Source organism: Schistocerca americana, chromosome 6 (genome assembly GCF_021461395.2).
Source record: "Schistocerca americana isolate TAMUIC-IGC-003095 chromosome 6, iqSchAmer2.1, whole genome shotgun sequence".
NCBI lineage: Eukaryota > Metazoa > Arthropoda > Insecta > Orthoptera > Acrididae > Schistocerca > Schistocerca americana.
Genome location: NC_060124.1, coordinates 331,846,489 through 331,918,577, shown reverse-complemented (window position 1 = coordinate 331,918,577; position 72,089 = coordinate 331,846,489). Strand labels below are relative to the sequence as shown.

The 72,089-nt window shown below is 38.8% G+C and overlaps 1 protein-coding gene across 1 annotated transcript; it reads right to left on the bottom strand.

Annotated features, from left to right (window-relative positions):
- Window positions 1–14,644: 14,644 nt before the first annotated feature.
- Window positions 14,645–53,862, bottom strand: LOC124619707 (menin). Its single transcript, XM_047146264.1, has 5 exons — window positions 53,310–53,862; window positions 53,079–53,231; window positions 52,633–52,875; window positions 40,270–40,477; window positions 14,645–16,357 (listed from the first exon to the last, which is right to left on the bottom strand). The coding sequence occupies exons 1-5, from the start codon at window positions 53,743–53,745 to the stop codon at window positions 15,499–15,501; spliced, it is 1,899 nt and encodes a 632-aa protein (XP_047002220.1). The 5' UTR covers window positions 53,746–53,862; the 3' UTR covers window positions 14,645–15,498.
- Between the last annotated feature and the right edge of the window lie 18,227 nt (window positions 53,863–72,089).

Here is a 72,089-nt window from a genome sequence, read left to right as displayed (position 1 = left end):
ACTGATCCTCAACCCAAGATCAATTACTGAAGATTCATTATCTAATTTCATGCCACTGGCATTAATTAATCATATAAGAACACATAAATGTCACAAAAATATCAGTTATATCTCTAAATACATTAATAAATTTTTAAGTGCATCATTTGGCACCACTGAATACTATCATACAAATTAGTATCTCACACTGTGCAGAATACTAAATTCTTTCATACTGATAGCTGCTGGTACTTTTTTGCCTTTGTATATACATTTACATACTTACAAAGATTGTCCTACAGCTTAAAACACATTAAAAAATAGTCTGTTTTGACTGAAAACCAACTCAACAAAGAGTACAGCCAAAACTGAGTCTGTGTTGCGATATAGTGCCTAATACTTAAGCAGTTAAAAAATAAACAAAATATTAATACTGTGGGTAGTGTTTTCTAAGCCCACAAGAAAAACCAAGAGTAAGCTATTAATTAGATGAAAAAAAGGAAGAGAGATTAATTTTAACACCCTGTTGACAATGAGGTCATTAGAAATCGAGCACAAACTATCTGTGGAAAGAACTCAGCTGCATCCCTTTCAAAGGAACCATACCAGCATTTGTCTTTAGTGATTAATGGCAACCACAAAAACTCTAAATCTGGATGGACAGATGAGGAGTTGAAGCCCTGTCCTCCAGAATATGAGTCCATTGTCTTATCATTGCGTCACTTCACTTATTTCGATTATGTGAGTAGGAAACTTAATAGGTAGAGCTGATGTACAGATAAAATGTTAATACTGGAAGCCAAACTGGGCAACACTATTCTTTTGTGTGAACGCAGTACAGATTGAGATATTCCTATTACAAAGTACGTGCCTCTTGAATTTGTGCTATAGGTTTCTCTCTTTCTTATATTTGAACAAAGGAATAATAGCAGTTCAAGCTAGAGGTTTACTGTTTATTTTGTGACATGTAGTTTTGTTTATTTTATTCCATTTTTATGTTTACTGCATGTCACAGCAGACGATTTCAATTTTTAATTGTTTGTATCTGTATGTTTATCGGTTGACATCACAATAATGTGGAATTCTGAGTGAAACATGAAGGAGTTCTACTTCTTGCTTACATGCTTACCTAATGCCCAGTAATTTCTCTGCATGGTGCACTGTTGTCTAGCTTTATACTATTCTTTGTATTCTACACAAAATGTTCTATTAGCATGTTTTCCATGGCTGTTGACTGAACACACATTAAAAATAAGAAAACAGGGTGTGTGTGGTTGTCTTTTTCTTATATCATAACTACTGTTAAGTATACTAACAAAAAGTATCGGCAAGTTCAAATCATCTGTGGTTCTCCTTAAAAAAAAAAAATAAATAAATAAATAAATAAATTTAAATAAATAAAATTAAATAAAAAAAAGAACAAAAGGAATTGAATTATGTGCTAGAATGAACAGCAAAATAACAGCACATCAAAGGAGGGAATTGTGACAAAATAATTTTAGTTTTAAGTCAAAAAGTTTCCATACAAAAGAATGTGGAAACTTCTCTCATGTGCCCGAGAAGCAAGGCTTCTGACTGTTTTCAAGCCAATTTTTGAGCATATAGTGTGCTTCTCATTCTTAATAATTCCTATTATAGATAAAGAACATAACTGTTTTTAAGCCGAAGCCTCTTTTGTTGTATTTATTGAAACATCTAGTTACAATCAATAAAACATTGTATTTTGCTCCCACAAATGCAGGAGTGTGTGTGTGTGTGTGTGTGTGTGTGTGTTGCAGTAATAATAGTTGTAGTAGTAGTAGTAGTAGTAGTAGTAGTGGTGGTGGTAGTAGAAGCTGTTAAAAATCAAAGTCACAATAACAAAATGTTTGATTTAAAATGCCAGCCCAGTAAAACAGAAAGTATCACAAACAAGTGTTGGGGGTCTTTTGAAATTTCAGATGAGGAAGAAGAAATCCTAAGTGGACTGATATAAACAGCTAAAGTGGAAGAAATGTACAATAAAATCCAAATGTTTCAATGAAAGAACAGTTCAACTTCAAAACAGAAACAACATCTAAATCCTTAAGAAGTCATATGTGTAAATTCCATACACATCAAGGCACCCACTCCATATTTCACTACATTTAAGTCACTAAGCCTCTTACTAAGCCCACTGCAAAAAATCATCACAACAGAAATATGATGCAAGAAACCAGTGTTACAGTTAAGTGTCCTCAGTGCAGATTAATTATCTGGTGCACTGAGTGATGTGACACTGTGGTTAAGACAATGCACTCATCTTTGAGAAAAGGTCAGTTTAAATCTGCATCTGTCCATTCTTTAAAGTCACTGAGATAATAACATCAATCTTTTCTTGTTCTCTAATGTTCATGTGAGAAACAGCTACTATTTTTTTAAATGTGTACAAACTCATTAGTTATTAAAAATATACCAGTGCCATACTACTGTGCAGCAAACCGCTTTAATATTGTCATTCACTCTCTGTTATAGTTCCCACAGTTCCACATTGCTGTTTAAGACTCCCATCTATGCTTTGGGATATGATAAATCATTACAGATGCTTCAAGATATGGAAGATTAATTTCACTTTATGATCAGGAATATACATTTCATTACTAAGCCCTCCTAAGATATGGGCTGGGTAAGGAAAAACAGTGCCACACAATATATACTGTGAGGGTGGACTCACAACATTAAACTTTCTTATTTTACATAGCTTGTAACAAGCACAATTCTACATAAGTTTCAGATTACATTGGTACTACCAGGGAAACAAAGGGCTTCATTTGCCTAGTATTTTTACAGGGAGAGGAAAACATTTTTTTTCTAAGTGTGCTTAATCTCTAAATAGCTTCATGTACTTCCCTTCATAGCACAATTACTATTATAAATAACACTGCAATTCCTGCTGAAAAAAATTACTGGGTTAGCAGTGGTATCTACCCTTTGCATTTTATGCTTGTGAAACCTCAAAGTCTCTCTAATTTGTATACTTAAAATAAATTACACAGAACTGGCTACAGCCTAACATCAATAAAATTTTCCATCCATGATTACAGGACAATTGTTTGCCACAGTTTCATACTAGGAAACAATTTACATTGAGACTTAATGTATTTAACAAGTTCATAGATGGTTTACATACAAAATCTGATAAATGTGCAATCTCTTACAACGTGTTCAGAAATTCTGAAAAACTCAAATGCTCTACAACATGTCAGTTGCAGCTCAAATTATCGCACACTTCTACTAACATCCATTTATACACATAATATCTCTCTGTCACACACACATACACACAAAAGCAGAATCAGACATATCACTAGATGTTCCTCACAAGCCAAACATCGTATACGAAAGTGTCTTTGCTGCATGCTGTTCACACAACTCTCTCCAAAATAGAACACTACAGTGTCACATTCCATTGAAAAAAATTTTAAAACTTGCTTTCTTTTACATTATTATTATAATAAATACGATTATGAATATAACAGCTCCCCACCGACTTAACACATGCGAGCGTGCTCGCATGCGCCCACACACACACACACACACACACACACACACACACACACACACACACACACACACACACACAACTTTAGAATAATACATAATGTCAGGAAAAAAATCAAGTTGTTTCTGTAACAAATGTCACTATAGTCAATTATTCATAAGTGACTACTGCACATTATAAAAATACTGACTTTTGTGTGATGTGTTTTTAGTCACTCATGAAATCACAGTCTCAGTACAACCATTCCTATAATGCAACGAAACAGCAAAACTGCAGTTTTTAACACTCTGTTAACTAGAAATTTTTAGAATAGATATTTGTAAAAATAATCAATCATAGTTTGGAAATTTCCTTTAACAAAACCTTTTTTTAATTTTGCATTTCAATTTCCCAACATTTAATTTAACAATGAACATGAAACTGTAAATATAAATAAATTATTGTTTCATAACTATCAATTATGACCACATTAGTTTGTGGAATAGTTTGACTTAAAACAGTGGTCCAATTTATTAGATCAATTACTTTTCTTACATATTAACTTTTTTTTTATTTCCATACAAATCACTTTAACTTGGGAAACTTTTCCTGAGAGAGATTCATTATAAAACATGTTAATTCATGAAATTATTTGTAAATAAGTACACTATATCAATTCTCACTTTCCATTGTGCTCCACTAGGAAATGTAAAACACTGATGCAGGCCCGTAAGTAAATGATCTACCCAACAGCACATTACACAGCTCATAATTTCATAAGTGACAGTCAAAATCGAAACCAGCTGCTACTTCTTATTATTATTAATAATAGTAGTAGTAATAATAATAATAACAACAACAACAACAACAACAATAACTACGTAGCTTATATTCATATAACTCAAAGTACACATATTTATTAAAGACCAGCAAACATTAATACATCACTGCGGATGTTTAACTGTATCACAGTTTGGCTTGTGTGGCTGTCACAGTACGCAGTTTCTAATATTAGCTGCAGTTACATATTTATGTTCTATAACATTATAAACTAACAGATATTGTTACCTGACAAAAAACAACAAGTAAAATACTACTCCTGCTGCATAACATTTTGTATTATCTGGCAATTTTTATGAAATGCTTCACAGATTCTAAGTAACTAATTAATCATATAATAAAATAAAGGCTAAGCCCAGAAAGGAAATTAAGGAAAGTATGAATGTCATGGAGGTTAATAGAAAAAAAAAAAAATCTTAACAGATCTGTGCTTGGTTTCTTCTTATTTCACAATGCACGTCTCTTGTCATTTTTACTTCTCTTTGGTCAGAAATAACAACACTAAACAGGTTGCAGAGGGACAAAAATCAGTCTTGACAAGCTTAATTTTGTTAGAATTGACAAAAAAATAATATAATTATTTCACCAAAATGAGTATGCAGCATTAATGGCACAGTTACTTAATGGTGATGCAGCTGTCACAGCTTTGTGTATAATCAAAAACATCTTTTTGGTTTCATCTTTTTTAACATTCTCTCATTATATGGAGTGTTACACTAGAGTTAAGGACTTACGTGGCCTGTCTGTAATTACTCCCACCATTTAAATAAATAAAAAAATTACCTATTATGTTTCATAAAATAATTTCCTAGAAAGAAGTGTGTTCATTTACCTGAAAAGCCTTTGTGATAATTACATTATCTTTTTCAGAATCTACTGAATCTGTGATGCCTGACTGCAAGAAATCCACATATTTTTTTAAGAAAATCCTTGGATCCTCATGAGAACAGTCTCATAATTTTCCTTTCTATAGCTATAACAACAACAACAACAACAACAACAACAATGCCATTAAGAATCATTTGAAAATCCAACTATCATGAGCATAACCAGTTGCTTTTTGCATTCCTTTTAGTGCATCCATAGCATATATTCAACTTCAGTTGCTTTTGTCAAATGCTGGAGTCATGAAATTTGCAAGAAAAACGTGCGCACGCACGCACACGCACAAATCTAACAAAACCAAACAATTACTGAAAGAAAAAAAGGGGAAAAAGAAAAAAAGGGGAAAAAAGAAAAAGCAGAAAAATGAACAATGGATTCAACTGCTTGTTATGACTTCCTTAAAAGCACAATAAATTTTCAGAAAGACCACTATTGCAATTCCTTGATTGTTATGGTGTTACCATGCTAAGAATTAATTTTCATTGCATGTGAACTTCTGTAAGCAGTTCCGTATTTTCTCCTGTTCTGTTGAGTGGATGAAAAATTTTTAATGATTCACATGTGGTTTTTTGGTGAAATACTGTATACTTTATTAACTAGACAAAACATTCTTTTAGCCTTGTTTTGCTGTGAAACAAGACTAAAAATTGTTTCATTTAGTTAATCACTTGACCTTTCAGCAAACTGAGTTCAACAGACATCTGAGTTCATCAGTTGCATTTGAGGTGTTCTACTCAACCCTAATTGACGAAAACCTATAGTCGACCCACAAATGATTCATTAGATATTCACAAAATGTGGTTTTTTCTCTGACAAATGTCGATGTGTGAATTTAAACATGATTGTCTACTAGATGTCACAAAAGTTGGTAAGAGGACACAGTAATGCACTTGGCAACCAAGTTGCCTTTAGCAAGTAAAAGTAAAATCACATAGGAAAGCATGCTTCATCAAAAACATGCTACTGTAATTGAAAGAAGTTCTACAGTTGAATAACTGATGGAAAGGGAACCCAGACAAATACATGACAGAAGTAACAGAAGATCACAAGGGTTTAACAGACTCACTGTAATAATAGCTCAGCTATAATAATAATAATAATAATAAAAATAATAATAATAAGCAAGTTAGTCAAACAAGAGAACTTCGAGAAGTGAGCTAAGAGGATAAGAATACTCTTTAAAATGAAAATGAAGGCATGAACTTCATTAAAGTGTCAAAAATAAAGAATATGTACTGCATTGAAACAACATATAAGAGAAATTCTACAGCATCAGGAAGAAGTATTAAATTTGCAAGAGATAGGAGAACTTTTGGAAGGTTACAGATGATTAAGAAAAGTTACAAGTAATGTTAAACAAAACATTTGATGTGAAAACTGTTTTATGCAAGGATGCTTAGTGAGAAACTCTGCCTTCATAAAATAAAGATAAATGTGATTAACAGGTCAACTGGCAGGTGATATAAGTAACTTACCGCACCGTAATAATCCTTTCTACTTTTCCTGTCTTAGGTTCCACAAAAACAATTTTGGCCCAAAAGCCTTGAAATTCATTTATTTTATTTTTCACAAGCAAATTTCAACGAATGCCCTTCTGTTATATTTCTTGCTCCAGATCATCATCTAGATCACCACAGGGATTGAGTAAATGGACACATATACATATTACTGCATAAGTGTAAAGTATGATGACACTAAGCTCACAATATGAGGACACAACTAAATTTATAGCACAATTGAGACTGTATGATAAGAAGTCCTGACACGCAATTATTGTACGTCTAACAGGAAGGTAATTACATCAAACAACATTGAAAAAATCATTCCAGCTGTATTTTGGGGAGAATTATTTCTCTTCTGGCAAACATGCATAGGCAGCTTAATTCCTAACTGTTCCACACACACACACACACACACACACACACACACAGAATAAGTACATGCATTACGTTGATTTTTGGTATGCACAAATAAGGGATACATATTGAATTTGGAAAACTGATCTGAAATTAAGTGGCAAATTTAGACAGGCCAAATTTTAAATAATAATGGCCCACATGATTGGCAAGTGACTTAATATCATCGGAAGTTAGATTGACTACAAAAATGCTTGAAATTGGAGAATTGGGGCAACATAAACCAAACTAGAATACAATCTGCATGTACAGCGCTGTGCAACAGACAGAACTTAATGAAGATACGTGTACATTTAACAACAGAACACAGCTATTGACAGGAAAGTATAATTTCACACAAGTGCCGATGAACTGTTGATAGACAAAGTTTTACCGGACTTTTACAGTAGTATAGTGTACATACTAATACAGTACATTATAGTCATTTCCCTGTAGAATGATAGCCTACTGAAACATTGGTAGACAAAAGTTGTTGAAGTGAAATATTGCGTAACAAATTTTGGACTATTAGTACTACTATTCACACTGAAAGAGAAAGACAACACAAGACTATTCTTCGCAAATTGCAATGGTGCAATGGTACATAACAATGTATTAGAAAACTCAGTGCCAAATAAAATGATATCCATGAATGAAAATTCCGCATAAAGTGATCCAAGTAAATCTGAAGTAAAGTATTCATTTTAGAGAAAGGCATCAGAAATTTTTTCATAATTTTTATGTTTGTGTGAATCCTTTCAACAAAAAAGAGATTTAAAAAGTGATAGCTTCAGTTGGATCAATCTCTATGCAATAACCTGCAAACATTCATCCATAATATGTCACCCAACCATGTCCTCCTTACTGCTGTCCCAAAACCCATGCACATACACAGCAGACAATCTAACATGTAGATTTTATAAGGGAGGAAAGTGAGACGAGCCATTAATAGGGTAAAACTCTTTTCCGTAAGAACTGTTATCAGAGATTCATAAAAGCTATTTAACTGATATCTAGAACATAATTAGGCACTAAAAATACTGAGTATTTTCAAGAGAACTGTGTACGTGCAGTTGAGACAGTGTAGAAATAAATTACAACTGGTTGTCGAATGTATCTTGGATACTTACAACAGTCTTTAGTTGCCTCTGATAAATATTAAAATTCAGCTGATCATAGCCAATAACACATTTCTAACTTTACATTTCTTCTGCTTCTATCACTACACTGTTTCAGTCCAATCAAAGATTGAGAAAAATCTTCTCAATCATAAACCTTGACTTTCAAAAAAGTTGATAATTGTTCTGTGCTGGCTCACACTTCCTAGCCTTATCCTTTCATTAGTACTTCACCAAAAAAATAACAAATCTTCATTCAACACGTTTCACTCTGCCACCTCTTACTCTTATGTTCCTTAAAATTGTTTCTTAAATGTAGAAAAACTGTCCAATGTGCTCTATTTTTTGCCCCCTCTCCTTGTTTCACTGCATTTCAGACGTATTTCAAGTGCATTTTTTATTCATCCGTATCATTAAGAACCCCATTCCATATAGCAGTCGAATTTTAACCTTTTTCTTCTTACTCTCAATCTATTTGCAGCTGTATTTTCCCCTCTCTTCCATTTCTGTAGAGCACCACAGAGTGTTCCAAAACAAAGTTAACTGTTTTGGCCTTATAAATCAATATAGGTCCAATTCATAACTCCAGTGAAAAACTGACGTCTATGAAAGCCTACTCATTGCCACTGCGTTATAAAGCAATTTTTACAAAATTAATGCGCAACACTGATTTATAAGTGAAACTGTCAAACGTCGATGACAACGAATGTTAAATCAAGGGGCTACTCTTCTAAATAAAACTGTTGTCTTATTGGCAAAAAAGGCAACTAATATTCATTATGGCTATCCTTTTGTATATATAAAGGGGAGTGCATGTGTGTTTGTCCGGGATCCCTTCCCAAACCCATAGATCGATTTCAACCAAATTTGATACAGAAAAAGCAGGCCTCATGAGTGTTATTACTGTGGGGTTTATAACCCCCTAGCTCAAGGAGGGACGTAGTGTTCCAGCCCTTAGCATGTAAGCTGTCCTGTGGTGTCATCTCCTGACACCCAATTTCCTGCCACCAATTCCAACCACGCACTCGCATTGTATGCACACCTGGATACAGTGTGGTCAACGGCCATAATGGTCCCAGCAGCTCAGCCGTGACCCCAGAAACCAGCCAACCACATGCTGTTGTGTGCGCTAACCAATGTTTGAAACGGGTGCTCTTCAAAATACCTGTAGTCTTCTGTGCATCACATCTAGTGAACAGCTCAAGTGTTCTACACAACATCAGACACTATGATGAACAGTGCAAATGTTATTTGGTTTTCTCTCTGAATCACAACTTGGATTGTCTGCATTCAAATGTTATACGACCTGAAAAGTTTACAGCTTATGATTGTTATTTATATTTCTGTCTATGGTGTTGTGTACTGAAATACACCTGGTTCGCTATAACCAGCTTCTTGACTGTTGATCCTTGTTTATTGATCCCTTGTGAAGTCTGGGCTGGTGTACCTCAGAAACAGCATCAGCTTGCTAAATCAACCTGCTTTGTAGTGGAGCCGCACGTCAGGGGCCATAAACTGTTTTCCGGCCCCGACATGTAGACTGCCCTGCACAAGAGGAATCTTGCATTATAGTAGTATCAGCATGCTTTATCGAGCTGCTTCGCATGGCAGACTGTATGTCACGGGCAAATAAATGACTATCAACCATCGATGTGTAGCCTGCCCTACAGACAGGCATGTTATTGGAGTAATAACGGCCTGCTTGTTTTAACTGTACTGCAGGGGCTACACGTGCCAATGAGTATAGCTGGGGACACATTGAGATGGACAGAGGAGGGGATGGACAGAGCGAGGGGGAGGAGGAAATGGACAGAGAGAGGAGATGAGGGAAAGATGCATGATGCAGGTGAGGGGTGTAGAGTGGTAGTGGACTGGTGGAAAAGGAAGAGGGGGACAGAGATGGAAAGAAGGGGGCGAGGGTATATCAGGGGGAAGGGGAGTGAGGTATGGTCAGAGAGAGGTTGGAGGAAATGGACAAAGAGAGGGGGTGGAGGAAATTAAGAGTCAGAGTAGGGAGGAAGAGATTGATAGAGGTGGGAGAATAAGATTGACAGACAGAGGGAGGAGGATCTGTGTTCAACAAATGTGTCAAACATATACACAGGCGAAGCTACAGGGAAAAGGCTAGTTCTCAATAAGCTGCAAGCCAATTAAAATGTCACAACTTTCACACATTGCAAACTTATCATCTCATGCATACAAAATGTTTACATTTTATGGAAGATAGAGAGTTTTGGTATCTGCCTAAATGTTCGGGGTGATTTCTAAACAAGAATACAATACAAAATTGTAGTTTAGAACAGTTCACTGAAACAGACAGTTCCACTGATTTTCTTTGAAGATACTGTTCAAATGAAAGAAATAAAATAGTACAAACAAACTTTATCAGTCTCAGAAGACAGTCTATTCTGCTGTTGACCTAAAAAGCCAAGAAACAAAGAAGACCACTGAAGAGGGTTTTTGCCTTAATCATTGCAAGTCTGCAGCTTCTTGGAAGTTCACTTTCTGGAGTATGGCCACATGAGTGAAAAGTCTTCATGTGAAAAAAGCAGCAGAACACGAACCAAGACAGGATGAGACTATAACAAAAATATAAAGTAAGGGTACAGCAAGTGTTAACAATACAAGTCAGTTTTAAAATCAGCACAATCCTACTGCAGTTGCTTTCTTTATAAGTTCCATTAACTGTCAAAAACCAATGCACAGATTGAATAATGAGCCTATGGATTTGTAGTCTGTCCTTCAACACAATGCACTATCTGTTGAGCTTTATGATTACTGGGTTTCCTAGCCAGTTCCACTGACAACCCCCCCCCCCCCCCCCCTGTTGTGTTGTTACTCTGTTTCATTATAAATTAGTAATAAGGGATAAAGTAACAGTAGGACCACTGCAGGAATTGTCGAAAATTTCTTCGAGAAGCATTTGTTACTTCTGTGTATTATTTTTACTTCTGTGCTGAAGTGCAGCAGGAGGCTCAAAGCACATGCTGTAGTGTATCTTTCCCGTGCTAATAAGTATGGGTCGTTAATCACTGATACAGGTGCAAGCCTCAATTTGATTTTTGGAGAGCATTCCAAACCGCAAGGGAGCTGGGGTCCCTCTGTCAGCAGCTTCCAATCATAATGCAGTCCTCTAGAATGCTTTCCTGTCACGTCACAAGTGTGGTGATGGTTTGTTAACTGTAGAGGAAGCTGAACAAATGAGAACGCCAGAGAGCAAGAAACAAACTAAAATTTCTGTAGCTAGAGCACAGTACAGTTAATAAACCTAGAAGTTTAACAAATTTTGAGACTTGCTTTGAACTCTCAACATGTGGAGTAAGTTGCAGATCCCTGTTTGAGGGGAAAATGCATGTCCAAGAGAACCAGGATGTGAAACAATATCAGCGGTTCTGAGTTTCATTCATGGGCTTTGATATTCTTATTTTTAGTGTTGACCTAATTTATTGTACACCAGCAAACTTGCTGTAGTCACAGCTGATGGGCAAAATAAAGATAAAAGAAACTGACTTGGTGAGAAGACTAAGCTCTTGTAGTTTCAAAGGATGTTACACTGATTTTTGTGTGATTATTTCATCTTCACTTATCTGAAACGTTACCCTCAGATTTTGTCAAGGATATGACAAAAACCTAGTTGCCAATTAATGGAGATTGTTAGTGTCATGTGTTATGCAGTCCAGTTGTTGGATCTTTCTGTTACTTTTATGTATTTACAGTCCAGCAGTTGGATCTTACAGTTTACCTGACTGCAATCAGATTGCTCCTGGCAGTAGCCAGTTGTGTCACAGTATTAACTGTTTAACTCTGTCTCACACATCAATGAAAGGCTATTTGGTCTTTCCCAAAAATTATTTAACTAATACAGGGTGGAGAATTCACCTGTATCAACTGATTAATGGATACTTAGCCAACAGCAGTCCAATTGTGTCACACCGCCAAGATCATGTGGGTCGCAAAGCCCTAGAGCACACACACGTGGCACTGACAGACTTTTTGTGATATCAAACTGTTAAGAAGAGGAAGTAGATTGTTACAATGTGCAATACTGACACTGCCTGTTGATGGCAAAAGTTGCTTCCTAATGCCTTCCCCAATATTTTCTGTTAGTAAACAAGAAAATCTTAACAAGATTACATAACTCCTGATTATTAATTGCATATCATAGGATAAATGAAGCAGTTTCTAACAGGCATGAGGTAGAACGAAAAACCGTTCCAAAGTAAATGATGAGTCGTAAATACGATCACTGTGAGAAGTACACTCTCATTTACATACTGCCTACATCCATTTCCATTGTATTCACCTCAGGTGAAATAAACATCTTATGAGCTTACTATAACGCAGTGTAGCTGCGAATACATCCCATTCTATATACAAACTTGACTCCTTGGCAACTTATCCCACTACCATTTTCCAGTACATTCATTTCCTGCCATCAGATCACTTTAAACCATTTCCAGATAACAGCAAATCTCACTCTCACCAGCTGTGGAGGACAATATGCTGAACTCTCACTACCCAGCTAAAATCTATAACACAGTGTCATGTATGAATCAGATCTGAGGATGCCTAATTGTGCCAAGTTTATTCACTGTTCATAGAAGAGGAAAAACTAAAGGGATATAATGACACTGCTGAGAGTCAAGGAGCACACCACTGTCTATTGATCAGCAGATGCTGTGGGATAAACAATTTACACTTGGATATTAAAGTACAGCTCATTCTAAACTACTGTCTCTTCACTTATTATGAGTGTTTCACACTATTTTAATGCAGACAATTTTTCGGAAATTCCTAGAGTGAGAACAGAGGTAACAGAAGGCAAGAAACAGAACCGATCCTTCTTATAAGCAGAGTAACAGACGATGGGAAAAGCTGGTCTTGAGACAGTATCAAATAGGAAACTTAACCTTTCATGTAATAAGCTAACAGACAAGTATATGGAAAACTTCTTAAAATACAGACATTTTAGTCATGCAGCACCAGTTCAATGAAGAGTTATTATGCGCAAATGTGTCTTACACATATACAAAATAAGCTAGATAACATCAGCACAGAAATGCTTCAATGCTTCCATGCGTGAGGAACCTTACTGTCTTTCTTTTGGCACACAGCTCAGCAATTTTAATTAAAATGACTCTATTGGTTGAAAATGTGTAATATTAACATTATAATAAAAACAACTCACATTGACCAACAGATTACCAACAATTTCACAACTTAGGCCACATAACATTCAACTATAAATATAAAGACATGGGACAGCTCAAAAAAGTTATAATGGAAAGAATATATCAATACTGCTATAACATTTGTAAAGACATACAAACACACAAACATACTCTTATTTCTTTAAAAGTGTCTCTCTTTCTCAAAAATAGATAAGTACTACCAAAATGATTTGTACTTCATATTCAGTACAGGTCTTACTCTGGTGAGAAAAAAATGTACATTAATTCCCAAGTAAAAGTGGGCACTATAGAAAATAGCAAGGACACACTTAAAAAAGTAGAAAGGAGCAGAGGCATACTACTTTAAAAGGTCAAACTAGCAAATGGTCTTGAAGAAAAGTATTTCTTGCTGCACAACTATTGCAGGTACGATTTCTAACTTTTTTTGTTGGACGAGGAAGCAAATCTTAAAGTAAAATAGATTACATATGCCACACCAATATACAAATTACTGGACAAATTGGAATGCAAAATAACAAATTATGGAATGTACGAAACAAACGAAAGAAAAAAAACTGTTGTATCAGTAATTACGCTGGAATCTAGTATATCATTCAAACAACTGCTACTTTCTTTTTGAGGCAGTTGCACAAAGGAATAACTTTTACAATTATCAATATTTTACAATACTGGACATATTCTTTATACAACAGCAATTTCACATTACTTTTCTAAGAAAATCATCAAACAAGAGTACGTCAGTAGTTGGGGGGGGGGGGGGGGCAGACGAAGAAATATGAATTATTTTGGACTGCTACACACCACACTCAGGAGGAATTGAACAGTAGATAAGAACATTTAAAAGTAAACTGTAGAATACATTTTAGCTTTCAAACAAAGTCCTTCATCAAAAGAATAAACACACACATACTTTCATACATGCAGAAGTCCCCATGTATGACTGTATGTTTGTTAGTGTGCTTCTTCATCTGATAACGATTTTCTCCAATTGCTAAAAAATATTAAATGCTCTACTTTTAAAGGTGTGTGTTTGTGATTCAACATCTCCTCTATGCAGTAAGTAGCAATCTATCCTAATTCACATTATTATCCCATCCTGGAGTTTTCATTGTTTGAAAGCAGAAGTGCCTATAAAATAAATACATTTCATAAAATGGCAAGACAGCAAGCTACTACAAAACATAAAAGTTTCTATCAATATTAAAAAAAAGATCACTCTGGAAATTAAGTTCTGAATGATGCTTTTCTTTTTTTCTCTTCATATTTTACGTTTAAGATACAAAATAGCTGGAAAGAACATTCTTAAATTGGTTATTTAAATATGTATGACATTTCAGAGCTGGCCATTGTAAATGTATCAGCTGATGAGGCTCAAACAACATAAACAAATATCCATTTATGTAGAATGCCGAGACTTAATTATAAACCTTTCCAGTGCTTTCTTGAAGAAAAGTACCTCCAGTTAACTGCATCATGTTTACCGTTACATATTCGCTTAAGCTCATAGTCAATCCTCAGACCACAAACTAGTTTGTTTACAGCCTTTTCTGGACTCGGCTGATTGCACTTTATACAACACTTCTTTTGTACACTTAGAATATCTGACAATCAATAACTCTTTTATATTTGGACCAATTTGGTGCAGTAATTTACATCAATTGTAGTTAAATAACGTGCTTACAGTATTTCACCTTAAATTCTCAATATTCTATTAAGTTAGAGAATCTGACTAAACACTGGGGGGGGGGGGAAGATCACAACTGTCGGTCAGACCTGACAGTATATCACATTTCTATGATTGACTGGGTTGTACCCTGAACAAATAAATAGTGTGGGCAAAGCTATTATTATGACTTTAGTCAAATATACTTATACTACATAGAGACTATAAGATTTTGGTTAAACTGCCTGTGCTTCTATTTTCAAAATGGAACTACAGAAGACATATCTCAAGAATAGACAACCACTTTTCTTTTTTAATGGAGATGGATTTGTACTCGAGTTCAGCAATCACTGTGTTATTTCTTAAAATTACACAGCAAATGTGGGACAACGAAGTAAAGTGGGATTATAACTTAGGACTGCCTTAGCTACTCTCTCCTGGCACGTTTATAAGAGTTGCGAATACCAAAGCCATCCATTGAATCATGGTCAGATGCACGTACTTTGCGCCCTACCTGTACTTGTGACTGTGCTGTAAGTTGCAAAGAGATGGCATGAGTATTCAGTTTTTCTGCCAGAAGCAAATCCTTCAACCCACGCATCTTTTGAGAGTGCAGTATCACCTGTGGTCGTCCCTCCTCAGTAGGTCCGAGGGGCAATTCCTCCACTACCGGCAATGGTGGAGGTAATGATGGTACAGATGGAGTCGGCTCTGGTATGTCACTTGATGGGCCTGGCGATTCGCGGCCTTCCGAAGCAAATGGCGGTCCCCCTCCTGCTAGTAAATAATCTCGATTGAGAATCTTCTCACCGCAAGCGGCAGTAAGAGCAGCAATGCTGGGATGAGCTCCGGCAGAAGTTCCTACAGGTCCGACACGTGATTCCAGACTCCGAACAATGTCTGTTTCACGGTAATTGTTGTTATTGAGGTGACCACTTGCACTTCCTGTCCCTCCTCCATTGTCCCCACCGCCTTCGCCTCCATTTTCTGGTGTAGCTCCTCGGCATATAATGTCGACACGTGCACGTACAGCTGCATCAAATTTTGAGATAGTATTGACTAATGGTTTTGCCCAACCTATATGCAATACTGGTGTGGCACTGCCTTCTTCCCACTGGCAAATTCCATCATAGAAACGTAAGAGGTGCGCAAAGCACTCTGGGTCCTTGAGTAGAGAACGTGCACTGTGACCTGATCCCACCACACGTATCACTTGAGGGATCAGCTCATTTGCTATTTCCAGGAATTCTTTGTACACTTCTTCGTCATCTCTGGAGTAATTGTAGCTGTGACAAAAAGAACAATGGATAGATGCTTTATACTTTCAAGGAAATTGCAAATAATATATGTATTGTTTATTCACTACACACAGCAAGCTCCCAATTACCTGGGTGTGGATTATCTAGACAACGATTACCGTATTTTGAAATAATAAAAAACAAAGCCTGCAGTACTGCATTTTTAGCAAAACGAATATTTTTATTTAGAATACAAATTTCTGATTATTAAGACGTAGATGACGGAAACAAATGTGAGCGGTTAAATAGCAATGCCTATGAACTGCGATCTGAGTAACTAAGTCATGCGGATATAGTGAAAAGAGTTTGGCAGATGAAAAGTGCAAAGATGATGTAATTGAAGAATCTGTTATCCAGCACAATGGCACTGAAATGCTGTTGATCAGTTATTAGAGAATACAGGACAAAATTCATTTGACTATACTTATGTTTTGACATTCCAGAAAATGAAAGCTGTTATCAGGGAAAAGGGAAATGAAAAACAGAAACAAAAAAAAATTATAAGTGATTTATGTCACAAAAGTGAACTGAATGCAAATGATATGAAATAGTGTGTTTTAAGTTAATTTTGTAAATAATTTATCAAATTCTGGGAAGCAATACGTAAGTAATGCAATGGGATTTCAAACGCAACACGGAGAATCTGTAAAAATGTGTATGTTGGATTATGCATGTTTTTCAGTTAACCGTGGTTTCTCAGGTCTGCATTAACCCAGAAAATTTGCAAGCTTGCTGTACTCTACCATCTCTACTTACAGAAAGTGTCAAAAACTTAAAACTTGGTCATTGCCTTCTAAGAGAATCTACTGCAAAAGCGACACAAATTAATAATCATAATGATCAGTGGTGATTCAGGTATCTTGATGTGAAAGTGTGTTTACTTCTGTACTATTGCACCATTTTCACATATGAGGAAGAATGTGTTTTATTGCATATTATTTTTTTCCCCTATTGTCAATGATAAATTGTTTGAAAGAATTTTGAATAGTTTGACCACCCACAGTCTCAATGCAGGCCATTGTTTCAGTGTTTCAACACACAGTTCTTAAAGTGTACCACAGGCAATGTAAGTCAAAAGGGCTACACTATAATGTGAATCCGACTTCTCTTTAAAATAAAACTAGCTTTTTACTATGGTCTCCATTCAACAGTTATAAACCACAGAAAACAGAAAAAGATATTTTATGAAACTGCAAATCATTGTGGAGTGTGGTCAAATGTGGCAACAGTGAGGTAACAACTGAAATAAAAATATTAAGTCAAGCAAGATAATGAACAGACATAGTTCTCTTGTAACATTATCTGTCACACCTGTCTTCTTCCTCTTTTCTTCTTAAGTAACTTTCCCATTTCACACCCATGCACGAATACCTATGTTTTGAAGTGTGTTTCACATGTAGTCAGAATTTCGTTTCTTCCAATAAATAGAGATTGGAAAATGCTACATACAAGGTAGCAGTAGACTGATGTGTTTTCAGAGAGAAACATCAGCTCTGCAGGCAAGGAATACTTTTAGATTGGAAGATAGAAGAAATGACTGGAGGAAATAAGACTAATCAAGTATTAAGCAGGAAAGTCACACAGTATACTGAACAGAAGGAGGCATTAGAAATAAATCACTACTGGAATTCTACCACATCATTTTGCAAATCTGAAAAGCTGGAAGTGGCACACAAGGGCAATCAGTGTGTCAAGAAAAAGTGAAGGAGAGAGAGGGACAGATGTATAGATGAGACACAAATGGGCAATGACACACAAAATGAAGTGGGTAAGAAGACAGCAAAAACTGTAGATAAGAATGACAATACAAGTTACAAAATATAAAACAGTGACAATAAAGCAAAAACAAAACACTGATTATGAAGAAAGGTTTAGTATTCCTGCCATGCAAAGGTTCAGAAACAGGAGCACTAACGTACCCACCAGACAGTGGGACGAAAATAGAGGCCGTATACTGTATTAGTGAGGTGTGGCATACCACATGTAATCCAAGTAGCAGCAAAGGTCACCAGAGTAAATAGCTGTGATTGACAGAATTCTTGGTGAACAAGTCCCTACAAAGCCACAAGTGTCACTGACCACCAACAGTTTGTATACATCTATGAAGCCTACAGTTATGTACCACAGCAGTATTACATTGATGACTGACAACGGCTTTAGTTTCAGATTTTGACTTGTACAATCCATACTGCCAGCACTTCACTCAAGATGACCTTGGCTTCATACAATCCATACTCCCAGCACTTCACTCAAGATGACCTTGGCTTCCATCAACAAATAGTTTGGCTTCCAACTTCCCATGTCAAGTAGCTTGCCCCCCTATCCAGACTTCTCCTAATTTTGTACATTATAGCAACTTTGGTGCGCTCAGCATTCTTCAACACACACAGAGTAGGTATAATGTAATCCTTTTATCATACATTTCATCATTAGATCACACAATTTTTTCCACTTTGAGCTATCTGTTTCTGATTCTTGTCACCATCACATCTTAAAAGATACTACTTCACTGCAGGGACTGTTTGTTGATCACTAGTTCCAGAGTTATTTGCATCAGTACGAGTTTTACAAATATCTCACAGAATCTTCCACTTGAACATAAATTTGCAGAACTAATGTCACTTTGCAGAGCTAACAAACAATTCATGGAAAATATCTTGAGATACTGAAAAGGGGAAAGCCAATACCAGATATCCGGATGTAAGGCGCAATGCACACACGAGCAATGTGGCATAGACATGTGGAGAAGTTGTGGTGTACCTGTGGTGCAGTTACGTGTCACCCATGTGTGCAGCAATACACACAGATGTGGCATGCACCAACAATATCCTCTGTAGACTGCACTGTGACCACTTGCAGTCATGAGTGGTACTCCAGAGCTACACATGGCGGAGACATTTAAGTGGTGCACTGATGTTTTTGTTCATAGATCAAACACAGCATAACAAAATCTGACAGATAACTAAACTGAACTTAATAATAGCTACCACTTGCGTAAGTTCACAAGTTTCAGGCTTAGTTAAATGCATTAAACAGTTTCATATGATAAAATCAATTCCTATCAGGAACAGTTTGTTTCATCATTAGTCATAAGCAAATCACATAAACAATCATCTTTGAACATCATTGCAAATTATAAATTTTAGGGATCAGTTTGATGGTTCTACTTGCTAAGAGTGTTCAGAAAATGTCAAATCTACCCTGAAATGAAGTGAAAAAGTGTTTTAGGAAGTATATGTTTTAACATATCGTGAAGATGTTTGCTGTAACTATAATTCAACATTTGTTTGATTTCCTATTAAGGTACTGAGGTTGTGAGAATCTTCTGTCACAATTTGTGTAACATGCAAACACGCTGATTGTTACAACAGTCAATCAAACTACAACACTGACAATTAATTTACAACTTTTCAATTCAATATCCTTTTCCACAATTTCTGCCCATCTTTTAAAAATGGTGTGTATTGCAGTGTGGTAAAACACACAGTCCTACTTCCACAGATACTGACACTCCGTTTTCATGGCTTCATCATCAAAGTGAATCCCATGATGACCTCCTTTTAGCATGCAAATCAGGTGGAAACTTGATGGTGCCAGGTCAAGGCTGTATAAGGGATGTGGCAAGAGTTCCCATCCAGTTTTCACAATATCTTCAGCAGTGTGACGATTGGTGTGTGTGGTCTTGCATTGTCACACAAAACATGATCATCCACCACAGTTTTCGTTGGATGAACTTGCTGACAATGTGCTTTAATCTCTTTGAGGGCACTGATGTATTTGACAAAATTTATTGTGATCCTTGCTCCAAAAAATCAACCATAATCACACCATCATCCAAGAATACTGCAGCCCTAACTTCCCTTGCCAACTGCCCAGTTTTGAATTGTTTCTTCTTCTGTGAGTTTCTGTGATCCATTCCACCGACTATGTCTTTGATTCTGGTTCAAAAAAGTAAACCCATGTTTTATCCCCAGTCATAATTTTTTTTCTAGAAACTCCTCTCCCTCTAAATGGAAGCACACCAAGAGTTAGGGAATTGTTTTTCTTTTCTCTTTATTTTGGTTAGCTAACTTTCTTGGTTTACAATTTGTACAGAAACCAGATGGCAGTTATAAGAGTCGAGGGACATGAAAGGGAAGCAGTGGTTGGGAAGGGAGTGAGACAGGGTTGTAGCCTCTCCCCAATGTCGTTCAATCTGTACATTGAGCAAGCAGTGAAGGAAACAAAAGAAAACTTCGGAGTAGGTATTAAAATCCATGGAGAAGAAATAAAAACTTTGAGGTTCGCCGATGACACTGTAATTCCGTCAGAGACAGCAAAGGACTTGGAAGAGCAGTTGAACAGAATGGATAGTGCCTTGAAAGGACGATATAAGATGAACATCAACAAAAGCAAAACAAGGATAATGGAATGTAGTCGAATTAAGTCGGATGATGCTGAAGGAATTAGATTAGGAAATGAGACACTTAAAGTAGTAAAGGAGTTTTCCTATTTGGAGAGCAAAATAACTGATGATGGTCGAAGTAAAGAGGATATAAAATGTAGACTGGCAATGGCAAGGAAAGCGTTTCTGAAGAGAAATTTGTTAACAGCGAGTATAGATTTAAGTGTCAGGAAGTCCTTTCTGAAAGTATTTGTATGGAGTGTAGCCATGTATGAAAGTGAAACATGGACGATAAATAGTTTGGACAAGAAGAGAATAGAAGCTTTCGAAATGTGGTGCTACAGAAGAATGCTGAAGATTAGATGGGTAGATCACATAACTAATGAGGAGGTACTGAATAGAATTGGGGAGAAGAGGAGCTTGTGGCACAACTTGACTAGAAGAAGGGATCGGTTGGTAGGACATGTTCTGAGACATCGAGGGATCACCAATTTAGTATTGGAGGGCAGCGTGGAGGGTAAAAATCGTAGAGGGAGACCAAGAGATGAATACACTAAGCAGATTCAGAAGGATGTAGGCTGAAGTAGGTACTGGGAGATGAAGAAGCTTGCACAGGATAGAGTAGCATGGAGAGCTGCATCAAACCAGTCTCAGGACTGAAGATCACAACAACAACAACTTTCTTGGTACCAAAGTTGCACAAACCCTTGAGTACCCCAGTTGTTGAATAACAACTGCCTTTACTGAGAGAGGTTATGCAACACAAATCATTTGGAGTCACCAGGCAGTTACCACAAACAATGTCACAACTCACTGAAATGTTGTGTAGAGTCACTGTAGTCACTGGCCTGCCACTCTGCATTTCATCAGCCAACAGTGTTTGTCATGCAGCTTTATTACAGCGACGAGCCCATCGTCTATCAGTGCTGATTTCCACTGTTGCATCATCATACACATTTTTCAGTCTTTCAGGAATGAGAATGGGTGTTTCACCTTCTGCGTTCAAGAATTCTATCACGTAATGCTGTCTAATATGAACATTGACGTTTGCCATTTTGCAAGCGACTGTAGTACTGGAATCTGATGAGGCAGGAACTTACTATTGCAGTGGATTGGAGAAGGAGCTTTATAGAACAGAGCCAAATTCAAATATTTTACTTAACAGACTTTATTTGAGGAGAAAAAAAAATAGGAGGCATTACTTTTGGATTAACCCTCATAACATCAAGCTTGGCTGGGTTTGCAACACAGTAGCATATTTATAGTTCTGAATTTCATGTGAACGTATCAAATGTGCATTCTACTGCTTTTCTTCACCGACAATCTGCTGTTGAATATTTTTTGATCGTTTGTCAACTGATTCCATGAGAATGGTTTCATTATATTTTTGCGATGGGCAAATTACACATCTGTCACAAAAACAAAACAGAGACAATTCTGAATGGTAATACACTTGTCTCGATCACCCATATAATTTTTGTTTATCGTCTCATTGTGTTTGTTTCCATAGCAGAGTGGTCAACGCGACAGATCCTCATGCGGGGGGACCCAGGTTAGATTCTCATTAATGCCAGGGATTTTTCCTTGGTGGGAGGACTGGACTGGGCTGCACACAATCTTGTGATGCCAACTGAGGATAAATCTGATTGAGAGGTAGGAGATTCAAGGTCAAAATATCAACAGTGGCCGGAAGTGTTGGGCACTGATGCCATGTCCTTCCACACTGCATCCGATGACGAATGCCAAGGATGACATGGCAGTCAGGTGACTATCGCGTGGTCTTCAGTGTCTGATCACAGGGTTTCCTTTCCATCTCATTACACATTTGGGGATAACACCATCATAAAATCTGTCGAAATCAATACATAATACCCTGTAACTTCCCACTCAATTCTGCAACAACACCAGTTCCCAAACTGTCACTGACCGTGTTTCAGAATGCAGGAGGAGGTGACTGGGAACTCTTTTTTTTTTGTTTTGTTTTGACTGATCTGATGATAGTAATGCTTTGATTTGACTGATCAGATGATAGGATTATCCCTAAACGCAGAATGAGATGGTAAACACAAATTATATTAGTGACCAAGACAAAAGTGTTGCCATTCAGTGCTAAAGGTGGTTGCAGATACCTGAGAGACTTTTTGTCTAAAGAGATAAAGAAAGGAATCTTATGTGCTTCACCTGGTAATGGAGTTGATTCTCATAAATTTATGTATTCTTGTTGCAAAGTAAATCCAAAATTACTGTTCTGAAATGCTTGTGTATCAGTTGCTTGTATATTCACCAAGTTAGTGTTCTGAAATGCTTGTGTATCAGTTGCTTGTATATTCACCCATGTCCACCATTACAAATAAAATTGGTGCACTTGCAAATCCAAACAGCACATATCTAAAAAATTCCTTATAGTTCACTATGGCATCCCGAATGTACTCTTGCTTTATTCGAATGTATTTAATGCTCAAACTGCCAACACTGTTGGAGCAGGTTACACAGTGTGTAGAAAATCATTTTTCCCCACTTTGTTGCTTTTCCTTGTATGCTGTCCTTCACTTTACCTACCACAATACAGAAACCCTTCCAAGACATTCTGTTAACTTTCCGGAAATGACAAAAATAGATGGTGGGATCTTTCACATATTGAATATGTTATATTCAGTGGTACTTTCACAACTGTAATGATTGTAATCAATATCTTCTTTGCTCCTGAACATATACGAGTTGCGAGAGAGGGTGCATGACTATCTTGGTGTGAAAAAGCACAGCCATCTTGTGTCTCCTTGTATCACTAAATTCAGTGTGTTCACCTATGCCCTGTCCACACACACCTTTGCCAGATGGCCGAGACACACCAAAGTGTGCACTATGCCTAAATGAAGTTACTTGTAAATTTTGAGGGGAAGGGATTCATAGAATGCAGTTAAGCAAAGACCAACGATATGACTATTGTGTAATAGCACTGTGAGTTTGTTCGTCTTTAGAGTCAGTTTTGCATGCACTGTAACATGTTAACTGGTTCATAACATGGGTTGTCTTATCCCTGGTTCTCCTTTAAATGTATATGTCTTGCAAGTGTTCGGGCTAGCACTGATACATTTAGGTGTGTGAACAGGAAAAGATTTGCAGTAGGTATGGTTACCTACCTGTTCTAACCTGTGGGAAACTCCCCTGCAATCTACCAGAGGAGGAGGCCATTTGTCAGAGGGGTTTTACCTATTCATAATTGTGCTGAAGCATTATGAAGCACATGACTTTCACACTGCTAGAAGTCAAAGATTTAAGCCGCCATTGTTTGTTATTCTGTGACTTCAGACAGCCACTCTTTCACCAACAAATGACTTCTCAGCTCATTGAATTACTAGGAACTTAAACAGAGGGATGTGAAAATAGAGGGAATTAGCTCTGGCATGAAAGAAGGGGGGGGGGGGGGGGTTGGGGTTTGGTTCAGGAATAACAACCAACCTTATGATACACAGGAAAACTAAGAAATAAAAACTAAGTTTTCTTTTGGCCTGGAGAAGCTTTTCAACTCACAACTAGTTTGCAGTGATAAACAGGTGGTCAAATATTTCCATTTACACTGAAAAACCAAAATAAATAAATAAAGACAAACAGATAACATGATAATGCCACTTAGGATACTAGTGTGACATCAATTTGTTTATTTTCAAAGCTAACAAAATCCAAAGTGTTTACACTGGTTGTCCAAAAAAATCCAATTTCTGCCTATTCTGAATTAAGGGGCTAAGAAATAAATGTAATGTGAACAAAAATATACCTATTGAATGGTAAAAAGAGTCCTTTAGAAGAAAAGCAGATAAAGAAGAACAGGTGAATAAATTCTTACATTGATCCCACATCATCAGTTCCAGTGCCTTTAAGCCTGTGTTTAGCTCTGCATCGAAGGATGCGAACTCACTTGGAAATGGGACCCTAAGCAAGCTATTAATGAACACCAAATTGAATCAAATATAGTCGCCCTGCTAAGAATCATCTGTTGGCATGTAGTAAGCGTTGCTTCACACAGTGGAGAATGGCAAAACAAAGGCACATCGGCGACCGAGGCGTTGCGAAGTAGGCAGGCACAGATAGCCTTGCTAACAGCAGCAGTCTACCAACAGACTGACGCAAGGACGCACACAGACCGAGCAAAGCCTGGAGAGTGCTGAGTAAGGGGAAGTGAGGCCAGCACACTAAGTTACGCTGCAATATACAGCGAGAGTAATAACAAAAGGCTACCACCGAGGGTACAAAACGTCCTCCTGCCGGATATAAATAGTGGAGCGCAGGCAGCAACAGACAGAAGCCATTAGGAAGCAGTTCGGATCTGAGGACGGACGTGGTCCGTGTCTGAATGTTCAATCTTCATAGGTGACGATTCCGTAAGTCCGTTAACTTAGTGCCATCTAAATGTGTAGTGTGTGGATTAACAGGTCACGTTGCTCCTTGCAATACATTTGTACCAAGCATTTGTGATGTGTGTAGCTTCTATTGCCATGTAACGGGGCAATGTGGTAAGTCTAGATGGCTTGCCATTAGACGTGCTAGGAATTGACTTGTTTCTGGGTAATACAATTCTATTTTTGTGGGGCGAAGTATACCACACAGAAAATGCCAGAGACACGTGCAACCGCGACAAGTGACGCCACAGTCGCATTGACAGAGCAAGTTCAGAAACTGATTGAAGAAAATAAGTTGCAAAAGCAGCTCACGCAGAGGATAGAGCAACAATTGTTGAAAAATACTCAATCAAGCTCGGGAAGCTGTGGTGTAGAATGCAAGGGTACTGTCTTTTCCGGTGTGGCAGATTGTTCAGCGGCTAATTTGATACCTTCCTTCCCGGGTAAAACATCAGAGAATGTTGATGTTTTCATTGGTGACGTACGTAGTATGGCTAGACTGTGTGGCTGGTCGGATGAAATGTGTTTGCAAATGGCGAGGTTACGGTTAGTAGATGACGCAAAGACTTATGTGGCATATCACGAAGGGTTAAAGGATGCTACTACGTTCACAGAGTTGGCTGAAGGATTATTGCAAAGGTTCAGGAAACAAAACAGTGCCAGAATTTTTAGAGAAAAATCGGGGAGGATGATGCAAAAAACGGTTGAAATGGTAAAGAATATTCAGACAGAATTAGGAGAACAAATGAGCACACGTATGAGTTAACGCAAGATGCGAGTGCAAACGAAGTTCTATTGAAAAAAGCGGAGATTAGAGCTTGAGACGGATTTTTGTGAGGGGTCTCGCCGGATTTTTCACGCCGGATACAGATGGAAAATCCAAGTGACTTAGCAGCAGCATTGCGTGTAGCTACACATTTGCAGGAAGTGGATAGCACCACTATAAGTCGCAATGACAAGAAAATTTTTTCGTCTTCCAAAGAGTGTTACCGCTGTGGGAAGCAAGGTCATTTTAAGGAACAATGTCGAGAACCGCAGTGTTTCAACTGTCAGAAAATAGGGCATAAGGCACGGCAGTGTAAAGCCAAGAAACGGGTTAATGATACAGCAGGTAAAAAACTGTTAAACGAAAAAGGGCAGTAAAAAGAGGTACTCAGAGAGTGCACGAAGAGGCAGGCTGTAGTTTGATGATTTGGATAAAAGATAAGTGGCGAAGAGTTTTAGTGGATACTGGAGCGCATGTATCAGTTGTCAGTGTGGACCTTATGGGCCAGAAAGGATTGGAAGCTCCGAGGTACAGATTGCGCACAGTAGGTGATAAAAAATTAGATGCACTAGGGACAGCACAGCTCAAGTTTAAGATAGGGAATGTGTGGTTCCGGGAGCAAATGGAGGTGTTGTCAACTGTGGGACAGGGATTTTCAGCGATACTTGGGTTGGACTTTCTGATTAAACATCACGCCAAAATAGACCTTTCGCAACATACGCTGGAACACGATGGGAACTTGTTCTGAATGGGTACAGCCGTTGCGAATGTTTCAGAGTCGCAAGGTGTACCGATAGCTAAGGTGACACCAACTAAACTGCGTACAAGTGCATTAAAGGTGATTTCGTGTGACAAAGTACGAACAGGTACAGGGAAGTTGATCTGGGTACCGGTGGATGTCTTTATGCCACAGCAGGGATTATTCTTGGTAGAGCCACTACCGAGTAATGAGGTTTTAGACGAAAAGCATTGCTTTATTCGTAGGAGTGTATCACGAGTAACAGACATAAATGGGCAGTTTATGATTCCGGGTGAGTTTAGATAACTTAGGGCGGGATGATGTCGATCTGCCGAAGGGATTAGTAATAGCCACAGTAGAGTTAATGGATGAAGAGGACATCGATAGTTCAAGGCTAGACTATGATGTAAAGTAAACAGTCAGCACGTCTGTACTACGTGACAAGGTAAATCATTTGAGAGGAATAGATCGTTCGGGTATGGAAGCATTATTACTAAAGTATAAAGCATTGTTTGAAGCACAGGGTACGTTACCTGCTACACCGATAACACAGCATAGTATTCCGACAGGGAATCACGCTCCAGTGTATCGTAAGCCATACAGACTACCAAAAAAATTACAACCAGTAGTAGGGCAATTAATAGAGCAGCAACAACTGGAAGATGGGATAATCCAGCACAGTAATAGTCCTTTGTCTAGTAGCATGGTCCTAGTTCCGAAGAAGACACTGGACAGGTCAAAAAAATTTCGCTTTTAGAATGAGATTTTCACTCTGCAGCAGAGTGTGCGCAGATATGAAACTTCCTGGCAGATTAAAACTGTGTGCCAGACCAAGACTCGAACTCGGGACCTTTGCCTTTCGTGGGAAAGTGCTCTACCGACTGAGCTACCCAAGCACGACTCACGCCCCGTCCTCACAGCTTTACTTCTGCCAGTACCTCGTCTCCCACCTTCCAAACTTTACAGAAGCACTCCTGCGAACCTTGCAGAACTAGCACTCCTACTTTGGAAGGTAGGAGACGAGGTACTGGCAGAAGTAAAGCTGTGAGGTCGGGGCGTGAGTCGTGCTTGGGTAGCTCAGTCGGTAGAGCACTTGCCCGAGAAAGGCAAAGGTCCTGAGTTCGAGTCTCGGTCTGGCACACAGTTTTAATCTGCCAGGAAGTTTCAAATTTCGCTTTTGTTGCAATTACAGACATTCGAATGAACGGACAGTGGCGGACGTATATCCGATTCCGAATATCACAGAAACGTTAAGACAACCTAGGGCAGTGTAAATTTTTCTCCACTATGGATTTGCGAAGCGGTTATCACCAGAATGAAGTATGTCCGGAGGACAGGCCAAAAACAGCATTTGAATATAAAAGAATGCTGTTTGGACTAAAAAACGCTCCAGCAACATTTCAGAGGGTGTTGGATGGATTCCTTCACTGGTTGAAACCGAAAAAATGCATGGTGTATCTGGATGACATTATAGTTTTTTCAAGAGATATAGAGCAGCATGTGGAACGGTTAGAAGAGGTGTTTAAAAGATTAGAGGCAGCACGGCTAACATTAAGTTTGGACAAATGGTATTTTGCACAAGCACAAGTAAATTATCTCGGGCATGTTATCAGTCAGGACGAGGTATGGACAGATCCTCGTCTCACTTTTGCAGTACAAGATTTTCCGGTTCCACAAACGGTTAAGCAACTGCAATCATATATTGGTCTTGCGAGCTATTATCTAAAATTCGTGCAGGGGTTCGCAGAAATAGCGAGACCACTTACTAAGTTGCTAAGAAAAGGTGTTACCTTCCACTGGACATAAGAGTGCGAGAAAGCATTTCGAGAGTTGAAACAGATACTGACATCAGTTCCAGTTTTGAAGTTCCCAGACTTTTCGAAGGAGTTTATACTACAATGTGACGCGTCTAATCACGCTCTTGCGGTTTTACTTGGGCAAGAAATTGATGGCAAAGAACATCCGATTGCGTTCGCGTCTCTTCAACTTAACAAGACGGAACAAAATTACTCCACGACGGAGAAGGAATTGTTCAAGGTAATATACGGGATTTTATACTTTCAATGTTATCTGTACAGCAGAAGGTTTAAGGTTGTGACGTATCATTCAGCTCTGAAATGGTTATTAGGTCTGAAAGACCCGCCGAGTAGGCTAGTGAGATGGGCGCTGAAACTCAGTGAGTTCGATTATGAGGTAATACACAAGCCAGGTGTTAAACATGCCAATGCTGACGCATTGAGCAGGAAAGTGGCAGCATTACAAGTAACAGGGGTGACTGAAGATGAGTGGAAAAGGGCACAAGACATGGATAGTGAATTGTTCAGAAAGCAACCACAGTTCCTAGTACAGGATGGGTTACTTTGCAGGTCAACAAAATGCGGCCCGTGAGTCGTCGTACCAGCAGCGTTAAGATCTGAAGTTTTGCAACAGGCGCATGACCATTTTCTTTCAGGGCATGGCAGGAGAAGAGCTATGGATAGGCGAATAGCGAAGAAGTTTTGGTGGAGGACACGATGTCAAGACGTGGACGAGTACGACAGGAATTGTGTGCCATGCGCACAGCGTGCGGACTTGAGCCATCAAAAGATTCAGCTTCAAAGATTACCAGAGGTAGATAGACCTTTCCAACAAATCAGAATTGATGTATTAGGCTCATTTAATAGGAGTGCAGCAGGGAATAAGTATGTGTTGACAGTGATTGACCACTTTTCTAGGTATTTAATCATGGTCGCATTACCAGAACAGAATGCAAGTACAGTGGCACAAGCTTTAGTTAATACTTGGTTACTCAGGTATGGGATACCTCAGTCCTTAATCTCGGATCAAGGTACTAATTTCACATCTGATCTGATGAAGCAACGGTTTAAGTTACTGAAGGTAAAGAAACTACGGACTAGTCAATTCCACCCGCAAGCAAACGGACAAATAGAGAGAGTGTATCGCACGATCGCCAAGATGTTGAGTCACCATGTAAATAGTCAACACACCAACTGGGATGTGTACTTGCAATTCATAACCAGTGCATATAATAGTAAGGTACATACGTCGACAGGATTGTCGCCGTACGAAGTGGTGTATGGGCAGAAGATGCAATCACCTTTTGACATGCTTCGTCCAAGGCTGGGAGCGGAGGACGAGCATGTAAGGCAATTTGCGAAAAACATTAAGGAAGAATGGCAGAGAGTTAGATGAGCTAACACGAAAGTGTTGCAACGAGGAAGTTGCCACAGTACAGAGTAGGCCAATGGGAGCTACTAGCTAATCCGTATGTTCCAAAAGGGAGAACCAAGAAATTCACAAACAAGTTCCAGGGACTGTACCAGGTAGTGGAAATGACATCACCTGTCAATGCAAAATTACAATTGCCTACCAAGACAACGGTGGTTCACGTTAGTAGAGTTAAGCCGTTCCAGGGGGTAGTAGATCCGTGTATATGTACTACTACTTCTGGCAGAAAGCGAAAAGAAGCGACAAAAGCAGACAGTTAACCAGGTATGAAGTATAAGTTGCGTTCGAGGGATGTGTAGTTAGCAGTAATTATCATATGTGTATTATTTTTGTGCACGTACTAGGGTTATTTTATTGGTATTAAGGGGTAGTGATGGGAGTTTTTTCCCTCTCTCTCCATTCTGTAGGTGACGCAGGATGGGGTACACGTGGATAGTATGGGGCGTAGTCCTCTGGCAGCTGACACAAGCTGACCATGTACAGGATATGCTGTTGCGAAGTGGGGTGTTGTTCGGGAAACAACCGAATGTGGTCATCACGAGTCACGAGTGGACACTTCGGCTGGTACTCAACATCCTGCAGGTAAGGAATGAGATGCGGCAGCTACAGGAGGTGGTATCGAGTGTGGAAATGGTTGCATCTAAGAATGGAATATTACGGGACATGCAAGAAGAGTACGAGGCTTTGGATAGGTCATGTAACGAAATAAGGGAACAACTGCGCCAAGTCGTGAGTATGATTCCAGGGAGAAGAAAGAGAGTAAAGAGGGGTTCGTTGAATGCAGGTGGGAAGTTGCTGAAAACAATTTTTGGAACAGCGGATAGAGACGATATTGAGGGTTTGAACAATTCGTTAACAGTTATTCGCGACAGGGAGGAAAGCATAGGGAAGTTAGTGGATATACACACAACAGGGATACGGGGATTAGGTACAGAGTTGTTGAATGTGACACGTGTGGTGCGTGGGATGGCTACAGGGTTACGAGCATATATAGAACAAACACAGAAATCATTGAATACCAATCTGGAAAAGTACAAATGTGATTGGATATAGCGGAAAGGAAGCTGGAAATGGCTAAATTGCTGCGGGAACTGGTTAACAGCTTTGGTGATGCAGAGTGAGGACGGATGAATTGCAAAAGGCAGTACATCACGCATTGCACGGGCAGGTGAGTGCGACGTTGATGTCACCAGAAAAATTCAGATGGAGTCTGAAGCAGGAAGGGGGAGAGTTTCCAGAGGGGGTAGAGCATGTAGTGCCGATAATTGAAGCGAGTATGTCACTTTTTTAGCATATGTCTAGGATTAAGGTAACAACGGATCTAGTTAAGATGTATATAGAGATTAGATTTCCAGTAACTAGTGTGGAGAGACAGTATCACTGTTACACAGTGCATCCTTATCCGGTCAGATGGGAGTGCATGGGGAAGGGTGTACAGTTCAGGACACAGGAGGTTTCATTAATTTCTAAGGAGGGGGATACTCATGCTACTATGTCGAGTTTAGAGTTGAGTAGATGTCTAATGGATTAAGTTTCCGTTTGTCCATCAGAGGTTGTTTTCACGGGCAAGGGGTCGTGTGAGATCCAGTTATTTAGGGCCTAAGCAGAAGCTTCGGAGTGTCGGAGAATAATAGTGAAGCCTACGCCACATTTTCAGCAAGTTGGGAGGCATTGGTTGTATTCAGTATTCACCACGAAGAAGATATCAGCCAAGTGTTATGACAATGGGAATTGGACAGCAAACACAAAGATGGAATTACGGGACAGTGGTTTGCTAATCAACGGGACACATTGTGAAATAGTAGGGGATCATTTCAGCTTACCAGCAACAGTCACGGGAGTCACCAAGGTTACAGATACTCATCTGACGTTGTACTGGCCAGATGCGTCATTCAGCATCACTCCAGGAGAAAATCTGATGTATTTTAACACCACCTTGGATGCTACTCTATTGCAAACGATAGATAAACTAGTAGATTCGGAGAAAGGTCAAATTTCAATGCAGCAATTATTAAGGCATGTGGAGGAGTACGATACCAGGCGGAAACGTAGCATAGTGACCATGGAAATTTCTACCAGTACTATTACCGTGTTGAATGTATTTATCAGTGTGGTATATGTCATATTAAAACGGAGGATTCAGCATGTTATTGCAAGACCGCTCCATGAGATTCCTGTAGAATGGATAACCAGTAAGGCATGAGTCAGGGCAACCTGGATGTATATGGGGAAGAAGTAGAATATAGGATAGAACTAGAGTTAACGTATAGGGTAAATTCGGGAACGAATTTAATTTTTAGGAGGAGGCAGTGTTGTGGCCACATGTAGTAAGCGTTGCTTCACACAGTGGAGAATGGCAAAACAAGGGCACACCGGCGACAGAGGCGTTGTGAAGTAGGCAGACAGAGATAGCCTTGCTGACAGCAGCAGTCTACCAACAGACTGACACAAGGACGCACACCGACTGAGCGAAGCCTGGAGAGTGCTGAGTAAGGGGAAGTGAGGCCAGCACGCTAAGTTACGCTGAAATATACAGCGGGAGTAATAGCAAAAAGCTACCACCGAGGGTACAAAATGTCCTCCTGCCGGATATAAATAGTGGAGCGCAGGCAGCAACAGACAGAAGCCATTAGGAAGCAGTTCGATTCCGTAAGTCTGTTCCAGCTCGCAGGAGTCATCCGTTCGCCGCCAGATGTCAACTTCAGCTCTGGAGGTCGGCCCGAGTTCGGTCAGCACCATGGCTGACTAACTACAGCGAGAACTTCCAGCAGGACCGGCTGCAGTGTTGTCTTGGTCACAGGCGCCGCCACGGACTGACACCTGGACTTCACGGCAATCCGGCCCCACGGCGCGTGGTCCGTTCATGACGGGACCTCGCAGACATCGCGACTGACAGCTTCCCAGCTGCCGGTGCAGCAGGCGTCGGCAGCTGACCTCACAGCAGACGTGGCTCCGTGGGAATGCCGTACTGGGGCGCCGAGCGCAAACGAGTTCATCTCAATCACAGGGCATCCTGGCTTCAGCTGAGCACTGGTGGCCTGAGGCTCCCGAGTGCAATCAGCGGCGCGCGATGCGTGCATTGTTGGAGAATCAACACTGCAGCAGCAGCCAGGCAGAGGGATCCGCAGGGCTGGGCAGCAACGACGAGGGAGAAATTGTAAAGTAAGTTCAATAAATAATTGTAAAACTCCACGCCGTCTCATTCTTTGGCACAGCCACTGTGTCTGCTGCTAACAAGTGGTGCAGAAGTCGTAACACATCAATGTGTACAGTTGTAAAATTTATCTTTGCATCCATTATAAACAAATTTCAAGAAACTGGAAATGAGAAGACTAAAATACACCAACAAAAAAGAACAGCAACCAATGACTGAAATTCAACTAACATTTTAGCAGCAGTAACAAACCATCCACATGTTACTACGAGGCAGCTTGGATGGGTCAATGAGATCAAAAAAGGAGTGTTCTACAAATAACATGTTCCAATGCATTTCATCCTTTCCATACTTCACTCCACCAATGACTTCATGTCAAAATGACCTTCGTAATGTGTTTCAGTTCTCCGAATTGTGTCAATGAAAACTGCAAAGGGATGTGGCAGTTCTATGCAAGATTATGTTATAGATAAAGCACTGTGTACTTGTTCATCTCAAATATCATTTGGTTCATCAAAGATTTTGATAATCTATTTTCCCCTAGACAAAAGTTGACAGGATTCTGCAAGTCGTCACAACGAACAAAACTACAGAGTTACAAAGTATATTTTCTCAACAAGAACTACAATTCCAGAGCCAAAAGGAGTGTAGTTCTATTCATTAAACACTATTACTTCCTTTTCTGTGTTGCTTAACTACTCATCAAGATTCATTCTTAACGGGGACAGGCACAATCAAGTGCACTGTGAGCTGTGGATTGTTTTAATATTTCTCAGATCTTTGAGGTACGGACACAAAATCCTTTGGCAAGTTTCAATGCCCACTGTTCATTATTACAAAAAAATAAATAAATAAATAAATAAATAAATAAATAAATAAAAAGAGGAAATACATTGGGTTAAATTAGAACAAAAGGAGTAATTATTTGCCCCAGGCTACTTAACCTTTTTCTACTTCACAAAAGCATCATCAGTGACGAATTTAGGGTAACATCCACATCTTCTTGCCATGTTAAAATTTGCTTCTTTTACAAAAAACAGTGAAGTGCTAATACAGTTGCAACTGTGGCAGATTCCTGAAAGGTTGGCTTATTAAAGGAGAAACTGAGAACAAGTCAGGTCAATAACATATGGGGAAAAATACAGTATTGGGACAGAAATGAATGTATAATTTCTTCACTATTTTGTGGCAAAGCCAAACTAATCCTCATTTCAACAGCTATCAATAGCCCACAAAAAAATTACATTATTCAACTGAAAAAGTCTGTAGTTACTCATATATCACAGTAGACGAGAAACTATTGCACGTTAACCATATGGAAGAAATATTCTCCTAACTGATACTACCATTCGGAGGGGGGGGCGGGTGCGGGGGGAGTGGGGATGACAACTTGTTTTGATATCTCAAAGCTTTTAGAAAATACAACTTATGTTACGAATACTTCATTCTTGCTGCATCTTTAGCATACACGAGTGGAAGTGAACACACTACATACAATCCATTTTCTCAAGGCTGGAGGTAGGTATAGAGCCCCTCCCAAGTTTAAAGAAATATTTCGTACACAGAAATGTATGATCTAATATATGCCAAATGTAAATTCATAGCATCTCCTGTGTTTCATTGTTCACTATTTGAATTCTGTATGCCAAAGTACGTCATTCCTAAATAAATCTAATCTTCAATGAAAAAATAGGCAGTTGATCATGACGCTAATATACAGGGTCTGTCCCAAATTTTCCAGAGTGAATTTTTTATAAATCTTTATAAACACCAGCTTTCAATCTTTTCACAACGTTTCAAAGGATTCTTCCCCTGCTTCGATGAACCGTTGCCAACCCTTTACCCAATCACTGAAGGCACTTTGGAAGTCATCAACGGGAATCACCTTCAGTGTGGCCATCAAAGCTGTTTTTACTGCCTCCAGCATCCCATGCCGACTTACTTACAGGGTTCTTTTGATCCTTAGGAATGAAAAGAAGTCATCTGGCGCCAGACCGGGGTTGCACGGTGGCTGGGGCAGCATTGCCACACCTATTTGGCCAGCAACTCCGAGACAATGAATGCGGTGTGGATTGACATGTTGTCCCGGCATATGATCCAACAGACACAAACTTCTTTTCGGAAGCATCAAATCCTGTTGCGCAACCGTTTGAGCAATTCACAGAAAACTCTTTGCTGACTGTCCTCGTGAACCACACCTTTTCTGTCAAAAAACACAATGAGCATTGCCTTGATTTGCGATTTGCTCATCCTTGCTTTTTCAGGCAAGGAGACTCCTCAGTGTGCCAATTCCTGCTTTGATGCTTTGTTTCGAGATTGTATTCAAAAAGGCTCAATCTAGATATAGTGGAGGTCAGTGAAGTGAAATGGAAGGAAGACTAGGATTTCTGGTCAGACGAGTATAGAGTAATATCAACAGCCACAGAAAATCGTATAACAGAAGTAGCATTCAATACGAATAGGAAGGTAGGGCAGAGAGAGAGAGAGTTACTGTGAACAGTTCAGTGATAGGGTTATTCTCATCAGAATAGATAGCAAACCAACACCAACAACAATGGTTCAGGTATATACGCTGACGTCACAAGCAGATGATGACAAGACAGGGAAAGTATATGAAGATATTGAATGGGTAACTCAGAAAGTAAAGATGAAAATCTAATAATCATGTGTGACTGGAATGCAGTTGCAGGGGAGGAAATAGAAGAGAGAGTTACGAGAAGATATGGGCTTGGTAGTACGAACAACCGAGGACAAAGACTAATTGAGTTCTGCCATAAACATCAGTCAGTAACAGCAAATACTCTGTTCAGTAATCACAAGAGGGGAGGTATACTCGGAAAAGGCCGAGAAATATTGGAAGATTTCTCTTAGATTACTTCACTGTTGGACACAGACTCCGAAATCGGATACTGGACTACAAGGCATATCCAGGAGCAGATATCGACTCAGATCACAATGCAAGTTTTCTGAAGCCGTCACGGAAGAAGTCGACACACAGTTTCCGCAACCACAGTCTCATAGTTCCCTCAACGTCTTCATCAGAAGCACAATGATGTCCTCGCAGATCATCTTTCATGATCGGGAACAGATGGAAGTCAGAGGTGATAAATCTGGACTGTATGGAGGATGCCATTCAGTAACGAGATTTAGTCTCTGATCTTCCAATACCCAAGCAAAGCAATAATGTGGCCCACAAGTTCTTGCGAAATGCCGATTGTGCTTGCAATTTCTCTCTGAGTGATATAATGATTGTCTGAATCTGTCAACATTTTGCTTGCGAAACTCTGTGATTGCTGTCACAGGATGTACAACTCTTTGTTTGTCACGCAGGTCAGATGTTCCCGCCTCAACATCTTTGAACTTACTCGCCCAATGATGCACAGTACTCACATCAACACAATTACCATAAACTGCTTTCATTCTCTGACGAATCTCCTTTGGGGTGACACCTTCCGCCGTCAGGAATGCAATGACTGCACGTTGCTTAAATCACATTGACCGACCGTCTGTGCAGGGTTCTATATTTTACACTGTAACAAAACAACCGATCAATGCTAAGGCTCCCCGCCAACAGGAGCTGTAGAGAAGAGGCTATGGAACAAGCCAGTACCTGCCACATAACAATGCTGCCAACTGTTGAAGAGTTACGAAGGTGGAGGCATTACTTTTCAGTCAACCCTCGCACAATACGTACAAGACAGAACAGTAAGAATGGAAGACTAACTACAAAGTGCTCGGATTAAAAAGGGTGTAAGACAGGGATGTAGTCTTTCTCCCCTAATGTCCAATCTGTACATTGAAGGAGCAATGAGAAAACTAAAAAAAAGTTTCAAGAGTGGGATTAAAATTCAGCGAGAAATAATTTATCAATGATAAATTTATTAATGACACAGCTATCCTCCGTGAAAGTGAAGAAGAATTGTAGACTGTGTTGAATGGAATGAACAGTCTAATAAGTACAGAATATGGATTGACAGTAAAACAATGAAAGGCCAAAGCAATGAGAAGTAGCATAATGAGAACAGTGAGAAACTTTTAAGTTACAACTGGGGATCACAAAGTAGATGGATTTAAGGAATTCTGCCACCAAGGCGACAAAATAAGCCATGACGGATGGAGCAAGGAGGACATAAAAAGCAGGCTAGCACTGGCAAAACAGAAATTCCTGGACAAAAGAATTCTGCTGGTATTCAACACTGGTCTTAACTTGAGAAAGAAATTTCTGAGAATGTACATTTGGAGCACAGCACTGTCAGTAGTGAGACGTGGACTATGGGAAAACCAGAACAGAATGAAGTCAACGCATTTGAGACGTGGTGCTAGAGAAGAATGTTGGAAAGTTAGATGGACTGATATGCTAAGGAAGCAAAGGAACATAAGGAAAATACTGAGAAGAAGAAGGGATGAATAACAGGACATCTCTTAAGGCATCAGGGAATAACTTCCATGGTACCATAGGGAGCTGCAGATGGTAAAAACTGTAGAGTACAAGAGAGATTGGAATATGTCCAGCAAATATTTGATGACTTAGAGTGGAATTGCTATTCTGAGATGAAAAGGTTGGCATAGGAGAAGAAGAAGTCATTGTGGACTGCATCAAACCAGTCAGAAGACTGATTACTCAAAAAACTCAAAGAGCCACATCTCATCCCCTGTGCTCACCCTGTCCAAAAACTCTGGATCTGTTTCACAGTGCTCATGCAATTCCTTTTCAGTACAATTTTCGCACAGGCTTTCCTCATTTGAAAATCCTCAGTTGAAATGTGGCGAATGATTGTTCCAAGTATTCAACACTCCTCGGGTATTCAACACTCCTCTGCAATAATCCGAACACTTAATCATTTATCCTTGTCCACTACTTGATGCACTTCTTGCACAGAGTCATCAGTTTGTGATGTCAATGGGCATCCTGAGCGGGCGTCATCGCTGGTAGACTACTGACCTTCCCAGAACATCTTGCGGCACATGAAAATTGGGCTTTATTTCATTGCCCTGTCACCATAGGCTTTCTGAAGCATTTCAAGTGTCTCCGCGCCATTTTTGCCAAGTTTCACACAGAACTTTACTGCATAATGCCGCTCCAAAAACTGCTCCATTTTTTTGCTCAACGAATTGCAGTAGATATCTGTCCATGAAGCACGCTTTTGCTTCAACTGCCTGCATGGGACTGACACTGGTCTCGTTTCAGCTCAGTTCCCCCACCAACTTCTCCGGCTGACCTCCACCCCACCAGCCAGCATTGGCATCTACCAAAAATTAATCCTTCCAGGATCTTTTGGGCAGACCTGTTATAAGTAACCAAAGAATCAAAACTTTCCAGTGAATAGTTTCTGTAATACTGTTTGAGAGTGCCCAATGTCAGAGCACTGCCATTCTGTCGAAGTACATCAGTCACCTGTCACTCCTAAACAGGCAATGAACATATCATTCATACCAGCTATCAGGCAAGGACGTACCCATTGCCGTCAGTACAGCCACTGTGTGTGGTCCAATTAGATAATATGGGGATATTCTTGGCACTGGTTCAAGTGGCATCACACCGGCCTCCATTACAGGTAACCTCCATTCTGTGTGTGCACACCCTTATGACAGCAACAGAAATATCAACAGCAAAAATAGTTAAAAATTTTAACTGGCAATACCTTTCTTATGACGAAAGTTAGCTGTAACTGAAAACACATAGAAAATGTGTACATTAGCTCTTTCTTTTTTCTCTGCCTCTTTAGTCTTACAAATGAACTCCCCACTCTGAAAGCTCAAGATTTCTCTAATTTGACTTCTATTTGTGTGTGTTCTCCCGTAGGACTTTCTCATTCCCATTTCGAGGCTTGGCAAGTGATTGTTGTATTTATGTCATACACCATATTTACATAAAAATTTTTACTCTTTATAGTCTGAATTTACTTCTTTATAAAAATAACTATATGATGAAGTTGGGTTGGGTTGTTTGGGGAAGGAGACCAGACATCGAGGTCATCGGTCTCATCGGATTAGGGAATGATGGGGAAGAAAGTCGGCCGTGCCCTTTCAAAGGAACCATCCCGGCATTTGCCTGGAGCGATTTAGGGAAATCACGGAAAACCTAAATCAGGATGGCCGGACGCAGGATTGAACCGTCGTCCTCCCGAATGCGAGTCTAGTGTCTAACCACTGCGCCACCTCGCTCGGTATATATGATGAAGTATTAATATAATTTCTGTATACATCACCAAAAGCATTTTATAAGAAAATTTAATTCATAAGGATTGAAGCAGACGAAATGAATTAAAATTTATGTTGCAGCCAGGACTCGAACTCGTGTCTTCTTGCTTGCTAGGCAGAAATGCTAACCATTACACCACCGCAGTAAAATGGTAAACATTGCTGCACGAACTACCCAAGCTGAGTGCTCTCCCCAACACAAACTCAATTCATTTTTTCCCTACATATTGTCACTACTGCCAGGACTCTACGATACCAGCAAGCACCCCAGCAATGGACGTAATGGGATGCCCTTGTACCATTGGTGATCTTATAATTAAATGTTTCCCTGAGACACTTAAGTCTCTTTTTAATATCTATGATAATGATCGAAGCAGACGGTGGTGTAATGGTAGCATTTCTGCCTAGCAAGCAAAGAAGACCGGGGTTTGAGTCCCGGCCGCCGCACAAATTTTAATTCATTTTGTTTGTTTCAATCATTATCGTAGATAATAAAAAGATACTTAAATGTCTCAGGGAAACATTTAATTATAAGATTTATTAATTCATAATGATACACAGCACTTACAGGTTATTAAGAGTAATAAGAATATACTTCCCCAGAAATACAGTGGAGGCTTGAAAAATACCTGGCCATCTCCATACACACACACACACACACACACACACACACACACACACACACACACACACACACACACACCCCTGAGGGTTGATATAGACAGATAGATCAGTTCTGTTGTTGACAGATTGAAAGCATGTTCAACAGAACCACTTGTACTATGACAAACAATCTACAACTGGTGCCAATTTCTTTCAAACTGGTATTCTCTTTTAGAAATATTTTTCAGTACCTGGCCCCATTCAGTCATGTAAGATGTCCCCAATTTAGATCCTACTGATAACTGTAGATTTAGATTCCTTATTGTTTATTTTTTATTGCTCTTATTAAAACTCTAATTAAAATATACTATTGAAAGAATAAGAAAGAAAAGAGACATGTTAGTATATAATAATGCACAACTACTTACTGCCTTATAACATCACTGGCATTAGCCCAACTTTCAAATGCCTGTTTGTACATTTTGTGCCTGTAGAAATAACCACCTTGGTAAGTGTATGGATAAACATGTTGGTTTGCATAATATGTTCGAGCTGAGAGAACAGCTTCCTGGAAGAGGGCATTGCAAGGAGGTCGTCCTGGTGTTGGACTTACTTCCTCCAAGTCACTCAGATTCCCTGTAATAAAAACAAAACAATATAAAACATCTTTCACCGGAACTCAACCATTTTTAAACCTACAAACATAGAAAATTACAATATTATGAAACAAAACTGCTGGCCAGTACTTATCTTCAAGAAAAATGTCAATACTGTCAAAAAAGTTAGGTTTTGGAGCTGACAGGTCCTTCCTCCTGAAGGAGGAGAGAGGGGTATATTGGGGAAGGTTAAAAAGGATGGGCAGATCATTCAGACACAAAGACAAGAGGAGCTCTGCTGTTGTGACAAAGGGAAACAAAGATTTACTCCTTAATGTTTTTTCTCCAGTAAATGTCAGTGTCAGCTGAGCTGTGCTATACACAATCACAATACAAAACACAAAAATAGTTTCTGTGTAGTCTTTGCTTCCTTGTCCACAGCTCAGAAACAAGTTAAAAGCTCTGGTGCGCAAACATTCAACAAGCCCCCATTTAACATAAAGCAAGAAATTGGGAATCCTTACCAGTTCAAAGGAAAATTAAAATCACACCTCATTAGCCATCTTCCCACAAATATCTAGATTCACGGCCTGTTGTTGTTGTTGTTGTTTTTTTTTTTTTATCCCTCCAAACTAGCAGCTCAGCACCTTTCCTTCTGATTTAATTGATTAAACTTGGCTGGCATAAGTGTGAACAGCATTATGCAGTATCTTAAAGACAGACAGAGAGAGAGAAGGGGGAGGGGGAGAGGGAGGGGGGAGGGAGGGATGAAAGGAGAAGAAGTAGTGTATTACAAATTAAAGGCAAAGAGGAATATTGATAGCATCATTTAAAACATACAACTGTCTATGATTGGGTATATTGTGAATGCACCAAGTATTCAAGAATTTAAGATACTGGAGCAAGGACTATGCAATACATATTTGATGTCACTGTACTGTCACTTATTTCAACTTGAGAATATTTGTAGTGTTTCAGTCTGTAGCTGACCATAATGTTAAGAAAACTCACCAGAACCAATCAATGAAAGCACCATGAAATATTAAGGTAGAATGGATACGCTAGGTTGTGAAGACGGAAGACCAAATCTTTCATGGAGCAGATGATCTGCATTAAAAAATATGCATAAAATGATGCGATTCTAGCATTGAGATATGCATGGTGTTCAAGCATACAGACTGCATGGCAGCATCAGCACCATCTGACAACAGCTTCCAAATAGGTTGGCAGTACATCAAGGCATCTACATAAAACAGAAACCATAGAAAGAGTTGTGGTTTCTGGGATAAAATACGTAGACTGGCATATTTTAATGACTGCAAGTGAAGACGTGTGAACGTCAAGCTGGAGAGAACAAAGTACAAGATTTTATATTTTTAGGGGAAAAATATTTGACCGCAAAGAAATTCTTCAGGCAGAATGAAGCTGAACACTGTAGGTGCCATGTAAGGAAACTGGTATGCAAAATTGTAAGGGCATCAGTGTACTGTATGCAAACTGTCACAAAAAGTTTGACAAAATGTTTAACTGCATTTATGGAGCATTCAAAGTACAGCCTTTGAAGCAATATGTTTGAAGTTGATATAGAACATAAAACACATCAAATGACAATCAGATTACATCAAAGGCTCACAAGATTTGTAGAATCTTTTCACATATATTCAGACTATTTGACAGATCAAAAATAAGCACTTCCTTGCACACACACACACACACACACACACACACACACACACACACACACACCACTGCAGTTATGAGGATGCGTCTCAGGTGGGGTGGATGGAAGGAGGAAGGACACTGGGAGGGGGGGGGGGGGGAGGAGAATGGGGGAATGGAAAGATGGAAGGATGGCTGGCATGGAGTGGCAGGATGCACACAGGATAGGACTGTGGCACTGGTGAACTCTGTTGCATACGTTGAGAGTTGAATGTGGCACATGACGACATGAAGGAGTGGAGTGGCAGGGGGAAAGAGAACAATGAATGAAAGAGAGAGAGAGAGAGAGAGAGAGAGAGAGAGAGAGAGAGAGAGAGAGAGAGAGTGTGGAAAGTACAAGTATGAGGGGCTAAAATGAGGTAATCTCATAGTTAAATCCTGTTAAACTAAAATCTAGTGGTCAGTCAGACAGATGGATAATGTGCAATGCATTTGAAGTGGCCACAACCAATGCTTTGGTACCACAAGTCCAGTGCAGTCTTGGTAATGAAGGGGATTGGGGGGGGGGGTTGTTTATGTTTGTGTGTGTGTGTGTGTGTGTGTGTGTGTGTAAGATAAGTGAGAAGGAAAATATAAGGAGGGATATTGGATAGATAATATGAGGGGGGAAAACAGGTTTAGTAACAAATGGTGTACAGACAGGAGCCACATGTACACCGAGGCAACAAAAATCAGGAGGTACCTCCTAATATCATGTCGGACCTCCGTTTGCCCAGTGTAGTGTAACAACTGAACGTGGCATGGACTCAACAAGTTGTTGGGTGTCTCCTGCAGAAAGGCTGAACCATGCAGCCTCTACAGTCATACATACTTGCGAAAGTGTTGCCAGTGCACAAACTGACCTCTTGATTACATTCTGTAAATGTTTGATTGTGATCATGTTGGATGATCTGGATGGCCAAATCATTTGCTCAAACTGTCTAAAATGCTCCTCATACCAATTGCAAACAATTGTGGCCTGGTGACACAGTGCATTGTCATCCATAAAAAATCCACCATTTTGGGAACATGAAGTCCATAAGAGGCTACAAATGGTCTACAAGTATCCAAACAGCCATTCCCAGTTAATGATCGGTTCAGTTGGACCAGAGGACCCATGTCAACACAGTCTGCACCACCAGCACCAACTTGCACAGCAGCCTGTTGACAACTTGGGTCCATGACTTTGAGGGGCCACACTCAAACCCTACTATCAGTTCTTACCAACTAAAATCAGGACTCATCTGACCATGCCACGGTTTCCATTTCTCTAGGGTCCAACTGATATGGTCACAGGCCTACGAGAGGTGCTGCAGGTGACATTGCACTGTCAGAAAGGCACTCGTGTCAGTAATCTGCTGCCATGGTGCATTAACCCCAAATTCTGCACATTGTCCTAACAGATATGTTCGTCGTACTCCCCATATTCATTTCCGCTGTATATAATGCAGTATTCCTTGTCTGTTAGCAATGACAACTCTACAAAAACACCACTGCTCTTGGTTGTTAAGTGAAAGCCATCGGCCACTGTGTTGCCCGTGGTGAGAGGTAATACCTAAATTTTGTATTCTCAGCGCACTCTTGACACTGTGGATCTCAGGATATTAAATCCCTTAACAATTTCTAAAATGGGATGTCCCATGCATCTAGCTCCAACCACCATTCTGCATTCAAAGTCTGTCAATTCCTGTCATGAGGATAAAATCACATCGGACACCTTTTCACATGGATCACCTGAGTATAAATGACAGTGCCACCAATACAATTCCCTTTTATACCTTGTATATGCAATACTACAGCCATCTGTATATGTGCTTCTCGCTATCCCATAACTTTTGTCACCTAAGTTTATAGTAATGGAAAATTCTAGACAGAATACAAATAACGAGAGGAGTAAATATGGAAACCTCACCCAAGACATGATGCAGTGCCAGTACAATTTCATCAGCTAAGACGATGTAGCCATGCAGGTGCATGTATAATATGCAATTAGCTCTGAAAAAGGACATCATTCGATGCATAGTTTAACGTTCAATCTTGTTTATGTGCCTACTGACCACTCACCAACTTATATTGCACCAAGGACTTTTCATTACCATAATTATATACTGACATGTCTAACTTCTGTCCTATTATCTCATATTATGTTTCCTTCGTTGTTGCGCCAATGTTCTCTCTATCAATCTTCCTGCACTCCATATGTGTATGAAACAGGAAAAAACCATAACAACTGGTACAATGGGACAATCCTCTGCCACACACTTCACAATGGTTTACAGAGTATACCTGTAGATGTCTCTGGGACAAGACAGGTAGAAGCCAGTAAGATACCAAGACTCATTCAAACTGTTAATGGTAATGAGACAGGAAGATGGCACACACAGGAGTTTCCAGGCACAATGACAGCCATGATGACAGTAATTGTGTTACGTTGAAAACAGAGTACTGGAACATCACCAATATCCAGAATTTGTATGAGTAATACCTATCACTATCAGTACCAGTCAACCTAAGAGAAAACAAATTATAACACTGGGAAAAAATATAGTCCAGAACTTCTAATGTAAAGGGGTAATTAATGTAAAAAAGAATTTAGGGACATTCTTGTTTTAAGACAAATGATTGCGCACTCAATTAAAAAATTAGCATCTGCCAGACAAAGATTGGTACAGTGACCTCTAAGAAGTTAATAAATGGTGCTTCTCACATGCTACAAAATGGCAGAGAGATGAAAATTTCTGGCGTATTAAAACTGCACCTGATTGGAACTCAAACCCAACAACTTTGCCTCTAGCGGGCACTTGCTCTACTGACTGAGCTATCCAGGTATGACACGCACCCTGCTTCCGCAGCTTTACTTGCGCTAGCACCTATCTCCTATCTTCCAACCTTCAGCCATCTCCTACCTTCCTAACTTCAGCTATAACCCAGGGGATTGTTTCCAGAATGAATTATCATTCTGCAGCAGCTATGTCCTTTCTACAAACAACCCTGCTAGAGGAACATCTGAAACTGAGCATTATGGTAGAGACTGAAAATACTTCTTCAGTTGTAAGGTTTTTTTTCCAATGCTACTGCTATGTCTACTAAGGCAGTTTTCTGAAATATCCTTTATTCCAGGAATGCTAGTCTTGGAAAGTATACAGAAGAAGTTCTGTTATATTTCGAAGGTAACAGAAAGGTACTGGTGCAAGTAAAGTTATGAGGGCAGGTTTTGAGTTATGCCTGCTTAGCTGTCAGTAGAGCAATTGTCACGTTTAGGCAGCATAGGATCTGGGTTCAAGTCACAGTCTGGCATAGTTTTAATCTGCCAAAAAGTTTCAAATCAGTGCACACTCTGCTGCAGAGTGAAAATATATCTTGATGTAGAGATACCACAATACACTAATTTAATTGACAATGCATTTGCAAGTAATTAAAACACACACACACACACACACACACACACACACACACACACACACACACAAGTGGCAGATGTGATACGTAATGACAATAACATAACTTTACATACTCTGGAAACTTTACGAAAATTATCTTCATGTGCAAACAGTGCTAAATGAGTAATGAAAATTTATTTCAGAACAATGTATTGTAGGTCTGTCTACTGTCAGTTAAAAACTAGTTTCTTTTATTGTACAAAATCACACTAAGTGCAAACTTGTAATTTAGTATTTACTACAATAGCAGATGATGTATACATCATATTTTTGGTACTATTTTGATTTGCTCTTAATCATGTTTATTTTCATGGGTTACATTCAATATCCCCAGACAGTCCTATCTGAAATGCGTCACACATACTTATGCAGTATTCTATGATGGGTAGCATACGTGTTTTGTAAGCAATCTCCTTAGTAGATTTGACTGCATTTTCCTAGTACCCTACCAATGAACCAGTCTGCCACCTGTTTTACCTACAACTGAGCTTATGGGATTTTTCTATGTCCTATCTCCAGAAACTGTTACACCCAGGCATTTGTATTCCAATTCCAACTGTGAGTTGTTGATACTGCAGTACTAAGATGACAATTTTTTCATTATGTGATGTGCACAATTTTACCTCCTTGGTATACTCACTGTAGAGAAACTTCTCAAGAAACAGAGATTATTGGATGTAAAACAAAGCGTAGGCTATAGAGAGTTGCTGAATGAAATGATTTTGGCTGTGAAGATAGCAATGTGAGATGCCTTCACTGACTACCACAGCAGAATATTGTCAAATGATATTTCACAACATCCAAAGACAATCGGATGGCATGTAAAGGCTGTTCGTGGCACCAAAGTTAGTGTTCAGTCTCTAGCAAATAAGAGAGGAACTGAAATTGAGGGTAACAAGCAAAAACCGAAATGCTCAACTCCGTTTTCAAATGTTCCTTTACAAAGGAAGCCCCAAGAGAATAGCCCCAATTTCATACTCCCACCACTCTGCAAAGATGAATGAAATAAGTATTAGTGTCAGAGATGTTGAAAAACAGCCGAATACATTAAAACTGAACACAGCTCCAGGGCCCAATGGAATCCCTGTCAGTTTCTATACTGAAATTGCAGCTGAACTAGCCCCTTTTCTGACTACAATTATCGTAGAATCCTTGAACAAAAAACCATGCCCAGTTCTTGGCAAAAAGCACATACCACCCCCACCTACAAGAAAGGTAGTAGAAGTGATCCACAAAACTACCATCCAATATCCTTAACATCAATTTGTTGTAGAAACTTAGAACATTTTCTGAGCTCAAACATTATGAGGTAACTTGAACAGAATGACCTCCTCAGTGCCAACCAGCATGGATTCCGAAACCATAGATCATGTGAAACCGAACTCGCATTTTTCTCACATGACATACTGAAAGCTTTGGATCTAGGCAGTCAGTTATATGCTGTATTTCTTGATTTCGAGAAGCATTTGAATCAGTACCACATCTACGCTTATTGTCAAAAGTACAGTTACATGGGGCATCAAGGGAAATTCGTGATTGGATTGAGGACTTTTTGGCAGAAAGGTCACAGCAAGTTATCTTGTATGATGAGTCATTAACAGACATAGAAGTAACTTCAGGTGTGCCCCAGGGAATTGTATTTAGACCCTTGCTATATATGTTTTATATTAATGACCTTGAAGACAATATAAATAGCAACCTCAGAATTTTTGCAGATTATGCAGTTATCTATAATGAAGTACTACCTTAAAGAAGTTGCATTAATATTTAGTCAGGTCTTGATAAAATTTCGAAGTGGTGCAGAGATTGGCAACTTGCTCTAAATGTTCAGAAATGTAAAATTTTGCACTTCACAAAACAAAAAAACGTAGTGACCTATGACTATAATATCAATGAGTAAGGTTGGAATCAGAAAACTCATACAAATACCCAGGTGTAGTGATATGAAATGGAATGGCTCAATCGTGGGTAAAGCAGATGGTAGACTTCGGTTTACTGGGAAAGCACAATCAATCTACAAATGAGATTGCTTAAAAATCACTTGTGCGACTAGTCCTAGAGTAGTGCTCAAACGTGTGGGTCCTGTACCAAATAGGACTAACAGAGGATATTGAGCATATACAGAGAAGGGCAGCACAAATAATCATAAACTATCCCAAGGAAGTTTCAAGAACCGGCTTTAAACGATTATTTGAAAAATAACTACAATTTCCTACATATCACTCACTTAGGGATTGTGAGGGTACGATAAGAATAATGATTGCACACATAGGCATTCAAACTATCATTCTTCCCACATTCCCCAAGTGAATGGAGCAGGAAGAAACCTAATAACTGTTACAATGGGACGTACCCTCTTCCATGCATCTTACTGTGGTTTGCAGAGTACAGGTTGGTTGATTCGATGAAGGGAACCAAAAGCAAGGTCTTCAGTCCCATCGGATTAGGGAAGGAAATCAGTCATACCCTTTCAAAGGAACTATCCCAGCATTTGCCTGATGCGACTGAGGAAAATCACGGAAAACCTAAATCAGAATGGCCTAACGCTGGTTTGAACAACCATCCTCCCTAATGCAAGTCCAGTGTGCTAACCACTGCGCCACCTGGCTTGTTTTGCAGAATACAGATGTATATTTAAAGCAATTTTCTGATCTCAGTGCCACTTTGAAATCTTATCAAAATCTAACTGAATAATTTTGCAGTTTCTTTTTTTCAGTTAGTACTTCATCATAAACAACTGCACCATCTGCAAAAATTTTGAAGTTACTGTTAATATTGTCTGTCATGACATTAACGTGCAATATAAACAACATGGGACCCCAGCACACTTCCTTGCAGCACATCTGAAGTTACTTCTACATGTGTCGATAACTCGACATCCAGGACAACATTCTGCGCACTCCACATCAATGAATAAATCCTTAATTTAATCACAAATTTCACTTGATACATCATACAGTTCTGTACTTTTGATAGCGTGGTACTGAGTCAAATGCTTTTAGCAAGTCAAGATATACTGGACTTACTTGACTGCCTTAAGTCATCATTTTCAGTACGTCAAATGAGAAAAGCTTGAGTTATTATTTTACGAGATCTATGTTTTCACAGTCCATGTCGGTTGTCACAAAGGCAGTCATTCTGTTTGAGATACCTCATTATATGCTAGGATTTTACAACAGAGGGATGTCGATGAGATTGGACTGTACCTCTGTGGATCGCTATCCTTGTTGTAGATGTGTGTGTTCTGCACTTTCTTCCAACTACTGAGCACAGGTGTCCCCCCCCCCCCCCCCCCAAGGGAAGGGGACCTTATTACAGCTGAAAAACGGGAGTTTCGACTGCAAATTCTATATAGAATCTGGTAGGAATTCCATTGGACTCTGGAGTTCTATTCAGTTTCAGTGATTTCAATTGTTTCTCCACACTATGGACATTAATATCTACAGCACTCATTTTGCAGTAGTACAAAATAAAATTGGGGTAATATTCTTAGATTTTCCTTTATAGAGGAACATAACTTTGATGCCAATGGCAACCTTCATATTTGATCAGAATTTCTTCAGGTTGTGTGAGAGATCTTCCAATAATATTCTTCTACAATAGTCAATGAAGGAGTCACTCATTGTCTTCTTGACAATAAAACGTGTTTCATTAGGATCTCTCCCTCTATTGCCTTATGCATTGTTTTACACCTATTATGCTGTAGTCTCTGTTCCTCTACTAGTTTCTTTACAGTGAATGTATACTATGGAGCACCCCTCGCACCTGAACTTTTCTACTAGATATCTATCTAACCAGTGCAAGGTCAATCACCCTTTTGAAATCGAGTCATAGTTTTTCTACATGGTCCAGTACCGAGCTAAATGTTCATAGTTCTTCATTCTGACAAAACATAACAACCTCTTTAACTAATTTGCTGAACATATAATTCCTTCTACTTTTCTTAGTTGTCCTTCGTACTTTGGTAAACACTGTTACAACAACTGCCACTTGCTGTTTCATACCAGCTTCAACATGGACATCCTCAAAGATGTCAGGTCTATTAGTTGACATCAGATCAAATATGTTTCCATCATGACTGGTCTTCTAAATTACAGAACACATTTAAAATTGTTTCACAAGATGTCTTGCAACCTCACCACTTCTACCAACTGACTCCTGGATGAGTACAGTCTTCTCCAATGATGACAGTATGACTGGGGAACTTACATACAATGAAATGAGGTTTTCTCTAAGGTTTCTGGCTACATCTGGGTATTGGTCTGGTGGTCAACAGCAAGATAAAATTGCAAGTTCAGCTTCAATTTCTTCCAATTTCTACTTCAATGGATTTGAAATCCTTGTCGACTGCAACAAATACACCACCTCCATTTCCAATTTACTTACGCTTGTGATACACATTTTAAATGTTCCCAAAATTCACGCTGTTTTCAATTTCGGCTTTTAACCAGCTTTCTGTACCTAAAAATATTAGCTCCACTGCTTTTCAGAAGCACTTCATTCTGAAAGCTTTGGCAGTTGAACAATAGGATATTAATACTATCACCTATGGTGGCCATACCTTTGGCCCTTACTTCAGTGTTTACTGCAGCTATCATTATTTGGACTGACGGAGAATCAGTTACTCTAAAAAAATGCCTTGTTTGCAGCCCACACATTGTCAGCTATCTGTAGCCTCTAATGTATGGTTTACCACTGGTGTATTTTGGGGGACCCTACAGTTCTCAATCCTATGGCACAAACCTAAGTAGTTGCAGCCAAGCTCGGCACAGAACCTTCTAAGTCGCTGGTTCAAACCTTACACTTGATTTAGAACCAGTCGGCCACAATCAGGTCTGAGGAAAATGTTGTAGGTTTTGAATGTCTTTCTAAGACCATGAGCAATGCTGCTCTTCTCAAACCTCTCTGTCAGTCACTGGAATGGCCCCTGTATGTCCTCAGTGCCAAGACAATGGGCATATGCACCACAATCTGCAGCTGGATGCACCATGTTCACTCAACAGCTGATGCAACAGCCTCTTCAACATGTTGAATGAGCTCTCTAGGCATAGATACTGAGTGCACATGATGATCCATCACAAACTTTGCTGCTAATAAGGGGTACCACCATTCACTGTATATTTGAACTGCCAATAATTAACAGACCCCCTCCTATTTTGAGTTTGCCTTTCCGTGACAGAGGGCACAGCAAGTATTTGAACAGGTGGACACCAAGTGTTATAGTTACGGGTTCATTCAATTTCAAGGGGATGATATAATGATTTGTGCACCACCATTTCTCTTGCAGACACCATAGTATACCAAGATTATTTTTCGGACCAAAATGGGACCACAGAAGCATATAAAACACCATTATAATAGCCCATATAACCATCACATGCCAGGGGACTCTTGTGATATGTGACCTCCATTATTTGTGGGTATTCTGAATCATGTTGCACAAGTATATATATGTATTCTGTTATCAAGTTGTTACCTTTCGCTCTCCATAATTTATATCCCATCATGGAGATACCACTAACAGATTCACATGAAGATACAGAATGTTAAATAAATTTAACTTTTCCATAACAAACACGTAAGTCTGCATTTTTCCTGGTGTTAATTTTGTTACTGAAATCTTAATGTATACTACTGATTACTACCTGTGCTTCACCCACGAGCTATTAAATAATAGCGTATGTGCATTAACAAAAAACAATTTGAAGTGTTCAAGACAAAATGTCAATCAAGGCGGAATAGGTATTTTCTAGTAGGCCTATAAATAATATAGGGTAAAGGATACCAATCCCAAATAGCAGAAGTGTGGCATCACTGACAGGCACATACAGAAGAGAAAGGAAAAACACACACACACACACACACACACACACAGCTACCAAGTTTTCTTTTCTTTCTGTGTGTGCCCATTAACAGATCAACACCTTGATTCCACTATTTGGCCTGTGGTCTTGTTTGCTCCTAAGTTATTTACATTCTGAAAGAACTACAACGTTCTTGTATAAGCAGAGATCATGATTCGAGGTTTACAATATTGCTACACGGAGCTAAGACAGTGACCTCTAATAGCAATACAAGTCCGCAGCATCACAGAAATGCTTATGAAACCTTTTGCTTTTGGTGCCTTAGTTTTATTTGCAAAACAATAGTAATACATCTTGTTTACAGCTTTTAAACTTAGTATGAAGTTTCAAAAAATTTACACATCTGACATAGATTAAACAATCAATCACTGGAATGTATCACAGCAGTGAAAGCTACTCTGCTGAAAATATTAACTTAAATAAATGTATGTGTAGCTTTATGGAGGTGAGTGTAATTTCCCACAAAAATAATAACCTTCACAAAGCATTGGGGACTCATTGCAATTTTCCCCAATAACAATGAAATAAAATCTGCAATGAGAAAAGGAAGGAATCATGCATTAGCACCCCATTAAGAGCTTCCTCGACATTCATACTACCGATTCACAAATATCTAAATCTAGATGGCCAGCTGGGGATTTCAACTCAACTCCTCCTGGTTTTAAGCCAATACTTTAACCATTGCATGATCATATGAAATAACCTAGAACAAGTTACTATCTTGTTTTGTCCATGTTGGCCAGTGACCAAGAAACACTGGAAAGGACAAAGTGAAGTAATTACCTGCTTGTCATTTTTTATTTGAAAGATGACTGACAAAAATAACTGATTCAATCTCTCTTCTGTAGAATTTATTGATGGGTTGATTACATATTTGCAGTAATTACCTAATGCTTTCCAGTCCCTTAAGGGGCAGTCTCACTCATAAACATAAATCGCAATTTAGGCCTACCGTACATCAATCATTCCTAAAAATGTGTTTCTTCTCACAAGTAGGTTTTAACAAGTACTGGCAAATCACATTTACATAATCACTTACAGTGGATCATATTAGAAAACCAGGGACCCCTTTTACTTCACCAACTACATCTACAAATATGTTATGAAACAGTGCAAGACATATCACTGAGCATTGTACGTAACACACTGTTTTTCATAATTCATAGATACAAAAGAATTAAACATTCACTCACCAAGAGCCATTGGATAATGAGACAAATGTCCCAGATCATACAATAACCACAGCAGTTCTTGTTGCAACAAAGCTATTTCCATTGCCTCTGTGGTTGGACTAAGGCTAGGATTTATTGCTGAGACTAAAGCTGCAACTTCCATTGGCCTAGTACATATCACAGGACGTCCATTTACATACAGCCAAGACTTTGATCCAATACCAGGTCCAACTGGTTGCCCTCGCTTGTCTTCATTCCCCTTACCTACAACAAATAATTAAAATGACAACTCTAGCCTCACAGTGAATTCCACAATTCTCCGTCAATTGGTAACACGCCATTTAGTGTAAATTGACAGGTTACTAGAAGAAAATAGTCGGAAAATGTTACTGCACGAGATGTCACAATTCATCTACTCAATGCGGAATTTTGATTAGTTTATAGTACGTGCGAAGGTAAACACTTACCATGCCACGTAACTTCGGCTGTTTCTTTTCCTCCTTCTCCAAACACAACCCAAGCATGATCTTCTGACAGAGCTAAGTGGACGTCACGAAATCCAAGAACTTGACAACCGGCAACCACGGCGAACGCCACTCCAAAACAATCCAGTTTGTTTCCTGTAAGTAATAATGTAAACATCTAACACATTTCGCAGTGAAATGTCACATAAACAGAAACGTTCGCCAGTAACTCACCCGTCAAATAACTATACAAGCTCTGCAAGTGCGCCCTATCCTTATAATAGCTTCGTGTCAGAGAATTCCAAATGACATCAGACACTTTCTTAACTAGATCCCGTGTAGCAAATTTTGTGAGTCCATATAGTGAAAGATCGACTGCGCCTTTTATTATAGCGTGAAACTTTGAATACAATGCTTCTACAATGTGATATTCGACAGGAGGCAACTTGAATTCTGTAAAATTTTCGGTCTCTTTCTGCGCCGACAATGCTCGATTCCATGTTAATGAATTTTCAACAGCTCCAACAATTATGGATAACAGTGCTAAATCAGGCTCGTAAGAACTTTCTAATTGTTGTTTAAATAAACCGACAATTGAAGAAATATCTTGTAGCGGGAACTGTTGCCGATCAACTTCTCGAAACCCCGCCATGTCGCAGTTACGCGGCATTATAAACTAACGCCGTGTCATTCATAAATGTACTCACACCTCATTGTTTAGTGACAGTATGTGTATCTTATACTCAGTACATTCATTACACACAACAAATAATTTTTTTAAAGTTTATTTCGGATATTGCAGATTTTCAAAAGCCACTGACTAGCGTAGTCCCTTACGCACGTTCGAGGTCAAGGTTAAAGTTAGTACATTCGTCTGTTGTCAAACATGCATGAGCAGAGATGAATCACTTCTGTCCTCCGTAGACTTCTAGGCGCTCACATATGATACCAGTTTTTGGTTCAGTAAGTACGCTAGAAAACTTTCCTTTGGCCTCATGGAAAATTTTAATACGTACATTCAATTTGTGTAGATCAACAAATGCGTCTAATACAGTCAAAAGATCATTGACCCATATATTTACCAACAAACAGAATAATATCGAATTCTCGATGTATTAAAAAAGAATATCGCGCAGCAGCTATTTCAGCATGTGCAAAAACGTAAACTGATGTCATCAGATCAGCATACAAAGAAACCTCTTGTTCATAGCTGCCGTAAGGCCGATTCACACTAGACAGAATGGAAGTAGCGTCAAAACATTCTACTATGACCCATCAACGAAAACTAAAAGAAATGATTGCAAAGCCGGACAAAATCATGTAGTCACAAATTTTTGTGCACTTACAGGAGGCAGTGTTGTGAAGAACATACTGAACATCCTGATTCCTGGGATGTGTGGGTGGAGACGGGAAATGGGGAGGTTTAAAGGACAATTCACACTGGCCGTCATGTCACATCACGTCCTGTCCGCTTAAACTACTCTGTATTGCATTTAAAATCGCGACATCCACACTGCCCATACCATTACGGCACCTTCAAAGTATTTCAGGAAGAAAGTTTTGATGGCTGATGTATTCTGTCCTTTGTTGATCAGGGTCTCCAAAGCACATTTCCTTCCGCTACACAGCCATGCGTACATCTCCATATTCCTTTCCCCGTGATTTTCGTGTTTGATGTAAGTTGTGTGTTGTTCGTTATTTTTGTCATTTCTTATAAATTTTTTCGTTATTTCTTTCGATAATATTTTTAATGTAATAATTAATGACGAAAGATTAACCGAAGCTGTGAGATAGCAGTTCGAATTGCACGACTCGAGTCTACTAAATTACTTGTCTTCTGCTATACTTATGAAGTGGAGTTTTATTCACACTGGTACCGTATTTAATATTTTACAGTGAAATGGATTGCAATGTAGCTGTAACCTAAAGTGAAAAAAGTGCCTAGGGTAGGATCAGATCGATTAGTAAGTGGAATTTATTCTTATCTTGTTAGGCATTTGTAATGTTTCATAAAGAAATGGACTGAAACCTTAAGACACTACAACAGTGACAAAATGAGTTTTTTCTGATGTATATGTCAAATAAAGTATTAGAGTTATTTTCTTAAATATGTGTCAGTGGGAGGCTTATTAATTGTTAAGTAGCACTGTGGATTGTTTGTGAAAATGTTTTACAATCATCAATAGTCGATACTTACGTGGTTTCACTAGCTAACCCCAGTACAAATAAGGCACTTGTAGTATTGAAAGCTAAATACAAGCCATAAAGATAACCTATAAAGCTTTAAGCGAAAGATATTGAGGGAGATAAGGTTACTGCACAAAAATTTGCACTAGATTAGCAATTAAACTTAAACAAACCAATTTTTCACAGGAAATGATGGCAGCTCATTACACTGTGTCCCTTTGAATAATTCATGGTCCAATTGACGTAACAAATAAAAAAACTGGTGCTTCGACTTTCGAAAGTATTTATAAAATGCAGTTTCCCCTTCCTTGAGCTCCTTGTATAGCGCGTGAATCTCCCATTCTGTACCACATAATGCTTTTTCCGAACCCACATTTTTTTCTGCGTTGTTTTGCACTTCTGTCTCCCTTCTCTACTATACAAAATAACCCTGCAATCTGCAAACCGTTTGAGTCCAATAAATGTCATTTTCATGCAAATGTGGACTCCAGCATCCACTTATATAAGCTACCATTGTGTACGTGCACTTGGCATGCCCAGACACATGAAAATCATCCTGTGAAGATCGTAATACCAGCGAAAAAAAGGTTGAGGATAGAGATCACTTGTCCTGAAATGACTTGATATGCCCTATGTGATGGGCAATGACTGTACACCCTAATGTGACGGTGCCATGACGTGGGGGTGCCGTGAAGCCAGGGTAGCTTGGCTTTTTAGGTCAATTTTTTTATGTTTTTCTCGAATAACTCGAGAACTATGTCTTCTACTGAAAATTTTTTACAGTACAAAATCAAACTATATTAAATTACCAACAAAAAAGGTCATATACATTTTTTCTCTAGGTTTAATAGTTTCCACTTTGCAGGGAATGGGAAAATCGCAGATTACTAAAATAGTGTTTTAATGGCATAAAATTAATATTTATTCTTAAGTACATTGGGGCAAGAATAAATATTAAATGTGTGTACCACATGTATGTGCTGTAGAGCTGTATTAAGGGATAAATTGTGTTCTTTTGGTATTACAAGCAGAAGAGAAGCGGTGGAAGTGGATTTGTGGGCGAAGGCAGTTTACTGGAATGTGGTCATGCTCTTCATTCTTTCATAATATGTGAACTGAAGAGCGAGCAGGCGATTCCCTATTCTCTCTAACACCCCTTTGCCAAAAGAAGCAGCTATAACGTGTTCTTCTGCAGTGTGCTGTGCCAGCCGGAGTAGCCGAGAGCCGACACGGTATCTCAGCATGTTCGGTCAGAGGGTTAGCAGCCCTCTGTAATAAAAAAAACTGAGCTAATCGATCAACAATGAACTTAAAAACGGATGTCTTACGACGCGCAACCCGAGCAGATGCAAAAAAAAAATTAAAAAAGCGGATCTAGGCGCTACAGTCTGGAACCGCGCGACCGCTGCGGTCGCAGGTTCGAGTCCTGCCTCGGGCATGGATGTGTGTGATGTCCCTAGGTTAGTTAGGTTTAAGTTGTTCTGAGTCCTAGGGGACTGATGACCTCAGAAGTTACGTCCCACAGTGCTCAGAGTCATTTTTTTGCAGTGTGCTGTGACGATGAACAACCATACCTGGGCAGTGTTGATTTTCCACAAAGTCCGTTACATCGACAAAAGATATGAGCTACTGATAACACTAATATAAGAAACACCTAAATCTTTGCACACTGTTCTACGGTGCTAGAAAAGAAATTGATTTACCTCGTCCTGTATGGTAAGTGTAATGTAACATTTTTTTCCAGAAAAGGCAACTTCTGTCACGAGTGCTGATCGGTTTTCAGCTTACAGACAAACTGTACCTTCCCAGCATTTTCTATCCAGTTGTCTTACGTGACTAAACAAAATAACTTCACTGATCTTCTGCTCACATTGTGGAGTTTGTAACGATACAAGTATCATTACCACCCTGTATAAACTGTTCCGTTCCAATAATATAGGTATATATTAGTTTTTTTAACTTGTTATTACAAATAATAGCCGTGCATAGACGGACAACAACATATAAAAGGCAGTGAGGTGTCAGAGCAAGCACGGTACCCTTCTGCCATCTAGCGGCAAAAGTGATAAACTTAGCTCAACTAAAACTGTACGGTGCTGCCGCCAGGCAGATAAATGAGCAATTTTAACTCGTAGACAAGTTTTTAAACTTTACTGTTTAAATAACGCCATGTGTATTGTTATACGTATTTTGTAAAACTGCTTTTATCATTGTAATTATCATGGACTTAAGGCATAATCAGTAGGGACTTCCCTACAGATGGGTTTCGGCGGCAAAATTACCGCCTTTTTACTCACTAGAACATTCTCTAAGTGGATTACAATCTCGAGGTCCGTGTGAAATGGTGAACTCGTGTATTACGTTGTGGCGGCAAAATTGAGTATAATTGTTATAAAACCCTCGGATTGATGAGATAAACTTCCTACTATTCATTCTGCAACGTTTTTAAGCAGCTCTTATCCAAGGAAGAAGATGTGGCTATATATTTTGTGGGCCGTTTGAATTTGTTGTATGCTAGCTTACAGCATGCATTACGTTGCAGCAAGATCTATTGTGCTGACCAAGTATGACGAGGGAAAGTACTACGACGTCTAAGCCATAATTAAAAGCAGCTAATTCATCATACTGTAGCAATTCTCTTAAGAGGCTATAAGCAGGGTGCTCACCTACCATGAAAAGACTATAGTATATTTTTTATTGGTGTACTAAAGTGTATAATAGTTTTCACACTAGAACGACATGTTGTAAAAGTCATGACCTTCTTCTTTTTGTGATGCTCGGTTTACACTAGCAAGTTACTGCAGCAATTTGCTTGCACAGAGGAACTTGCCGCGCGATTTGCGAGTGTAAACATATCGCCAAGTCGACTTGCGACTGTAGCAATTTATTGCGGAAGTGACTTGCTGCACGTTTTCCGCTTCCAGTGTAAACACCACGCAAGAAGTATCTGCAAGTAACTTGCAGCTTTTAGGACTTATTTCTATTTCCTGCAAGTAGGAAGTGCAAGTTATAGTAAGTATGTTGTCTGCATTACACTCATATTTAACATTTTACTTAATGTGGTGACTTAATTTTATGCAACCATCTTACGTATTATATGCAAACAAATTTCAGAAATGGAGGAGAAACAGGGATGGATGAAGCAGGATACAGAACATTTTATTGCAGCCATGGAGAGCTACCCCGCAATACAGAATGTGCATAACCTACACTTTAAGGATAGAGTGAAGAAGATGAGTGCATTAAATGAAATCCCGTCGATATTCGACACATCTATAAAAGAAGTACATAGAAAGTAGCATACCTTGAAGACACAACCCCTTTGCCACCTGCATCCACTCGCTTGTTGTTTTAGGAGTCTAGAAAAAGACGATGTGTAATTATAACGTGCTCTATTTACTTAGCTTGTCACTTTCAATTCTATGAGCATTAGAAAAAAAAATTATAAGCATATAATGCTGTAAAATGCAGTTTATTTCAGTAAAAATTTAATTTCATTGTTGTGTTTTCACATGCCTTCAAATAATTTTCCCTTTTTAAGACGTTAAGAAAGGCTCTACATACATCGGGTACGATCAGAGAAATCGTGCTGACGGGAATATGAAACAAGTACATTAGGGACTTGTATGAGTCTCCTACAAAGAAAACATTTCAAAATTCAAACTGTTTTTGGTTGTATGTTTCACATAAATAAATGAAATGCCTATTTTATTCGAAGTTTGTGTCTCGTTTTGATATGACAGGCGCTATTAACATCAACAAGTTCTTGCAAAGGTTATTACAAGCACCATTTTGCGATCTTCTCATTATCTTCTCTCTAACCCAAATACTTCTCTTTTTCTTTTTCACGCTTTGGATTACAATTACAAGAGCTGCAGCAGATCTCACCTGCCTACTTGTCATTTTACACTTCGGCTGTCACTCGTTGTGGTACTGAACGCTGTTGTTGACGCAAGTTTCTTGCCAAAGAACTTGCGGAAGAATCTTGCTTAATTCTTGCGCTATTGTGTAAACACAGCTACAAGCGGCTAGCAATAACTTGCAGCAATAACTTCTGCAAGCGACTTGCTAGTGTAAACCCAGCTTGAGGATATCTGAGCTGGTTATAAATATAACATGTTCTCAATTCCCATAATTTGCGTAATTGAGTAAAACGTCGTAGTGTTACCAAAGATTCTTTACCAGCTGTTTTGCTATAAATATTACTACAAACTGGAAGGAATGTTGCAGAAGAAGACATCGAAAGGTACTGTGTAGACTTGGCCACTGTTTCTATGTTTCGATACAGTATATCGATACGTGGAACTGTTTCAATGTTTCCAAACTGCTATGTTTCTCTGTTTCGAAACGGTGGTGTTTCGGATAATTGGACCAATTCGATCTTGAGCCATCCACAGAAACTGTATCGTTGTTTCAATGAACGACTAATTGTATCGAAACAGTGATGTTCCGCTCTGTCTTGGACGAGATTCGCCCGCGGTACACATACTGAGACACATTTAACATGTCACTTCATAAACCACTCTCAAGAGTGTCGAAACTTTTTTGACACTCAACAGCATGAAGCTTAAGATTTCCGAAAATAAAGTTTCGTTTTTAATTGACTGCCCTATTCCGAAATGGTGTAATATCTGCCCTACAAACACTAACAAACAATAAAATAACACACACAATTCACATTCAAAATAATAAAAGTGTGAAAAACATTCAGTTAAATTACACATCTCTTATTACATACGCTTCTCTGTAAACAACAACAGCCGCGCACTGGAAATTTTTCGCGCGTGTCGCATCCTAAACAAAGAAATGTGATTAAGAAATCAGTCGATTGGCCTCAAGTGTGCAAAAAAGAACAAAAAGTATTGATTTTTGCCGATAATCATGGACGTCACGTAGCAGAAAAGGTAGCAGATACACAAACTAACGAAAGCGTCCAAGCCTTTGTCAAACCAGGAGCAGGCATTGCAGAAATGACAAAAACAGTGGTAAAATCGTGTGAAAACCGTAACCCAAAAGACTGTGTCGTAATTTGTGCAGGTGCGAATGATGTTGCCAGAGATAAAGGTAGTGAACTCATCACTGTTCTTGAAAGTGTGCTACCCAAATTAGGCAACACAAATGTAATTTTGTAAATCAACCACATAGATACTACCTACCTCCTTGTCAAGTGTAAATAAATTAATAGAAACAGTAAACAAAGAGATAGATGCTGTATGCAAAAAGTTTCTGTATGTGAACTTAATAAATGTAAGCATGTTAGAGAGGTCCATGGGCATCAGCCATGGCCTTCATTTAAATCACAGTGGGAAACAATTTTTGGTTGAAGAAATCTGTCGTCTAGCAAATTTGAGTCACAATAGGCATAATATAGAAGCAGTCCACAGTACTTTGGACAAACGGTTCATAAAGAAAGATGTGATGTCTTATAAAAAGTGTGAAAGACAATTTTTAGGGTGTAGACTGTATAACAAAAAAATGTGATTCATAATTAAATTGCAAATATAGACTGCAGATAGTACACCAGAATGTACAGTCATTAACAAACGAAGTTGATGAAATAAATATACTCCTCAATAGTGAATGGAAAGATGTTTCAGTGTTATGTTTTTGTGAGCATTGGTTACAAAATGAATTTTTTTCAGTACTTAAAAATATTGCATTTTAATCTTGCAAACTGCTTTTGTAGAATGGAATCAAAACGGGGGGAACTTGTATATATGTAAAAGAAAATGTAGATTATAAGAGTATAGCATGAGTTTGCAAACTTGGTTGTGAAAGAGACTTTGAAATCTCAGCTGTTGAGTTAATGTCTGAAAAAACTATTATTTTATATGTGTACAGCTCTCTTGTTAGCAACATTAGTGTTGTTTTTTTTAATTTGACCTTGCTTTAGGCAAACTTACGAGAACTGGGAAAACAGTGATACTATGTGGTGATTTTAATACTGACTTTCTGAGCCATAGCCCTCTCAGGGAAACGTTTTTAAATATTATAAAAGCCTACAATCTTCGTCTGTCTGTTAGCTCTCACCAACACATGTAAAAAAAACTAGTGTCACTCTCCTTGATCAGGTAGTGTAAACATGGACAAGTGTACATCAGAAAACTTTGATACTGGCTATAGTGACCACCTTTTGCAATTACTGACCATACCTGTAAATCACATTTCGATCGGTATAGAAAATGTTATCCATAAAAGGATTTACAGTAGAAAAAATATTGAATACTTCCAGTACCTAATCAGTGAACAACCTTGGAGAGAAGTATATGATACCTCTAATACTAATGAAACGATGGAACATTTTTTGAACATTTTCAAGCATAATTTTGACATAGCTTTTCCACAAGGGAAAGTGATTTCCAAAAGCACAGATAGATTCAAAAACTGGATTACACCAGGCGTCAGAGTATCTAGTAAAAGGAAGCAGGAACTTTTTCGGCAGTCAGAAACTCATAGCAGTCCATAATTTATTAATTATTTCAAAAAATACAAGCTAGTTTTGAGATGTGTCATAAAACAGACAAAAATTAAGGAAAATGACAAATATATTATGAAGTCATCCAAAAAAACTAAGTCCATGTGGAACGCTATGCAGGACCTTACGGGGAAGAAGACAACTCACAAAAATATTGTGATATCACATGATGGTAAGAATATCACTGACCCTAGGGCAGTTGCAAACAGTTTCAATTCTTACTAAGCAACTGTTGCTGGAAAATTAGTGAAGGAAAAATTTGGAAATCCACCTAATACAAAATGGAAACAACTTTCATCTATTGAAATAAATAATATATCCCTGTTCCTTATTCCAGTAAGCCCAACAGAGCTCCTAAATACTATTAATTCACTGAAGAGTAAGTATTCAACTGGTATTGATGATATTCCAGATTATATTATAAAAATAACAGCAAGACAAATACTTTCACCTTTATTGGACATACACAATTCCACCTTATCATGTGGTGCCTCCCTCAGCAACTGAAAATGGCAAAAGTAATACCCCTACATAAAAAAGGTGATCATCAATGTATGGGTAACTATAGGCCTGTGTCTCTATTGTCAGTGTTTTCGAAAATTATTGAAAAATGTTCCTTTCAAAACTAATTACATTCTTCGACAAGAATAATATTATTTCTGGATGTCAACATGGCTTCAGACCACAAAGATCAATTGAAATTGCCACTTTCAATCTGATAACCCATGTCTTAAATGAGGTGGACAACCACAGGAATATCTCAGGTTTATTGTTGTACCTAACAAAAGCTTTTGATGTGATTCATCTTTCTCTACTCCTGAGGGAGCTTGAATGGTATGGTGTAAGAGGTGTGCCAAATCAGTGGATTGAATCATATTTGGAATATCGCTCTCAGGTAACTGAAATTAATTACATGCAAGGAAATGAACTCCAGGTACACCTTTCAGAATCATATGAACTTAGTCATGGTGTTCCACAAGGCTCCATTTTAGGTCCCTTTCTTTTTTTGGTCTACATTGATTTCCCATCACACGTTGCAGATGACACCAGTCTTTTGATTGAAGGGAATAAAAAGGAAAATCTTATGGCATCTGCAAAAGATATTACAAAAGGAGTGTCTGAATGGTTTACCAGAAACAGGCTAATAGTTAATCCCCAAAAAACAGTACTCATGAATTTCCACACTGATCAAAATAAAAATCCGGCACAACCTATATTATGTATAGATAACCAGAACATTAGTGCTGTCAATGAAACTAAATTTCTTGGGATTCATATCCAGGAAAATCGTAAATTGAGCACTCATATCACAGCCCTTAATTCAAAAGTAGCAAAAATGAGCTATTTGGTAAGAATTCTCTGCAACAGTACTAGTGCAGAAACAGTTAGGGCTGTATACTGAAGTACGGTATCATTTTCTGGCGAAATGTACACTCTTTGACACAAAACTTGACCGGCGGCCGGCCGCTGCAGAGGCTAAGTCCGCGCCGATCGCGACATGGGACAAATAAACTGACCAACTCGCTAATTCTCTAAGTCCGCCTATCTGCACAATCTGGCAACACTGTAGACTGCGGCACTTCCTGGAGGAAGTCTTGTGCCGTGCTAGAGAGAGCATACGCTGTACACGCCCATGGTCTAGCGGTAGCATGCGATTCTTTTGGTCTACAATGTCTGTGGATCGAGACCAGCTGGCGCAAAAGATTTTTATAGTCTCTTCTGTCTGAATGCTGAAGACGTGAATGTAATGGTAGCGCAGATTGAACCTATTTCACTTTCTGACACACCGATAGCAAAATTTTATCCAGTAGCCATTTTGCGGCAGATTTCTCGCAGACTGTCCTCTGGACGCCATATGCGCCTTGCTGGCTACCGGCAGCGGCCGTGGCGACAGGAGCGGCGCTGCACTCCCCCGTTCTTTATCGAAAGCGCTTGCTACCGCTCATCGCTTTTGATAATTTAAAACGCTTTATTATTATTAAATGTTGCTTCACAGAAAATTTCTACGATTTCCATTCACACTCGAAAGCAACAGAGATTATTGTATTACATTAATCGGCAAGAGCTGAGTATGGCCCGAAATTAATTTTATAGACTGGGATGAAGTAAACCACCTCACTACATTCGATGAATTTACAAATGCTTCATACCTCGTTTCTTTTTCTTTCAAAGTCAATTATTTGTCCAACTTTAGGCCAATATTCGGATGTTTTCGTCAAGGCAGAGTGAGTGTCTATGGTGTAAAGTATATTACAATTTTTTTTTCATTCCTTGTGGTAAGTCTATGCGATAAACTGTGTGAATATCTTGCAATGCATGCTCTGTAGCAGAGCAGGAACACTGCACATTTGGAGTTCCATGTAAGGATTCATGAAGTACTTTTACGTTGATCGGAAGTGATAGTTAAGGTCATCAGATTTAAATCAGAATAAGTTATCGTTTTTGACGTTTCAGAGAATGGAAAGGAATTGCTAACGCCGGTGTCAGAAAACCTCTACAGTTAAATGCTATTGCAAAAATTTACAGGAGAGGAATTATGTTAATCAACATGTTCACTTCATAAACAACCTCCATGACATATTAGACCTATATGACGAACAAAGCTCAAATTCGTATCATTGACAGTTGGTTTGAATCTTTTCAGAAACTAGTTTACAGTGAAACACCTTGGCAGTTGCAAAGCAGTCATCCGTGATACTAACATAATTTACTAATTCAAAATTACACAAAAATTTGTGTGTAAAGGCATTCTTCAGCTTTCGTATAAGGAACTTTTACTATCAGTTTGCAACTCCATTAATTGAAATGGAAAATTAAAGGTCGTGTTCTGCAGCTTTCACCGAGATTGGAACTGCCACCTCATATAGCACTAGCATCGCAACATGTAAGGGAACCACTGAGCTAACGTCACACTGGCTACAAAATGCGGCCTATAGTCATTGAGATATTGACTGAGCCTCAAAACACATCATTAAAAACACAAGCAGGTGTTACTTATGTGAAGAACGCCGTTCTTGGAGTCCAGAAATTAAATATACGTTCTAAGTGTTTCATCTTACAGTGGATTATATCGTATGAGTCTTCGATGTGAAAAACGAATGCCAAGTGAATTTAGCGAGGTAATGCCGGGCTACACCTGGAAGTAGATGCGCTATCACAGTGTTGACAAATACTTGCTACGACGCTGCCAATTCTCAGCTCTCTTACGAGGCCGCTCTCCAGCGAAATGCTTGCCGTGATTCTTCGATACGGTTCTTTAGACGAGAGACGCGCGCGAACGTTTGGTTTTTATGCGGCGTTCTCCCCTCATAGTTTCTGACGTCGCCTTGTGGGCTATGTATACATTTGACGCATTGAATAATCATTAATCCAGAATGATACAAATTTCAGCTTCCGGCGGGGAAGAAGGCTGTTGACGCCGACATTTTATCATTTCAAAGTAGGGAAATCAAAACGGATGATTCAGTGTTTCTCATTAAGCATAAAGCACGTGAAATAATTTTCCGTAACGTTCATAATCAACTCAAAATACAGACGAAGTAAAAATACATCGAAAGTTTATTTGAATTGAATATAATGTGAGATATCAAACACTTTGCACCTCGATGTCGAATGTGTCAACGTGCAATCTTTTGCAGCATACATATAGAATGTCACGATTGCCACGAGAATGAAGAAATATGTTGGTAGGGATGGAAGCAAGAACAGACACAGTCAAAAACTATTCGATTCCTCATGGAATTAATTTCATTTGTGATTTAAGAAGAGCTAAAGCGGGATATTACTTTAGTTAACACGAAAGATATGCCGCACATATGGATAACAAGGAAGTCTGCGTTTTCATACGTTTAATCATTGAAATCTGTATGTTCTATTATATACTAAGTAGCCTGATCATTGTTTCTATAATGTTATCCTCTTGTTTGGCCCCTACACGATCAATAGATTCCAAATGCATGTCTCTGAATGAAAGCAGTTGTTCGAACCCTTCCTGCGTTGTTCTTTGTGCTTTTTTGCTTGGAATTCATGAAGCAGACCCCCCCCCCCCCTCTCGAGGGTTAGGTCTCAAAACTAAACTGTTTTTTATCCACTGGCATAATTTATTCAGACGGAATCAGCACAAGACTATCAAACAAACCCTTCCATTTACAGTTGCATCACTCTGACCAGCAGCTGACCCAAGGGTAATACACAGTCATAGTCCGAAATTAGCAGGTCTCTGCTACTGTGGCGAAGTCCGTACTACATTTTCGATCCTGCAGCACCAGTACATCTGGTAACACTGTGTTAAATCATTATCTTACAGAAAAATGATAGCCAGAAAATGAATTCGTTATGTTGCATTCTTTGTTTGTATGAACCAGCTTTTTCTATAGTAGAGTTTTATGCTCTCATTTCTTTCAGTGACTTCCGTAATAGTAATTAGATTTTCCCTGCTTTCAAAAATGTCTTTTACTACTTGCGAATGGTAATTCCATCTCTTGATGCACACACGAGGCAAGCAAGTGTTTTTGAATAATGGTGTGCAACAGTTTTGGTCTCTGTGATGAGTTAGAAAAGAAAGAAGAAATACCTGAAAGATGTCCAAAAAAGATGCAGGCTTTGCGATTAACAGAGGCTGCTGTAGATATAACAATGCTGAACTGATGGGCATAACAATGGATGTAGCTTGCATTTGGGTATTTGCCTTTATTTAATTTCTTAACCCCATTCGACTTGCCACTCATAACTTTTGCACTGTCGTAACTCTGAGGTATTAGTTTTGCTCAGTCATGGTTCAATTTTTTTTCAGAGTACTCTAATCTATGGTACAAGTATTCTGACGTTCTGGATTGACAAAGTTCCAAAATCTTTTAACAGGCTTTTCGCTCAACGACATAATGCAAAAGAATAACCAATTGCAATTCGCAAGACAGATCTGTGGTTTCATCCGTGATTAGTGAAACACATTTGGCACGTTTTATTTCTTTACAAACTTCATCATACAGTGCAGTAGATCATCTGAACAGTCTTGAACACTGATGCTTGACTGAGATGATCTTTAAGATCTTTAACTAGCTCCATGCTGAATTGAATTAGCTTACGAAAAAACCCCTTATTTCGAGAGGCATCAGATTCATCATTGTCCCTGAGAGCCAGTCCCAAAACGCCACAGAACCGAATACAATTTACAATTAAATTCCGTATATATTTATTCTTCCCTATACGTTTGATGTAGTTGTCAATTGTTTTCTATATTGCGAATCTAATTTCTGCAGAATGTTGGTTTTGGCTAGAAATGAATAACTAAGCATATTATTCATGTGCCACTTTGGCATTTCAATTACTTTCATTTTCGGCCATATGTGCCCAATATCAGTTATTCCGGTCTTACACCAATGAACTTCTCTCCAAATAACACACAAGGAAAACAAAAAACATCGTTGCTTTCTTCACAGCCACAAATCCATTTATTCTTTTGGTAAATTTCAGGATTGAACTTACTGCATCGATTTTTTATTGGTTCGATTTGGGAGTTTCAAACCTAGTGTTTTTTACCTGAATTTTTTTCACTGGGAGTCGTATCGCTAAATGCCATTTTTGATAACTCATTAATTTTGTTCATGGTTGCTATTTCCAGTCAACTGAATTTTCCCTTACAGATAACCCTCTCACAAAGCTATATACGGTCAGTTACCTGGACTCACAACTATTGTGACAAATTTGTATAGAACTGTGTAACATGAATGTAACAAGTATAAATAGAAATACTACACTGTTTGTTGGAAAATAGATGCTCGACAGGTGATGAATACATCAGTTTTTTTGTTCTGTACCAATAGCTGTGTTGTTGCGAAATATACCAATATCGAAATAATGCCTCTTAGTATCTAAATCTAAAGGAATAATTATATTAAAATTATATACAGCTATTTGTAACGGTATTTAAGTGTATTATTTCTGTATTTGATTTAATTAAGCATTAATTTGCGTTTAGGAATGCATTAGCATTAACTTGCAGAAAGATTGTAAAACTGGATTACAAGAAATATGCGCCCTGATGTAGTCTTACACGATTGTTAGATGGCAGATCTTGCTTCTATAGGTACTGCACTTTGTTGCTCTCTGGTGGAAGGAACATAAGACTCCGAGTCACACCAGCTACAGCTCCACCTCCGCTACAAGCAGCACATAGAAACTAATGGCCGAGCCTTTCATACATTGTTTATGAGGGCAGAAGGTGCCAATCTGCAGTTGGCTCCAAGCTTCAGAAAACTGCTGCGAGAGCTTGCACGGCGGAATGCGCCTCTTCAAATCAGAAAATACGTACACCAAAACAATGTTTTATGTGCAATTTGCATAGATTTCTGTTTCTTTCTATTTCATACAAGTGGTGCCACGGCACAGTGGCACTACCTCAGAAGCTGCCCCTGCTGTGAAGGCTTGTGTAGGAAGGTAGAACATGTAAAGGGATTGGTAACTGAGGAGCATTTATTGCATGACTTGCATGGGAAGTTACCTTGGAATGTACAGTCTATGAAACCATGACTGAGCCACATTTTCAAGGAGTGTAGGTGAACTTGACATGTGGAACTGATATAATAAGAATAGATCTCACAACAACTAAAGCACGTCTAATAAAAATAATTACAATAAAAATAGTAACCAAAATGATATTAGGGAATACGCTTTGAGAGCAGTAAGAACAGACAGAGGTAGGAGAGGTGGAAGAGGTCATGGAAATAGAGGCCAGTAAGTACTAGGACATAATACCCAACTGATAATGAGGGGAACAAAAGACCGCAACAGTGAAGGGTCAAACTGGAGTGGATAGAGAGGACAGGTCCCAACAACACAGCCACATCAACACCAAAGACAGAACAATAAGAGAATGTGAATTGTAAATAGATCTTATGATAATAGGCAGATTAATAAGACAAAAAGAAATTGTGGGTTTAAAGAAATAAATAATCAATAATATGCTTGGTGTGATAAAGACATGAAGTACCGGCGAAGGAAAGAGTGGGACTCAAAATTATAATGAGTGCAGGGTTTACCTGAGACGATTAGAGGACAGGAAATTCAGAGATATAATAAAATAAGAAAAGCTTATTAGGTAGATACAGGTGATATTTTTCTTGCAGACATGTATGAAGCTTAATAATTCTTATTATAAAAAGTAGATAGTGTTCCCAATACAAGATGTGGTTATAAAAACCGGAGATAATACTGAGAATGTAAAAAACAGAAGAATATGATCACTGGGTAGGTGCATTATGCAATTTAGGAGCAAATGTAATTGAGCATAGAAAGGAGAAAGGAGAAGAGGTAAAGAATAGGCAGGAAACAATAAAGGAAAGGTGTAGTTTAAGTGTGGAGGACAATATTGAGAGTAATACTGGACGTGAGAATTATAGTGAAGGATCAGAAGAGAATGATAGTCCCAGTGATCAGTGTGAAGACAATGATAGTGATAGGGAGGTAATTGATGATGAGATTATTAGTGTGGTACTACTGTTGATGAACTTCAAGCATGTAATGCAAATATAAATGATAATAGGGAACCACTGTGTGATGGATTACAGGAAGATATGTGTAGTTGAGGATAATAAATAAATACGTCAGGAAGTACTGGCACATGAACAATTAGAAGTAGTCAGGCAAGATATACTATGTGCAGGCAGTAGTTAAGGGACAACAGAATGTCTATCAGATACATCACGTGTTATAAACAATTTATTAAGTGAGTTTCTATTTGCTGTTGTTAAGTGTGCTATTCTGTAAGAAAGCTCAACTGCTGGAGAAAGTCAACTGTTTATCACACTGAGGAGCCTGCCCCAAGTATAACATGCTATCAATAGGTATTTGACAATACCAATTTTTCGCAATATCAGAGGTATCAAATGCATCACGCTAGCCTCAACTCTCCCAACATCCGTGGAGACCTGTTTCTGTTCCAGAGGGTGCAAATTTAAGAGACCCAGTGGCTTATATTGCCTCCATCTCCAACAGAAGAACGCCACCTAAGGGTTATAGAACTTCAGATATCTCAATATAAGTCAAGCAGTGCATTACAGCAGATTATGTTCTTGACCTGAACATGATCAAACTCATTCTATTAGTAATATTCACACACTTATTGTAAGGTGTGTTATGAATTTGTGGTAAGTGGCTCCACTCAGTACAGTGCACTCTACAAGTACCAGCAATACCTGAATCGAACAGATTTATGCAGTCTACCAGTAAGAAATTTAAAGGTGAGAGAAGTGTAATATCAGTCTAGTCATTCATTAATTTACCACCATGTGCTACAGCTTAGTCACACAGCTTTACAAAATATACAGCAGCAAGGTAACACATTTACCATTCCAATCCCTCTCCTACTAACACTACATAGGTCACTTACAAAATAAAAACTTCACAGCCATTGTTGATTGAAACATATTTTGTTCACTTAATGAATTTAATTAAGAGAACTGGACAGGAGAAGGTGGGGTGGTATATTCTGTTTCTGAGGTAAACTGAAAAGCGAGTGTCACTCATAGAGACAGAAGTTGCCTTTTCTGGAAGAATGCTAAAGTAGAGGTACAGGAGAACTAGGAATCAATTTCTCTTCTAGCACAGTAGGGCAGTGTACAGAGATTTATGTAGATTCCTCACAAGTGTTTCTTACATTGGAACTATTAGTAACCCATATCTGCATTGCATGTAGTATTAACGAACTTTATGGAAAATAAACAATTTCTAGGTATGTCTGTACACTGCATCATCAGTGATTCACACAGCACACTGCAGGAGGGACAGTTAAGCTGTGTGAAACACTTTGTAGTTGGTTCTTGTGACGTAGAGGCGTTAGAGAGAGTGGGAAATGGTCTGCTCGCTCTTCACTTCACAGACTACGAAGCAGGGAAGTGCCTGACCACAATCTGGTGACCTACCTTCTCTTATATGTCTTCCTCTCATCCACTTCCTTCCACATGTCACTCCACCAGAACACTATTTATCCCTTAATACGGTTCTACTGCACTTACATGTGATATACATATTTTATATTTATTCTTACCCAACTCCATTTAACAATAAATATTAATTTTATACCATGAAAACACTATTTTTAATGATCTGGGTTCTTCCATCCCCTACTGTGAGGAAACTATTAGCCCTAGAAAAAAAAATTTGTGGGGCATTCTTTGTAGGAAATTTAATGTAGTTTCATATGTATCAAAAACATTCCTGCTAGAAGACCTGGATTATTGAGCTATTCAAGAAAAACATAATCAGTATTTTTAGTATGTTGTCATGGCATTCCCTACTACCACTGTGAAAATATTTGCAACTACACGGATTTTTGCCCTAATACTTCTTCCACAACTAGACTACAAGACACATCAAAGGGGACAATCAGATATGCCCCCCACGGCATGGCATGGGATGGAACAGAACGGAACAGGATGGAGTGGGATGGGACGTCGCCGTCAAGGTTTCTGGGTAGGGAATTTTGACGTTGATGTTCGTAGGGATAACTGTGTCATCGTCTTCTAAAATCTGAATTAATGTATTCTCCCAGCGTTCAGTTATTCTTTGCTAGTAGAATTCATGCTTTTGCGGTTTCTCAGTCTTTGTTTTTATTCTTTTGCTTTGTTTTCGTACCAAATAGCGGATTTTTCATGTCGACTTTGATATTTTTCGTTGAGTGTTCTTCCATAAGAGAGGACAGATATCTGAAAACGAGTAGTGATTTTGGTCATTAAGAACTGAACAATGTTGATACCTACACTGTGTATAAATAAGAACACAAATTGATGAAGCAGTTTTTTTTAATAAAATAACCTTTTATTAAGTGAAAAAGTTTGTTGTATTGAGAGAGAAAGTCTAGATGATTATAATGTTATTTACTAGGAAGGGAAAAAGCATAATGGATCGTGTAAACATACCTTTTAAGTATGTACACACAGTGCCTCTTTTTTTGGGTGATATTGCAGGTGCACATGAAAAAAGTGCATGCACAAAAGTTAGTTGAAAGCACGCACATACACATGCATTTTCATCTGTACACACGATGCATAATTGTTCAAGCAGTTTGCTGTACATGGATTTAATTGCTTAGCAATTTATGCTGCATTTATTGTGATGAAACACGACAGAAAATGAAAACATTAAGGCTACCCTGGATAAAACAGTATATAAATAACAGATATACAAGAAATACAGTGCAGTGGTGACATCTTGTTAGCAAATTTCAGAAGGAGGTAACAATGAGGTTTTAAATTTTTTCTAGGGAAACTGCAGCTATAAGGTTGGCAGTAAAATTTCGTTACCTGAACACCAGCGACTTTTATACCAGTCTGAGCTATTTATTTCGCATTTCAGAA

Excerpts from the sequence above, each read along its gene's own strand:
- LOC124619707 (XM_047146264.1), bottom strand. The coding sequence starts at position 53,745 with ATGCCGCGTAACTGCGACATGGCGGGGTTTCGAGAAGTTGATCGGCAA. Across the intron at positions 52,876-53,078 it reads AGCCGAAGTTACGTGGCATG|GTAAGGGGAATGAAGACAAG; the intron begins GTAAGTGTTTAC and ends TATTTGTTGTAG. Across the intron at positions 16,358-40,269 it reads GCCAGTGATGTTATAAGGCA|CTACAATTACTCCAGAGATG; the intron begins GTAAGTAGTTGT and ends TTTTTGTCACAG.